Here is a 72,089-nt window from a genome sequence, read left to right on the forward strand (position 1 = left end):
AATAATTGAAATAGAGATTTGGGACCAAACCCTCAGAAATTAAAACCTTTCACGTCTAGGGCGAAGGCAACTTCGAATATGGATAGGTGTTTCTAGATCTTGCGAATGCGGAATTTTGTATTAAAAAGCAAAGTTTAGAAAAGAATACTAGAGAATAATCAAGAAAATCTTGATGAGAGTTGGTGAATGATAGATGTAGATGATGAATGAAGAGAATTAATGAATGGTAATTGATTATGAAAACGAAGTTTTTGATACGATATTTATAGAGAAAATCATCCAAAAAAGATAATTTAACAAAACAGAGTCTGAAGATCGCAGAAACACATTGGCGCCAACCCTGGCTAACTGGCGCCAGGCACCAGTGGCTAGCGCCAGGCGCCAATGGCTAGCGTCTGGCGCCAAGCCTGGTTCCAGGCGCCAAGGCCTGGGGATGGACGCCAAAGTGGTTTTCCACGCGTTTTCGAAAATCTGATAAATTTCCAGTACTGGAAGATAAAATAATATAATTCCATCGAAAATGCTATTTGATCTTAATTAAAACTCTAAAGAGTCCTAATTGAATTAGGAATGAAAAAGAACCTTCTAGAATGTTCTAGAAGACTAAAACCATTCCTAATTGCATTAGGAATGTTAAATTATATTAGGCCCTCCCCTAGATCATTAGGCCGTACTTACAGCTCAAACCGGGCCCAGTTTAGTAAATTGGCCATAACTTCCTCAATATTCATCGGAATTGGGCTTATAATATATCGTTGGAAAGGTCTTTGCAAGCCCCATCCAACTACACCACTATTGGACCCATATCATGGACCAACCAAACTGGATTGGCTGTTTTCTTAAAATAAACTTTTCAAAAACAGAGAAAAGAGAAAAGAATTAAAACTTTCCGCAACACTAGACCTTTCCACACTTTCGTTTCATTCGATTATGATTCGACGTGAAAGGAACTCATTACTGGTTTTGGGTTTGGGGAGACACAAATGGGTGTCTACAGGGTCGGGTCAGGTTTTGCCAGCCCTAGTGGTGAGGGGGAAGAGGCAAAGTATAGGGGGTCGGCGCCCGGAGGCGGGATTAGGCGCGGCCGGCGCTGGAGGGCGAGATAGAGGTGGCAGCGGTGGCTGGTGCGTGGGGATTGGTTTATTTAAAAATAAATAAATATAATAATAATCTTTTAAAATTAAAAACATAAAAAAATTAAATTAAATTGTTAAACCATTAATATAATGACATGTGTCCCATATAACCTATTAATCAGGTTCATAACCGATCATGACTTATTTTAAGCGGATACCCTACATAGTTTGTATTATTTAGAAATAATCAAAAGTTTGACTTGTTTTTGGCGAACCGCTTAAAATTTGTATTATTTTTGATAAATTTTCCTTTTTTTCGGTATTGGTGCAAAATTGAGCCTTAGGGTTCTTATAGTCATTGTGGAAGTCATGAAAGCTTATTGGTATGTCAATTTATTTTTGAATAGCAGTTTTCAATCTTCAAATATTTTAATTTTTGGTGTATCTATTTTTGTAGCAATGTATTTGTTAAGTAATGGAGTACTAAGATAGAAGAATAGATTATAGGAAAATTTGTCAGAAAAAACCTTTTAAATGCCTCTTTTGCAAGAAAAACCTTTTTAAAGCATTCTTTATTAAAAAAAACAACCACGATCACTTTTTTTGTTGAATGAAACTTGGGCCCTCTTTTCAGGCATTGACTAACACTTTCAGGCGTTGACTCATTTCTTTTACTACTTGCTGCCACTTGTTTTGATAATTGCACTCCCCCTATTACTTATTCCCTTTATTTTCCCTCCAATGTATTTCCTCTCTATTCTCTCTCTCCTTTTCTCCATGAATGCTCTACAACACTATCACATCAAATTGGGTTTTTCTATCTCTCTCTCAACTTGCCATAAAAAACTTCAACAATAACTTGAGGTAAGTATTAAGTAATTAGTTTTATACTTGAAATTCGCCCAGAAAAACTGGGGTTGTTTGTAGACAAGTAAGCGAACTCATTTGACGAAGGAAGACGGCGCTTGGACGCAAAACAACGTTTCCCCAATTTCGTAGTGTTGTACAAACCCAGTTATGTTCTTCATTTGCTGAATTTGCGTATAAATTGTTAGGTTTTATCACCAAAAATCGACATAAAACAAACATAATTAACCTAATTGTTGTTGGTTGTTTGATGATTTTGAGTTGTGATGGGTTAAATAATACATGAAAATTGGTTTGTATTGCTGAAAATTTTGTTTGGAATTGTGAAATTGTTGCCCTATTGTTGAATTTCTGAAAATTTGTTTTTGTTGGTGAAAGAATGAGGGAAAAAACGTAAATGTGGGCTGCAAGTAGGAAAAGAAGTGAGTCAACGCCTGAAAGTGTTAGTCAATGCCGAAAAAGAGGGCTCAGGTTTCATTCAACAAAAAAAGTGATCGTGGTGGTTTTTTTTAACAAAGAATGCTTTAAAAGGTTTTTTCTTGCAAAATGAGGCATTTAAAAGGTTTTTTCTGACAAATTTTCCATTATATTACTTCATAGATGAATAATTTATTTTATCTTCTATTCCAAAGCTGAACTTCTTCCTGTGGTGTGAATAGGTCTCCTATGATTAACCTTTGATGCATGTATTACAATGTTGATCGAGTATTGATCTATGTGTCTTGAGGTTTTTATTCTTTCTTAAAATTGTGATTTTGATGTGAGATTTATTTTCCCTACTGTGGTGGTTAATGTATAGTCGTATTGACTATTCTGGATTAATGTAAAGTATGGCAATAGTGCCATGATTGTCTTGATGAATTGCAAGTTCTACTTTGATTTACTTCTGAATTGGGCAAACCATTTGCTCACTAAAAAAACAAAATCGAAGCAGTTACCCGGGGCATCGCCCAGGTGACACACTAGTTTAGTATGAAAAATATGTATATAAAATCCTTTTGCTTTTAATTATTCTCATTTAACTCTACTAGGGTATTCTACGCGCGCGAAAGAGTTAGTTGTTGCATAGAAGTTGTATTAGCGCGTAGTTACACCTTTGGTTTGGGTGGTAGATCTGGTAGTTTTAATACGTACTATTTGGTTTATGTGCCTATATAGTGGTTTTGTAGAAATATAATAAAAGCCACCAAAATCTGTAATGATAATTATTTTTTAAAACCCTCAAAAGTTTGATAGTGTTATTTCGAAATTATTATTAAATAACAATTAATTGATTTGCATCCCTTCATATCTTAAGCTAGTTTAGAACTCTTAATTGATTTGCATGATTCAATAATACTTAACGTTTCTTTCTTCAAATAATTTTTTTGTCATACGGAGTAATAATATGTGAAATGTTCATTGTAGCTACAAACTTAATAATGTAAGTTCAATGTTCTACGACCATCTAATATCTATATCTGTACGTATCTAATACTAAAACAATAACTACTTAGTTATATTTTTCTTCTTAAATTCTCTCCATATTTAAATACATTTTTTTCTATCATCGATTTTAGGATTTTAAAGTTATTTTTACCTCTTGATAACATCTGCTCAAATATCATTATTTAATATGAATGTCATTTAAATTCCACGTTGTTTATGTGTGTGCCATCAAATATTGTACAATTAAAAAGCTAATAAAACTTAACAATATTTGTAATAATTAAAGGACAACAAAATTGTAAATAAGAAAAGCAACCACGAAGGAGTAAAAATAAATCATCTCGTGGTAATTAACAAAGTCTTCGAACATACAATTTTTTTTCCTTTTTAAATAACAATAATACATATGAAGTACAAAACATTATAATTTTTTTATTTAAAAAAAAGGCATTACAAGTTTTTGTTAAAAAAAATTGTATTAATTGATGGTATGTTTAATGAAAAAAACCCAATTAAATATATTAATGAAAGTAAACATATTAATGAGGGTAAAAAAAAGTAAATATACATTTTTGTACATATTTTTTAGGGTATAGTTGGTAGCACACTATTCCTAAGAGTTATTTTCTACTTTTTATAAGATAGGGATATAGAAGATTAAAACTATAAAACAAATAACCTAGAGGGTAATTTGTCAAATCGTCTTCATAAAAAGGATATATAAAGGGTGTTGTTATTCGTCGCTCCCATTTTACCGGGTAACACTCCCTTTTTGTTTTGAAATTCCAATTTTACCCCTAATATATAAATACGGTTTTTTCCTTCCCGACCAACATTTCTCACTTTCTTACTTCTCTCTCTAACTCTCTTACTCTCTAAAACACTCTAAAAATTTTTTAAAAAAAAATTCAAAAATTTTTCTTCATTTTTTAAAAAAACAACAATCATCAAAAACACAAAAAAAATGGGTGATTCGAGGCGGGTTAGGCTGAATTTCGGAGGGAGGAGCTTCGGCGGCGCTGGTGGCAGCGACGGAGGCGGCGGCGACGGTGGCGACGAGGTAATTTTTTTTTTTTTAATTACAGATCTAGGAACTTCCGCCCAAAAAATTCCGGAAGTTCCATGGAGGATCCGCCTGGAATTTCCGGATCCTCCATGGAACATCCGGAATTTTTAGGCGGAAGTGACATCCGCCCAGAAATTCCGGATGTTCCATGGAGGATCCGGAAATTCCAGGCGGATCCTCCATGGAACTTCCGGAATTTTTGGGCGGAAGTTCCAATTTTTTTTTTTTTTGTTTTTTTTTTGCCCGTTAATAATATGGTTTTGTTGATTTTAATTATTAATAATATGGTTTTGTGTTATTATTATTGTGATTATGGTTATTGTTGTTGTTGTTAATTTGTATTTGTTGTTGTTGTTGTTGTTGTTGTTGTTGTTGTTATTATTATTATGATTATTGTTGTTGTTAATTTGTATTTGTTGTTGTTGTTGTTGTTATTTTTATTATGGTTATTGTTGTTGTTGTTAAGTTTATTTGTTGTTGTTATTATTATTATTATTATTATTATTATTATTATTATTATTATTATTATTATTATTATTATTATTATTATTATTATTATTAATCGGATTATTTTCTTATTTTATGTAGATCAAGGGTTCTGGTGCTCGACATGCAATATCACGACGTCTGAATGCGTTTGTTAGGAGACAGACATCTCGATATGCACCGCTTCAGCCCGAGCATAAGCAATACGGGTCTACTAGTGGTTGGTCGGGAGACCAACAGTCTGGTAGTAGTCGACCCTTGTACTCTGCAATTGGAGCACCCATATCTGACGAGGAAGACGAATGTTCGGCTAGTCATGCTGATGACCGAGATGAAGAACAGGACCCTCAGGATTTCCATATGGTATATAGGGGTCAGTTTGGGAGATTTGTTAGTAGTGGATCGAGTCAGCCTACTTCCAGCTCTGCAGAGGCATGGTTAGTGCAGGAACCGGTGCCGGGTGGGCCTGAGGATGGGTCAGTTATCCCTAGTTTTGGCGGTCACGTGGCACGGTATATCTAGATGGAGCAGGAGCGTAGTGTTTTGCGCTGTTTGAGTAGGACAAAGTTATGTTCTGACTTGTTCACTTGGCGAGGTCGTCAATCTGTGGAGGACCTCGTGGCGATTGATGCTAGTTGGTTGTCTCACTTGTCCGGCCTGATGTTTAAGAGACTTGATTGGCCGTTGATTTCTGCTTTTTTTGAGAGGTGGCAGCCAGATACGAACACCTTTCACATGCCATTTGGGGAGATTACGATCTTGATGCACGACGTGTACAACATACTTGGGTTACGGGTCGCAGGCAATATGGTGACCACTACTCCTAGCACGGACGTGTTACGGGACGCGTGCTCGATCACCATGGATATGACTCCAGATGATCTGTCTGATATTTGCGGCAGAAAGACCATTTGGCAGGGTAGTGGGGTGTTGACTGATAAGATTTTTGAGTCGACATTGGCGGTTGACCAGGAGTTTAGTGATCAGCTTGATGGATACTTGTGGTTAGTGCTTGGAGGTACACTGTTTGTAGACAAGAGTGGTAACCGTACGCATCCTTCCTTCCTCCACGAGCTATGTTACGTGGATGTCCCTATTAACGAGTATGCTTGGGGAACAGCTGCACTGGCCTACTTGTATCGACAACTGGGCACGGCATCACGGAAAGGTGCTGATTCGATTGCTGGTTGTCTCACGCTTCTCCAAGCATGGATTTACAAGTACTTTCCGTGCTTTCGGCCACAGCAGGGTACCTTGACCCGGGACCTTCAAATGCCTCGTGCGTCTGCTTGGGATGTTGGAGCTGGATGTCCTAGCAAGAACCTGGAGCGCCTGTTAGCTTTTCGTACTAGAATTGATGCGCTTACTGACCGTGAGGTGAACTGGCTAACGTACGGAGCTGATCCTGCATTACGAGTGCCCCCCACTTTATTCATTGGCTGCATCCAGTACCGTAACATCATTGAGTCGTACATGCCTGATAGAGTGGTGCGCCAGCTTGGTTTCGTGCAAGGCATTCCCCGCGAGATCATCAGGCCAAAGAAGGCCAAGAGGCCGACTAACTTGAAGATGTATCGGGTAGACTTCCTGACTGAGATGACAGATGTGATGTGGAAGCGGTTTATCCCTGGGGTATCTCAGAGTGTAGTTTTAGGTGCCTTCACCAGGCTTAGTGCTGCAGCTCCTTCGGTTGCGCCTGGTTACATGCAGTGGCTGTACAGGTTTTCTCACCCGCAAGTATCTCCAGGTGCAGGAGTTACAAGCAACCTGCCTGAGCGGACTAACACTGATTACGTAAGTATTTATGCTTATTATTATATTAACAATGACTTATATGAATTTTTGTGTTTATAATATGTTACTGTTTGATTTGCAGTGGATGGGTCGGTCCATGGAGATTCACCAAAGAGCACTTGCTGAGTATCCTGAAATGTCGAGTGAGACTCGAACAATGACTGAGCAGCTTGTATTTGATTGGAAGTCAAAAATGGGACTTTAGATTATTTTGATTAGATGTTCTGTTAGTGGTTTTAATTATGTTATGAACTTATTTTTATTTTTTGTTTTTAAATGTAATGTATAAACTGGACACTTATTTTTTTTTTATATCTGATGTTTTGTTGCATATCATGTTAGATTAATAGCAAATACATTTAAAATTAATTTCATAATTCTAATTTTCTTACAAATGTTCAAAGTTAGTGAATGTACATTACAAACTACCTAACTAATGCATCCCACATGTCCCTTCTCAATTGATATGCTTGATCCCATCCATTGACACTATCCTCGAGGTGTTCCGTCCACCAACCGGCGATCGGCGGGAGTGGTGAATCAGGTACAAGGTCAAGACGGATGAAATGTGATCCACCAACTGTAGCAATCACAAACTCTCGAGTCGGTGACCGAACCCCGTTGCGTGCCCTCAGCGGTAACACTGTGATGCATGGGTAGTAGCAAGTTGGTAACTCAAATCCCGCATCCTTTTCGTCTCCTTATCCAGAACTTTCAAGCAATGTTGAGACACTTTGCCATTTATACGTGAGAGTGGCAACTGTCTGTACATCTGACCAATTTTAGACCTTGATGCCTCCAAGTCATTACGAATTTGTATGATGCGATTACCGATATGACTATGGACTCGGGCCCATACGGTATCCAAAGCACCTGCCAATGATTCTAATTAGTAAATTCTAATACAATTACAATTAATACAATTACAATTACGTAACAACGAGAACAACTAATAAAATAATACAACTAACCTGTGGATGATTCAAACCAAGTTTTCACTGCTGAATGTTTGCTCTCAACTCTGCAGTTGGTGGTGTTACCAAAGTGAAGAACTTGGTTCGTCCAAAATTTCACAAATTTCTCCTTATGACAAAGCCATGTTCTCTGAACATACTGAATCACTTCCGGATATTTTCCCCACCTCAATTGCATGGCAGCTAGAGCACGATCATACTCCCCCCTGTGTTGTTGCATTCACGATTTTGAACCATCTCCCAGCTCTAAAACTGACACCAACCGTCTTGTTTCCAAACATCTTCGTCACCTTAGCCTCCACATCTCTGTTGATGTGCCATAGACAGAGTAAATGTGACGTCCCTGGAAAGACTTCTCTCAAAGCCGCACATAGCCCAAGATCACGGTTTGAAATAAATACAGATGGCTCTTTATCAAACCCAATCAACTCCCTTAATCTCTGCAACACCCACCGATAGCTAGCTGTGCACTCGTCGCGCATGAAAACATATCCAACTAGAAAATTCTGGTTTGTCGGTGTCACGCCTACTATCTCAAAGAAAGGCATGTTATATCGATTGGTCTTGTAAGTAGAATCCATACCTATGACATGTGGGTATGTGCGGAGTATGTTGACCATGATCGGGTGCACCATAAATGCATGTTGAAAAACGTTGTGATCATCGTTCGTGACCCAGTAAATGTATTTACTCTCTCTCGCCAGATGAAGAAATTGCTGAACAACTCCTCTTCCTTCGGACATCTCCATCCCGAAGTCATTTCGGCAATTGTAAATGTGTCGGATGTTTGGATGATCATCAGGAAATTGCTCGGCAATAGTGGACATGATGTTACGGGGAGCAACCTTGGACTTTGTCATGTCCCGCACAACCTGTTTTGCACCCGGACTCAATCCGCTCACTTTACGGTGACCCTCTGGGTACACAATCATTAGGTGGTTATGTGTCCCGGTGTGATCATTTTTCGCAATGATCTTCCAACTTTCGGTGCTGACATCATAATATATCTTGATGTAGAATGGACAACCATTAGCTTTGGTTTTGGCGTCCTTCCGTATCGCGTTCTCCAAATCTCTCGGGTTGCTCCTTCGTGACCGATCACATTGCAAATACCGATACGACCGACCATCTCTGGTTTTGTTATAAGACGATTTCACCAATATAAATCTCAATTTTATGGAAACACCATCAGCCCATGTAACTACATCGTCAAATGTAGGAAAAAACGTATCGGTGACAAAATTCCCACTATAATTCACACAGTCATCGTCTTCCTCAGATTCCATATCCTATACAAATTAAACAAAACACGGTTTATGTCAAAATAATAATAATAAAAACAATAATAATAATAATAAAAACAATACTAATAATAATAATAACAATACTAATAATAATAACAACAAATACAAAACAATAACAATATTAATGATAATAAAAAATTAAACCAACAACTACAAAACAATTTATAAGACCACAACATTAATCAATAAATAATAATAATAATAATAATAATAATAATAATAATAATAATAATAATAACAACAAAAAAATTACATTGATTATCAAATACTAAATCACAACAATAATCACAAGACCACGAAAAAAAAACATAAAAAAAAAAACTTAATTAACATAAAAAAAAAAATTAAATAAACGTAATTAACATTTAAAAAAAAATTAAATATGAACAGGAACATCCGCCTAAAATTTCCGGATGTCCCTTGGTACATCCGCCTAAAATTTCCGGATGTACCATAGAACATCCGGAATTTTCAGGTGGATCCCAACTTCCGCTTGAAATTTTCGGATGTTCCATGGTACATCCGGAAATTTTAGGCGGATGTACCAAGGACATCCGGAAATTTTAGGCCGATATCCTAATTGCCGAAAAAAAAAAACTTACAGAATGATCCGACGCATTTTCCGGCGTACGTATGTTCCACTCGCCGTCCATGACCCAAGACCCGTCGGAAAATTTCACGATTTTTTAAAATATAAAATTTAGGTGGTCGAGGGGACCGATTTGGTTGCAAGGTCGTGGGGACCGATTTTGGGAGGCTCGGGACAGCAATGTAGTGAAGTGAGGGGACCGTTTCATGTATTATGTCCAAATGGGGAACAAGGTCCTTTTTATAACACAAATTGCATAAAGGGCATAGTGGTCCATTCAAGTCAAAAAGGGAGCGTTACCTGGTAAAATGGGAGCGACAAATAGCAGTTGAGTATATAAAACATATAGGCCATGTTTGGTAATTGGCTTTTTAATGGCTTTTTGGTTAGCTTTTGGCTTTTTTAGGTGGTCAAACAGCCAAAAAATGTGTTTGGTAATTGGCTTTTTAGTCAGCGAAAAAGATGGCTTTTTTGTCAGTGAAAAAGTTGGCTTTTAAGCCAAAATAAAAAAGCTGCTTTGAGTAGCTTTTTTGTTGGCTTGTTGGCTTGTTGGCCCACAAATTATCTAATAAACAGCCAACAACCAACAATTAATTTACCAAACACTTTTATAAACATCCAGTTTAAACAACCAATTTCAAAAGCCATTATAAACAGCCAAACATTTCAGCTGGTTAAACAAGCCAAGTGAACCAGCCAACAGCCAACCGTCAACAGCCATTTGCCAAACAAGGCCATAATGTACTTCTTTTAAAATATATGAATAAATGCCTGTCAAAAAAAAAAAAAAAAAAAAAAAAAGTAAAAAGTATATGAATAAATGACTTGAAATATCTAGGAAAAGTGAATATATAAGAAATAAACTGAATTTAGTACTATCTTTTTTTGTGATAAAAAACTGAATTTAGTACCTTGTATTTTGTATAGCATAAGCTGCCAATCAAATAACATATATAATGCCATTATTGATGAACTTACAAGTTATAACAAAAGCAAAGGTACATTGACTAAATAAAAGAATTCAAACATAGTCTGAACAATCAGAACTACTGAAGCTGATATAAAAAATTAAATGTTTATATTACATATCATATGCCTAAATAAAAGAATTCAAACATATCACTGTACCAGAAAAATAATAAGCCATCATACTGCACTACTGCAGGTGTCAATTAGCAATGATATGATATAACCCAAGAGAAGAGTTGATTCTCAGAGGCACATGCTATATGTATCCCGGGTTGAGTGCTAAAGCTTCTTGATGGATCATGTCCTTCATCTGTTCTTCGGTTAAGGCTTGGTTCTCAAAATCAAATGAGAATGGCTCTTGGCATACAGGTTCATCCGCGATATCATGTAATCTAGCAAGGTAAGGATGTGCTAATGCTTCTTCAACTGCATGAGTAAAAAGTAAAAAAATTAGTCATACTGAAAACCATAATAGGTAATGAAGAGCATCAGAGAAGTCTCCTAATAAATGTGATTGTCTGAGATCTCAGTTTCTTTGTTTCATTACCCTATACACGTGCCTGTAAGTCAATAAACGAAGATTTTGGTGTTGCTACAGAGTTGAATACCAAATGACTAACAATCATCAAGCTATGTCGAGTATATAATAAAGCAAGGTTTCAACATATGGTGGAAAAGACCATTTCTTTCAAGAATGCAATTTCCCAAGTGACAAGAACTTACCAGTAATTCTCCTTGTGGGATCAAATGTCAGCATCCTCTCGATAAGATCAATTGCTAAAGGATTAACATGGGGGAAAAGTTGTCTTAACTGCTGACGAGGTTGTGGTGGCAATTGTCGTATGTATCTTCTTGCATCTTCATTATGAAGAAAACCTAGATCAGCTTCAGTAGGTGTCCCAAGAAGCTGAAAAGAAGAGGAAACTTGGATCAGTACTCAAGTTAACATTGGCAATATTACACCGATTAAAGTCAACTAGTGTGTGAGCAAGTCGTAAAGTCTAATGATCACTGCAAAGTGAAAACAATCAATGCATCTTTAATCCATATGGAAGGAAACAGCGGATCACATCATGTATACAACCTATTTCATATTGCATTCATATACTCTGTCCTTCCAAAAATGACAGTGACATATATATAGTATATATTGGGATGTGTCTGAAATAATGTCACATATTCATACCTAGTTAACAATATGATTTAACTTTCCACGATACTTAAAAAAGAGAGTAGTAATGTGTTGTTATAGAAGATTTTCTACTAAAATTACATCACATTCTCAATTGTGAAAGGTTAAAACAATGTGAATCAATTTGTTTAGTTGAGGAAAAATGACATAATATTGACAGCAAGGAATCAATCTTTTCGAGTAAAATGGACTGATTCTAGTTTGTCTCAGAAAATCTCACCTCTGTCAACAGTCGCATTTGGTGGACATGGTCCCTGCCAGGAAACAAAGGCTTTCTGTTCATGAGCTCCATGAATATGCAGCCCACAGACCACAAATCAATTGAAGCAGTGTAATCAGAAGAATTGAGCAAAAGCTCAGGTGCTCTGTACCATCTAGTGACAACATATTCAGTCATGTGTTCATTTTCTGAGGTTGGCCGTGCAAGACCAAAATCACATATCTTAAGATCACAATTTGCATTTATCAATAGATTGCTTGGCTTCAGATCTCTATGAATGACATTAGCAGAATGGATGTACTTAAGCCCTCGAAGAATCTGGTACAAGAAGTACTGCAAGCATATATGGTACATTGTGATGAGTGAAGTTCCAAAACAAAACATATGACTACTAAATGAATCAATTCTGAAACAAGTTCGCATTACTGTTAGATAATGTGATTGTCTGTTTTATCACAAAGCCTAAGGATAAAGCTTCAAAACACACATTCACATAATGTCCTAACTCCTAAAGTACTTCTAAGGTACTCAACCAGTCATAAGTGTCAATATTCAACAACTATCATCCTTGGTTTATACTTTTTGGTATGAAATTTTATACATCGTACAACATATAATGATCATAACGAGCAACCCCTATCACGTCTATGTGATTCACATTGCCTTATAGAAGTAGAGCATGATATGACCACTTTGTAACTTTGCTAGCAACCCATTAGCACTATAATGATAAAGATTTGTAAATACACATGAATTTTTGTTTTCGTGCAAAAGTAGAAGAGTATTATACCTGACAATGCTCCTCTGATAAACTTTGGTGTGATCTAATTATCTGATGAAGATCAGTATCCATAAGCTCAGTCGCGACATATACATCTGTGAATTCTCTTCGTACAGGAGGAGGTATAACATCTCTTAATACTATGATCTGATTCAAGCAAGCAGTAACAACTATTAGTTGCCTTTTAAAAAAAAAATAAAAAAATTTCTATAGAAAATAAAAAAATTTCTATAGAATTATCCAACTTTTCTTGCCAAGTTTGAACTTTAAACCTTTTTCTTATACTCCAAAGTCAACTTTAAATAAAAGTATGCTAATCAAGTAAAACTTTTACTCGTATTAAATTTATAATCCAGCAAATTTTACAAGTCATTCGACTGTCATGTAACCCAATTCCATAAATTAAAGTTATTAAAATTTTGTTAAAGAAAAAATCATACACAAATTCTTAGCTATACCCGGGTTTGTACAGAATGAACTATACAAAATAAGTGATTTTAATAACTTTTCCGCATACAAAGTACATATAATTAGCGATTTTAATACTAAAACCAACTAATAATAATAAATGGAGTAACATTTTTTTTTTTGACTTGTATGTTATTTGAGACAACTCATATATGGGTTATTTTCGCGAACATTAATTTTTTTGAAAAAGTCGCATCCATGATCAAATAAAAATGAATAAATAAATGAAAAAAGACAAAGAACAGACATTTTCGTGATCAAAATGGCGGAGGATTTTGATCTCACGAAGAGTACGCTTAGCATCCATGTAATTATCAAAAGCATTTGCAATCTTCTTCAATGCAACCATCTCTTTTGTCTCTGTATTCAAAACCGAACTGCCCAACACAAACCACAAAAAAAAAAACATAAGAAAAAAATATCGATCACCAAACAACCGACACTATTATATCAACGTGACAACTAATTCCGAACAAGATAACAAAAAGGAAAATGAATATTACCAGACAATACCGTAAGCCCCTCGGCCAATAGGCATGATCGGAGGGCGATACTTAGCAGTAACTTCAAACAAGTTACCAAAAATATTGTACTGTATAAACTGTCCTCCATGAGTATAAACTGCCGGAAATTCAGGAAATTGACCGCCACCTCCAGCTGCCGCCGCCATCGGAAATTCCGACATCGCTTATGATATGATGATCAAATTCAAATGTTCTAAAAAAAATTTGAAAAAAATAGTTAAAATGATGATGATGATGAGATTGAAGAATAGTCTAAGTTTTGGTGGGGTGGAAGTAAGTGATATATATATAACGTTGAAGTTGAAGAAAGACCAAGTCTGATGATGCTACTAATTAAATACTTCCTCCCTCACGTTTTTGTTTTTACCCAACTTTTTGCCAATAATGGCACTCGTCGTTTTTACATTATTGTACTACTTTTATACAACCTCCGTTAAATGTTATGTGTAACTTTTGAACATTTTATACCTCACAAATAATACCCTAAAGTTGCACATAACAAATAACAGAGGTAGTAGTTTATATTTAACTGTTACAAAATAAATTAATATGTGGATATTTCTTACACATAAATGTGTGCTATAAAGGTGATTTGGTTAGTGTTATAGAAATTACTCTTTATTTTTTACCACGGACATATGGTGTAGACAGGTGCACGCAATTACGCAAAATACATTATTGTAATTAATGTGATGATATGATAATTAATACGGATATTTTAATTAATATCAATTATATTTATGTATTGGTAATAATATATTGGTAATGAAATATGTAGTCATTACTAACCTATATATATAAGCATAAAATACACGGAGTAGTTGATACAATGGAATTAAGTTGGAAGTCATCACAAAATCACGCGCAAATCAGTGTAATTAATATTAATTTTTTCTTAATTTTTTCCTTTTTAGTTTCTTATATATAGCCCTTAACACCTATGTATATCATTTTCCGTAATATATAAACTTGTAACAATACTGTTGGATTAATCTCAATGTATTTTTATAGTTTTATACAAATTTGTTAATTATAATTAATAAACCATACAGTAAAATTATTAATAATCAAAATTGTATATTGACAAATGTATATGTATAATATCCTGACGAAACGGGCAAGTATTGTAAGAAAGGGGGAGCAGTCAAGTTGTTAGCGCTAAGCAGGTGCGAGGAAAGGAGATAGGAAACGCGCGGTAGAAGGGGAAAAGTGACGCGGTATTTGGTGGAATAAAAATAATACTAACGGCTGAGATTGAGCGCCCGCCATAGATCAACGGTTGTAATTTTGTTGGGTCCATGAAAGTTGCCGTTTCTGATAAGGGTGGTTGGACTTTTATTAATTTAATGGATTGGAATAAAAATGTGAGGAAAGATTATTATTAAGGTATGATTAGTGTGACCTCTTGGATAAGTCAAGTGTTAATCGTGAATTATCGATTCACTTAGGAAGTCCATGGTTATACTCGTGACTTTTTTAAATCTTGGGTTTAATTTTGTAGGAATTTTTAAAATTATAGATGATTCTAAATTCTAATAGGTTTTATTTTACTCAAAAATTGTATGCGGAATATTTAACAACCTACAAGAATAATTTTAGGATAACGTATAAGATTTGTATATTTATTTAGTGATAACACAAGGGTAAATGTTGTATGTAGCTAGCCACATGGTGTGGTCACATTAATTTATAAGAGTAATATTCATTTATATGTATGAATAACTTCAATTATTTATAAGAGTAATATTCATTTATTTGTATGAGTGAATTCAAGTAATTTAAAAATAAGGACATGTTCACATTTACTGAACTAAGCTAATTTGAACTGAACTGAACTGAACTGATTGGAGCTAAACTGAATTGAATTGAGCTGAAATTAATATTTTATGAGAGAGGGAAATTAGGAACTGAACTGAACTGATTGAAACTGAACTAAACTGAAGTGACTGGAGCTGAACTGAACTGAACTGAACTGAAATTAAGTAAATGTGAACAAGCCCTAAGTAATTAACTCCATTTGTTCATTCGAGTAACCCCTATTCTTTTGTTTTAAAAAAATGAAAGAATAATTTCACTTGTTTAAGAGAGTAAGCCCTATTTCTCATTTAAGTAACCTATATATATATATATATATATATATATATATATATATATATATATACGCGTTAAGGTAACCTCATTTGCTCATCACCTTAACCCCTTATTATATGAAGTGATCACACCATGTGGCTAGCCACATATAAGACTTTGTGCAAATGAAGAGCGTCATATGTCACACTCACTAATTTTTTTTTTAATGTATGCAACATATTTGCCTATATTAAAGTTAATTCACGGGATACTTATTAAGGAAGCACAGTGATATATGCTTAAATTAATCATTACCTTATATTGATGCACCCCCAAAGTTGGGATTATTACAAAATAATCCAAAGTTGGAATTATTAAAAGAAAATCAGATAAAATTGAGATTATTATTTACAATTTTTCCTTAAAAAAATGGTCCAATTTGATGTGGATTTTATTCCGAGTTTGAATCGGACTAGACAAAAAAACCCATTATAAAAAAAAAAGAAAAAAAAGTAAAGGAATAAAAAAAAAAAAAATTGAGGACTGGGCCGATTACAATTTTTCCTTTACTTTTTTTTTTTCTTTTTTTTCTAAAAATAAAAACTTTGGGAATGATTATAAAGGGTCAGGGGTCAGCTAATAGTCTTTGTAGGATGGGACAAAGGTGAAAACTTCTTCGGAGTGTGTTTTTGGGAATTTAGGATAGTCCAAAGCTATAGTCACAGATGGAGTGTGTTTAATTACTTTTGATTTATCAAGTTCTTTTATGCAATCATCATTCTTTACACAATCTAGTATGAAATTAATTTAAAATATAATTAGGATCTAGTATGAAATTAATTTAAAATATAATTAGGAGTATTTAGTACTACTTTATCTCTCAATAGCTAACACGTTTAACTTTTGTGTACAGTGGTGCACGTGCATCACCAGCCCAAAAAAATCAAATAGACCGGTCCCTTTGATACTGCTACTGAGCGTGAAACTAGCTTTAAAAATGCAATGACCGGCCTCTTTGATAGTTTTTAATTAAAGTCTTAAAGAGATCGGTTAATTTAATAACCGCTCTCTTAAGTTATATCCTATTTTATTTTCTTTAGCTCTTCCCGTTATACTAAAGATAATTTTCAGCATCTTATTGCAAAAGCTGATCAGAAATTGAATTCTTGGGTCTCAAATTTGGTTTCCAAAGCTGGAAAGGTGGTTTTAATTCAAAGTCATCTTGAGGCTATCCCCTCCTATGCCATGACTACAGCTCGTTTACCTTCTTCTGTTACCTCTTCACTAGACAAAATTAATCGTGATTTCTTTTGGAAGCAATCTCCGTCTAAGACTGGTATACCTATGGTTGCTTGGGACGCTATTTGTCAACCTAAAAGTCAAGGGGGTTTAGGCTTGCGTAAATCTGCTGCTGTTAATTATGCTTTCTTGGCTAAGTTAGGATGGAAAATACTTATTGATCCTACTAACTTGTGGGTTCAATCAGTTACAGCTAAATATCTCAGACAATCTCATTTTTTAACTTACCGTTCTCCGTCTAGAGACTCTTGGATTTGGAAGAAAATACTACAAACACGACCACTCTTGATTAGAGGACTCCGTTGGAAGATTGACAATGGTTCTTCTATCCTCTTCTAGGTAGACATTTTGGTGTGCTGACACTAACATTATAGCTTTATTGGATTTGGACCCGGATACTATTTCCAACATTGATATTACCGTTGATATGTTTATCAATGATGACAATTCATGGAATGTTTCCCTCTTACAATCTTGTCTCCCTCATGATCTTGTTCACCTCATTTGAGGTATTCCGCTTCCTTCCTCCTCTATTCCACATGAACCTTGTTGGGGACTTTCAAAGGATGGTCAATTCTTGATTAAATCGGCAGCTTGGTTAGCTCATTCTCCTTCTATCTTACCCCTTAAATGGGAATTTCGTTGGATTTGGAATTTAGATATCCCTCCCAAAATTATGATATTTTTGTGGCAAATTCTCCTAAACAATCTTCCTACTAGACAAATTTTGGTTTCTCGGAATATTGACATCTCTCCTATTTGTGCCCTATGTAATTCTTTTCCCGAATCTCAAGACCATTTATTTCTTTTGTGCTCTTATGTTAGGGATGTTTGGTCTTCTATGGTCGTACGTAACTGGGTTGACTCCCTTGTCACTTCTTCGTCAGTCCATGCCCTTTTTCGCTCTCTTAAAACTCCTTCTCCCAGGGCTCACTACAAAAAAAAAAATGAGAATAGGCAACACTGAAGATTGCAACACTTACAGAAATGTTACTCTTAATAATCTAACGCAACAATATTTATTTGTTACCTTGAACTAAAGTAGCTGAAAAAAAAGTGTTGCTCTAAAATATATAAGGCAACAATCGCTTAAAGTGTTACCTTTTTCTTATCTTCTAAGACAACAAACATAATAATTGTTGCATGAAAAGATAACAATAACAAAACTATTATTTGAAAATGTAACATTAATATCTATGTTGTCATCTATCGCAACATTTATATAAAAAAGACAACATAATTTAAGATGTATAAGCAAGTTTGGTGGAGTTGGTGGGAAACTCACCTTGTGACTTTGAGGTCACAAGTTCAAGCCATACCAACTACTAAATGCATGGGAGTGACAACATTTTTGAATTATCTCCTTAAATGGCAACATTTTTCATTTTTTTCCTTTGTAAAAGTGTTGCCTTATGTATCATTTTACCTTGGCTTTCAAAATTGTTGCCTTTGAATAAAAATGTGTTACCTTATGAAAAGACAACGGGGGCATATATTACGCCTCATATGTGTTGCCTTAGCTACAAGGCAACACTTTTTTTATATTAGGCAATGGTTTTGCACTGTTACCTTTGCTTTATTTTGTTGTAGTGGTGTAGACACCCATTTGTGTCTCCCCAAAACCAAACCCAGTGATGAGTACCTTTCACGTCGAATCATAATCGAATGAAGTGAAAATGTGGAAAGTTTAGTGTTGCGGATAGTTTTAATTCTTTTCTCTTCTCTCTGTTTTTGAAAACTTATTTTAAGAAAATAGTCAATCCAGTTTGGTTGGTTCATGATAAGGATCCAATAATGGTGTAGTTGGATGGGTTTGAAAAGACCTTTCCAACTATATATTATAAGCCCAATTCCGATGAATATCGAGGAAGTTATGGCCGACCAAAATACTAAACTGGGCCCGATTTGGTTTTTATATGCGACCCAATGATCTAGAGGAGGGCCTATTATTAATTATCATTCCTAAAGCTATTAGGATTAATTATAGTCTTTTAGAATACTCTAGAAGGTTCTTTTAAATCCTAATGGAGTTAGGATTGATAATTATGTTTTAAAGAGTTTGAAATTGAATAAAACTACTCCTTTTAAGAATCCTTGTTTTGTACGAAGTGGAATATATTCAGATTTTATTTTCGTGCCTCATAATATTTATCCAAATTTTATATGGTTGGATAGATCTTGAAATTATCTTTCCAATGATATATTATAATATTAAATCCGATTTATAACAAAAAAGATATGAATGAGACATGAAACTCTATACAAAACTGTCATCCTTCCACTATTTTGGCCATATCTTTTTATCTACAAAATATTTTAATCTGATTTTAATTGGGTTGGAAAGTAGACTTTAAGAGCTTTCCAACTACATATTATTTGCCTTATTTGGACTTTCGGATCAAAAGATATGATAAAAATAAAAACGCGTGAATTTCTGGAATCAGGCCTGGCGCCTGGCGCCAGCCATTGGCGCCTGATGCTAGCCATTGGCGCCTGGCGCCAATTAGCTGGTTCTGGCGCCAGCTCTATTTTGCGTGCGCCAACCTCGTTTTTCGTGCGCCAGGTGCTCTGTTTTGATATTTTATCTTTTTTGCTGATTTCTCTATAAATAACGTATTAAAAACTCCGTTTTCATTCACCAATTCTCACGAATATTCACCTACAATCAGTTTTCATCATCAATTCTTTCACTCTTCTCAAACCTTGTTTTCATTACAAAATTCCGCATTCGCAAGATCTAGAAACACCTAGCCATATTCGAAGTTGCCTTCGCCCTAGACGTGAAAGGTTTAATTTCTGAGGGTTTGGTCCCAAATCTCTATTTCAATTATTTAATTTAATTGTTTGTTTATTATTTTCCTTGAAGTTACTAACGTGTGTATTTTGTTATTAGAAAGAGGTACGAAGCATCAAAGTAAGTACTTTAATGGTTTTATTGATATTATGATGTAGAAATCATGTTTAAATTGTTATTATGATATTCCTAGTATCATGTCTAGGGTAATTTTAATATTAAATATGATTGTTACGATGCTTCCTATGTTTTTCCTAATATTTATGATTGTTAGTATTATGTTAGGGTTAAAGATTTGATTTTTATTGCTTAGTGACATGCTAGGGTTTTTTATTAACCTTGTTAGTATCATGCCTAGGATCTTGCTATTTTTATTATGCTTTAATATTAACATGAACATGATTATGATTATAATTGTTATAATTTATGATGATTATGAATATTATTATTATTATTATTATTATTTTGATGATGATTATTTTATTTTTGATTATTATTATTATTATTATTATTATTATTATTATTATTATTATGTTGCTTGATATTTATTGTTATTGCTTGATCACGCCTTTATGCATGTTTAAAGGGAATTAATACTTGTAATCACGCTTAATAAGATATTAATAATCTTGTTTAGGGTTAATGTGATTTTAATTCAAGTGATCGCCAATAATAGATTTATTTGTGCATTAATATTCAACCAACATGGATTCAACAGGTTTAGGGTTAATCTATTGATTGTATGTTAATTGGAAAGCGCACATGAATACAAGCAGAATAAAGTAGAGGCCTATTATTAGGGCAGGTTCAATCTCTTTTAGGTTGGATTTGTACCTTCATCCCCGAACCCTTATTTGGTTCTAGACCTTATGGAGTTGACGATCTCTTGGATCGTTAAAGGGTGTAACCTTCACCTCGTGAACGGTTTACAAGTTCCTAAAATCCTTGTTGGCGACTCTTTTGCTCTATCTTCTTCCCTTTTGGACGCCACTATACTTTAGTGTATGATCACAGTGGGGTTCAAGCATGGGATTAAAGCTTGAAATATTCCCTACAAGTGCCTATTCCTAAGATAGCCATTATGTTCTGGAGTATTTGGAAATTTCGAAATGTCTTTATCTTTAAGAGCTCTACCCCTATCGTTGATACCATTTTTTGTCGTGCTTTTACCCTTTTTCAGAAATGACAATCCCGCTCTCTCTTGGATAATCTACATCTTACTAGTCCTCCCGTTCACTCCTCTACGTCTCCTCCTACCCCTTCTTTTATATCCTGGTCCCCTCCCCCTATGGGATTCTGTAAACTAAAATTTGATGGCTCTGCTTTAACTAACTCCGCTACGGCTGGTGTGGTCCTTCGTGACAACCTAGGCAACCACATAGCTAGCCGCACTTATAATTTGGGCTCTTCCCGGATTTTTTGGCTGAAGCTAATGCTCTTCGTAATGGTCTACCTTTAGCAAGAAACCATAACATCTCCCATATTTTCATTGAAGGAGATAATCTAACTGTTATTTATATTTTACAGGGAAAATTCAGTTGTCCCTGGAAACTGCATCTGCTTATGGACGACATTAAAAAGATCCTGGAGTCTTTCTCAGCTTTGGATTCTCAGCATATATATCGTGAAGGAAATCGAGCAACAGATTATGTTACCTCTCTAAGCTATTCTACCCCGACACATCAAGATATTCACCTTCATGGATAGCAAGTTTTCTTATTTTTTACTTTTCGATAAATTAGGTTACAATCTTGCGAGAAGACGTTCCTAATTTTCCTGTATCTTACCTTTAAAATAGTAATAAATAAAAAATAAAAATAAATAAAAAAAAAGGTCTTTATACATGTGCAACAAATTTTTAAATTTCCCCTAAAACTTCTTAATAAAGTTGTATACATATACATTTCATCAAAAAAAAAAAAGTAAAAAAAGTTAATATATATATATATATATATATATATATATATATGTTATTTGTAATATGTTATGTTATTTTGTACTTTTGGCTTATAAGATGAAATTTTTACTTACTATTTGGTTGTAGTATGGATTTTGTCCCCTATTTTTGGATTGAAATCAATTAAATTGTAATATTATTTTTGGATTGAATTTAATTAAGAACTAGATTCAAAAAAAAAAAAAAAAAAAAAAAAACCTTTCACAGGTGATCAATAACTAGTGGTTCACCATCTCGGAAATCCTAGATTTGCTACTGAACTATTATCAATACTTTTTGTCTCTATCTCTATTCATCTTCATATTGTCATCGAACTCATTTGAATCAATTATTGAACTTCGTTTGGGTTAGGAAGGTTTACGTAAGAGATGAAAATTTTGTTCGATTAGAATATGATTATGATTTTTTAAAGAAAGAACCCAAAACTCCATATCTTTTTTAGGGCCGACCCGGGCTAGACCCTTTTGTTTCCTTGTCAAAAAAAAATAAAAAATAAATAAATAACCTTGCTTTTCAAAGAAAGAACCCAAATCAATTTCAAGAAGACAACAAAGAAGACGATCATGGCTGGATTTTTTCAGCAAGAGGATGACAACACCTAGATCTAGTCTCTTTCAATTGTGGGGTTGTGAGGGTTTGTTTTTAAAAAGGGTGGTTCTGGTTGATTGTTTCTGGTGTGTGTATAGGATGGTTCGACTAGTGTTTGATGGCTAGGTGGTGGTACGAGTCACGACAGGTTGGGTAATTTTCGTAATTATCACTAGACATCTTTTGCCTTGGAGCCGTACCTGACCCTGAAGCTGCAAATAATACAGAGTAATACTCATATAAGAAGTGAATTAAATAAGTTGGGTCATATTTTACCCAAAGTGGAAATTACTAAAATTGTCATTTAGATTGAAAAAATTTCGTTGCTGATCCAGTTACGATTAAGACAGTTATAGCCAAATTTTGTTATAGTACAACTGCCTTTAAAGTTTAAAGGCAGCTTGATTTACCTGTCCCCGGCTTGCATCAAAAGGAAAAAAAAAAAAAAAAAAAAAAAAGGCAGCTTGATTTTGGATGTCCAGAAAGATGAAACAGGAATCTCGTTGCCAACTTGCCATCGGAAAGAGAATGTGCATTCCTTCCGAAAATAACCATCTTAAGCACCAAAGACACTTTCTATACTTCACCAAAAGATACTTGTAAAGGTATCATAGTAATATAGTATCATGGTGCAATAAAAGATCTATCATCAAAAGCAAGGATTACCGAACACTACCAAGCACATTCAGGCAACCACGATTGTTAAAATATCTTTTATTACATAAGCAACATGACCAATCCACAAACTGGAAGTCCTACTACACAAACCAATCCATCAAACTCAGCAAAAAGTTATGAAGGGTCACCCAAGCATTTCCCTATTGCAAGCCATGCGCACTGTGCTAAAAGTTTCTCAATATCATTCTAAATGCAATGAAATACAAAAGATGCACTGGTGCTAGTCTCTTGACCCCTTCAATCAATCTCTTTCCAGCTGCTTAAGCATCGGCAAATCTACAAAAGAAAACAAGGACTGTTTAGCAACAGAACACAGGCGTCTACCGAGGTATGAGAAGTTTAGCAACAATAAGTGTTCACAAGGAGTAAGAGCATTTACCCAAGTTCAGAAAGTTTCAGGTGCGCCTCAGCATAGTCGGCAAAGAATGCATCCTCATCCTGATATGAAAGTAAGTAACCACCATGAGAAAATATATAATATGATCTATATGAAACGATTAGTGTCTAATAGATGATAAAGTCAGAAAATAATTAGGCATAGGGCACACAAGAGAACAAAACTCTTTGTGAAATCTTCTCAAATGAAAAGGTTCTGCCCCCTTCTTTCCCTCTTAGTCTTTAATATGGTTAAACAGATTATATAAGAGCATATTGATCATTTTATAAGAGTCAGTTTGGAAAGCTTTATTAACATAACAAGATTTCATCAGGAAGAACATACAGCTGCATATTTCTCAACCAGTGGGCGGAAGACAGGGTCAGAGAGAAGAGCCTTGTCAGATGGAAGCTGCAAGAGACCTTCCTTCTCACCACTCAAGAGCTCCCTGTCAACAGGTAGAGGAAAAGATGAATTAGCATATATAACAACATTTAATTGCCTAAAGAAATTTTGTCGCAGATAACATAGAATAATTACTTGAAGTAAGAATTGTCGAAGACCAGAGGGTTGGCAGTCCAAGCTCCCTCAAAACCAGAGCGTTCCTTGTGGCACCTCCCCTACCAAATTATATAAGTAGGAATGCGTTAGAATCTAACAAACACATGGAAAATCTATAAACAACTACAACAACAAATATGTCAAACATACCAAAGTGTGGCCTCCAGAGAGAGCAACAATGTCCTGGTCAGTAAGACCCATTTGCTTAATGAAGACATCTCTTAAATGGTCACAACCTGCAACAGTACCACAACTGATTTAGGAATCAATGGAACCTTGACAAGGGGGCAAGCTAGCCGCAACATTGCAAAAGGATTGGGTGGAATGTGTTGGGGGAGATAAGGAAGAAACACCACACATTACAAAGTAAAAAACAGATGCATACCCTTGGTGGCATCAGGGAGACGGCCTTCCTGGGGCGGCTCTGGCTTGTCCTGTAATCACAGAAAAATTCATCATTTTCAAAAAAATGAGGATTATAGTATCTTCTGATAAAATCAAAAAAATTGCTAAGCTTAACAGCAAATTCAATGACAGCATAACAGCAGCCATACATGCATAATACAAGTAGGCAGTAAAAACAATCACAAACCTCTCTGCCTGGGTGGAAGGGAATTTCAGGTCCTCCAGTGACTTCAACAGCCACAACACCAGCCAACTACACAAAATCAAGCAAGAGAAAATCAGCATTAAATACTAGCCAAGAAGAATGAAGAGTAGCACATAAGATACAAGACAGTGGAATTATACCTGGTAAAAGTCAGCGTAAGAAATTTCGGGGAACTGTTCCTTGAGGGGTTCCAACAACCTAACGGCAATGTCAAGCCCATTGTTAGCCCCATGAGCCAGCTCTGCTTGGTGCCTAATTGTACCGAAAGGTCCTCCAGTCTTTGAGTTCACATCGAAAGTACCAGCTGAGTGCCATCTGTACAACAAGTCAACAAACAAACATTCATCAAAAACTTGTTGATGCAAAATTAATACACCAAATTACAGCTTCAAAACAATATAAGCCCAACTTACGCGAGACGGAGCATAAGAGGAGCACATTGCTTCTCAGCAATCAACGCCCTGAGCTTCCTCTTGGCCTTTTCAATAGATTTCTGGTAATCCTCGCTGACGGTTGGGTAGCTCTTTCCCATGGCTTATGAATTCTGATAAGACCAAATTAACAGTTAGTTCACAATCAATCAATCAAAGCCTTAGTTCACATGTAACAATCATTCAGAATTAGTGGATTCAAGTAACCATTAAACAGACCTTAAAATAAGTAATTATGAATTGATGATCCATCAGTAACTACAAGTGAGGGTTATTAATCAAAACTTGGCACAAATGTTCAGAAGCAAGATCAGACATTGAATTAGCACCAAAACATTTGAAATCTGAACCAAAAATTAAAATCAAATAACATAATTCAATAATAAACTATAGGCTTTAAAATGTCTTGTAAATTATTTTTATATCTTATTAACCCTCCAAAAGATTTAGTTCATAGATAATTCATATCCCCAACATGACATCCAAAAGTCCACCAAAATTATAAGTAGTTTTTAAGTTTATCCCATAATACAGAGCATCAAATACAGAGTCTGTATTTTGCCAAAATTTATAATTGTTCAATAGATGATCATAAAATTAAGGTAATTAATTAATTAATCAAAAAATAAAAAATACAAACCATAAATTTAAATTCCCCTCACAAACTGACTAGTGGGCTTTCATTATTATTACACCATCATTTGCATTTCTCTAGTTATCTAAAAAAGAACTACCAGGACAAGGCTCTTTTTTAGGACAAAAAAATTAAATAAAAAAGTTAAATAAAATAAAATAAATTCCAAAATATTCTCAGTATAAATTAATTTTTTTAAAAAAATCGTAAAATATTGCTGGCACAACCTCTTCACTGACCACACGTCCATACTCCACAGTAATAGTTGTAAAACGAGAAGTTTCATCAAAATTAACACTAATTAATTCCGACAAATTTAAAGCGTCATAAAATGAGTCAAATTTCTCCCAAAATTACAACACAAACTACACTGATCAAATTATGGACTCGATTTCACTTATATAAAAACCTCTAACCAAAAATCGATCGAAAAAGAAACGCTGACAAATCGACTTTAGATCCACATTTTCACAACAATTGTAAAAATTGAGATCAAGACACTGATAAAAACTGCTTAAAATAACGAATCAAAAAGCTACTGATAAACAAACGAAATCGAACGACGATAAATCACATAAATAAATCAAAATCGTAAAGTATGATCAAGAAATTAAGCGAACATGAGATGAAATCAAACAATCTAAGGCACATTTTTCATAATAAATCAATCAAAGCGACGAAAAATCACAGTAAAATAAAATTCAATATCAAACGAAATCAAAGAATAAAATGTTCGATTTCATTCAAAACTCAATGAAAGCGCCGATAAACCACACTAAAAATGAGATTAACATGCACGATCAACCATAATCAAATGATCAAACAAACAAACAAAATCCACATTTTCCAGAAATTCAAAAATCAAACAACAAAGTCACATAGATCTAAATCAAAACCAAGAACAAAAAGAAGAGAGAGAAAATGGCGAACCTGATGAAAAAATCGAAGAAGGAAAATTGAAGAACCCTAGAATGCGGAAGGTGAGCACGAGGAGAGCACAAGTTCAGTCAATAAAATTATGGATGAAAATGGAGAAGATTATAAAGGGAAAATGATCGTGGTTTACGAAGGTTCTAGTAAATTACTCTGGACCGTTGGATTAGACCTTAATCTGCGGCTGAAATTGGTGGTGGGAAATCAAGGGATTTTGATTGGTTGGGGAATATTTATGGAGTTGTCTTGACTTTTTATTTATAGAGAAAAATAAAATTAAGGTACGGAGAGTAGGTGGGGTTTTTTAAACTTTTTTGAATTGATTGATTGCCGTTTTTTTAAAAAATTTATTTTGTTTATTGATTAAAAAATTATGTGAAAAGAATATTAGTGAAAGTTGTCTGTCCATACTTATTTTTCATGACCAAATGGCAGTGGAAATCAATTTATCACTGCCATTATTGTCATAAATAATAGCGAGCTTCGTCTGTTTAACAGAAGGAAGCCTCGTCGGTGGTTGTCGCACTTCCCCCATCTCTCTAAAACCTTCATCACCGCCCCTGTTTCGATTGAGCGATGAAGTTCAATTTCGATCTAGGGTTTTTTCGGGGCTGAGGAAGGTTTTGCGAGGGGCGGGGAGAGCAGTGCGAGGGGCGGGGATGGCCGGAGAATGGAGCCGAAGGGTGAGGGAGGTGCAGTGAGTGGTTTAGCGGTGGTTTGGTGGTGGGAACGTTGGAGAGTGAATGTTTGAGGTGGCTGTGTGGTGGTGGGACTGGTGGGTCTCTTTCCCTTTGTTTTTAAAACAAACAACTAACACCCCAAATTTTAGGAATTTTCATTCCATTCCTTGTTTTTCCCTTTGTTCATTCCATTCCGATTACCCCGTGCGAATCAAACGACCCCTAAGGTAATTAATTAGTTAGCAATAAGTAAAAATGAAATGGATTTTAGACCTAGCCCAAATTAGAATAATTTAAACCTGTTTACTAAGATGTGGATATTCAAAATTTAGAGTCAAGTCCAAATTAAATTTAGAAATAATACGAAGTACATAAAAATATTAAATATTATAGATGAACACCAAATCGCTCATGAACATACATACAAAAGAATGTCAACAACCTTATTTATACTATGTAGATTTATTTATACATACATTTGATGCTTGACAATAGACCACCCATGTTCTACCTATGGGTGCAAATGTGGCAAATTAATAGCCTCTTTGGTTGAATTATTTTTTAAAAAACAATGAAATTTCTCTATAATACCGTATCTTACCTCACAATAAGCATCAACTTTATCTATTTAGCATAATTCATGCATCTCATGATCTTAGGCAATACAAATACTCACTTACATTTGACTAATATTAATAGTAATTCATGTTTCTTAATCTATGTAGCTAGAGTTAATGGAACTATTCATCATAAATCAAATGAATCAACATCATTTTCATGGTATTAATTACTGATCCTTATCATTTACACAAAAAATCTAGACAAAATTCTATAAGGTGTTACTAAAGAAATTTAGGTGCCACGTGGTATTCTCCTCATGTATCCGATTTTCACTCTATGTCTACAAATATATTTCTTAGAAGATTTTAACCTATGATTTCAAGTTTATACTCCAACGTAATAGCCACTAAACTACTACTACCATATTACATGTCATTCAATAAAAATTAAATATTAATAAAGATTTTTATCATGGAAGTAGTGTAGTAATTCGGGGCATCATCGGGCCTAACACTAGTTAATAGTAATTCATGTTTCTTAATCTATATAGCTAGAGTTAATGGGACTATTTATCATAAATCAAATTAATCAACGTCATTTCATGGTAATTAATTACTCCTTATCATTAACCCAAAAAAAAACAAAAAATAAAATAAATCTAGACTATTATATAATGTGTTGTCAAAAAAGAAATTTGCCAAGTTCCATTTTTTAAAAATCAATTTCCATGATTCTGATGCTTATTAGAGCACAAATATGTAACTGTCATTATTGACTTGCACAGTAAACTCTAATCAAAACATGAATGAGATTGGTATTGAAGGTGAGGACGTCATATTCAAATTGAAAGGAACAAAAAAGTAAAGGTATGATTTTGGCATGAAAAAGATTGCAATCAGCAAGTGTGAACGCATCATATATACCAAGATTCCGTTTTCTTGTTGGAAAAGGTAATGCTGCCAATCCGTGGCTACATGCTCGTGTGTTGGGGTCACAAAGGAAACTTTTCTTCTAGTGGATTGGTTTATCATTTTCATTTTGTTTTACAAGACATTAAGGAGTAAAAACAAATGTACTCCTCCGCAGGTTCTCAACCTCTAGCAACTAGAGACAAGAATGTCTCTACAAAGGGACTAAACTATAAATATAAAAAAAAAAGAAAAAAAAAATGTGAAAAAAAGAGGAAAATGAAATTGTTAAAATAAAAGAGTCACGTGACTCCAAAAGAAAGAAATAAGAAATAAGAAAGTTTTGCTTTTTGCCATCCACTTTTGCAGTACAATGTCACATTGTCACCCACTTTTGTAGTACAAATGTACAATGCCTCGCAAATTGTAAAGTCTAGTATAATTTCGTCAGTCTTTTATGAAATACCAGCAACATAACAAAGTAAACCAACAATAACGGAAAATTCAATGATAGTCTCCATAACAACTTTTTTGGTATGAAATGAATCTAGATAAAATTTATCGTTTGTTGGTATAAAATGTAATGAATTTGGTTTATATATGGTTGGATGTGGTAGTGATGTGTATTGAACGACAAAAATCATACTTGAAGGTACGATTGAGTTGACCCGTGACAGTGATGGGTATTTGGGCGGGATTTTTCCCTTCTAAATCAAAGCAACATTCAGATTTAAGTTTCATGAATTGAGTAATGAAATCATATTACTAAATGAATAATTAAGAAAAGTAAGCAAAGAAAATTGGTTATAGTCTTAAAGCCAAAACAACACTCAAATTTAAATTTTGAAACGTAATTTTCATATTCAAACTTTTCATTATCATAAAAGGAACAAACATCAGTTTTTGCATTAATTTTGATAAGGAAATTAAACTTTGTAATTTGGTAATTTGCAAAACTACCTATGTCACATTTACACAAAGATTTAATAAACATATAACAATAATAAAATGAATTATATAATTTAGATTAGTTGGATTATATAAACCATATTATGTAGGACCAGTTTCGCAATGTTGTTGAACCAAATGGAAGTTAAACTCATTCAAACAAAACTAAGTAACTAAATCGAATGAAAGTTGAGTGCATTGAGCATGAAACAATGTTAATTGAATCAAATAAAAGTCAAATCCATTGAATAACACTAATTGAGTAGCACTAAGTGATGAGTAAGATGAAAATCAAATGCATTCATCAAAGCTAACTAAATCATAGAAGAGTGAAATGGTTTTAACAAAGCTTATTAGATCGTATGATAGTCCAATGTTTGAATTATTAGATCAAATCATATCAACAATAAGTGTAATTAAATCACATGAAAGTCAAATGCATTCAACAAAGCCAATTGGATCATATGAAAGTCAAATGCATTTTTATTAAAACATGTGAAAGTCAAATGCATTTTTATTAAAACATGTGAACGTCAATGCATTCAACAAAGCCAATTGGATCATATGAAAGTCAAATGCATTTTTATTAAATCATGTGAAAGTCAAATGAATTCAACAAATCCAATTAGTTTATATATATGATAGTCAAATGCATTTTTATTAAATCATGTGAAAGTCAAATGCGTTCAACAAATCCAATTAGTTCATATATATGATAGTCAAATGCATTCAACAAAGCCAATTGAATCATTTTAATAAGACGAAAGTGAAATACGCTAAAACATAGGTAATTGAATCAATTGAAATAAGTGAAAGTCAAATTCATTCACACATAGGTAATTGAATCAATTGAAATAGATGAAAGTCAAATTCATTCACACATAGGTAATTGAATTAATTGAAATAGATGAAAGTTTAATTCATTCACACATAGCTAATTGAATCGATAGATTGAGTAAGATGAAAGTCAAATTCATTCACACATTGCTAATTGAATCAATTGAAATAGATAAAAGTCAAATTCATTCACAAAGAGCTAATTGAATAAATTGAATGGGATGAAAGTCGAATTCATTCACACATAGCTAATTGAATCGATTGATTAAGATGAAAGTCAAATTCATTCACACATAAGTAATTTAATCAATTGGAATAGGCGAAAGTCAAATGCATTCAACAAAGTCAATTAGCTAGATCATATGAAAGTCAAATGCATTTTTATTAAATCATGTGAAAGTCAAATGCATTCAACAAATCCAATTGGTTCATATGAAAGTCAAATGCACTCAAAAAAGCCAATCGAATCATTTTAATAAGATGAGAGTGAAATACACTAAAACATAGGTAATTGAATCAATTGAAATAAATAAAAGTCAAATTCATTCACACATAAGTAATTGAATAAATTGAAATAGATTAAAGTCATATTCAGTCACAAAGAGCTAATAGAATCAATTGAAATGAATGAAAGTCAAATTCATCCACACGTTGGTAATTGAATTAATTGAAACAGATGAAAGTCAAATTCATTCACACATAGGTAATTGAATTAATTGAAATAGATAAAAGTCAAATTCAATCACAAAGAGCTAATTGAATCAATTGAAATAGATGAAAGTCAAATTCATTCACACATAGGTAATTGAATCAAATGAAATAGATGAAAGTCAAATTCATTCACAAAGAGCTAGCTGAATTGATTGAATGAGATGAAAGTGGAATTCACACATAGCTAATTGAATCAATTAAAAAAGACGAAAGTCAAATTCATTCACACAGAGGTAATTGAATCAATTGAAATAGATGAAAGTCAAATTCATTCACACATAGCTAATTGAATCGATTGAGTAAGATGAAGGTCAAATTCATTCACACATAGGTAATTTAAATCAATTGAATGATATGAAAGTCGAATTCATAAACACATAGCTAATTGAATCGATTGAGTAAGATGAAAGTCAAATTCATTCACACATAGCTAATTAAATCAATTAAATAATGAAAGTCGAATTCACTCACGCCTAACTACTAATTGAATCAATTGAATGAGATGAAAGTTAAACTCATTCACACATAGCTAATTAAATCGATTGAGTAAGATGAAAGTCAAATTCATTCATACATAGGTAACTGAATCAATTGATATAGATGAAAGTCAAATTCATTCACACATAGCTAATTGAATCAATTGAGTAAGAGCAAGTCAAATACATTCACACATAGCTTATTGAATCAGTTGATATAGGTAGGGGTGTAAATGAGGAACCGAGCCGATCAATAAACTACTCGGGTTTGAGCTCAGTTGAACCTTGTTCATGTTCGTTTATTTAATACATGAGCTGAGGTTGAACAAAATTTGAAGCTCATCTAATAAATGAGCTTGAACACGAACATATATATATACTCATTCAGATAAGTTCATGAACAACAACGTAAAGTGCTTTTATGTGGAATATAGATTTGATATAAATTGATCATAAATTTAACTCTTTCACAATTGTTAATTTAACTCTTAAGTTTATAATTAAAATTTAATTATTATGTTGTTTTTGAGATCTTTAAATATCAAAAAATATAAAGCTCGTTAATTAGAGAAGCTCGTTTATTATTAAACACTCATTCACGAAATGCTCGTTTATCAACTCGTTTAATAAATGAGCCGTGTTCATGAATCGTTTATGAAACATGAATTTACTAAATGAACCTGTGTTCGATCCTTCGCAATAACAATTGGGAGGGGACTTGAACCTAATCACCTATAACTGATCCACGAATACGAATTAACCTAAATAAAAAACAGCACATTTCAGATTTGGCGATTTGGCGGAGCACATTTCAGATTTGGCGGTACAACAAAATTTCAAGGTTGGCGATTTGGCGGTACATTAAAATTTTAGAGAAGTTAAAAAAAATCTCAAACCCTAACTCCTCATTTTTCTCCATCCGTTTTACTCCTCTCACCTCTCACTTCCTCTTCTCTGACTTCATTCCTTTCTCTAACTTCAAATTCGGATCACCATCTTCATCATTAATCACCACCGTTATCGTCTCAGCTTGCCAACATCCGTGTTTGATTGTTCGTTTTTTTTAATTTCCTATATGTGATATAAAATTTCTTTGATTTCGACCGCCTTACCCTTCTCCCTTGCATCAACTTCCAGATCTACCTCAAATTGAAGAAATTGATGATTATTCAAATAGTATATCTTAATTTTTTTGACAATGAATGCATATATTTAGGTATATTCTTCTCCCACTACTACAAAAAAGGCCAAAGAGAACAGTTGAAAAAGGCCAAAGAGACTGCTTTAGAGGCGGTCTCTAGCTCAGTGGTCTCTTTGGCTAAGAGACCGCTTGTAAAGAGGCGGTCTTAAGTTGCTATACCAGAGACCTATTATCTAAGAAAAACGGTCTCTTTGGGTGGTTGATATTTTGAAATTGTAGAAGCATAAGAGACCGTTTTTGTCAGAAAAGCGGTCTCTTGTATACCAAACTAAGATCGCTTTTTTTACTTAGGCGGTCTCTCTTTTTGAAATAACTAAGACCACTTTCTTAGTTAGGCGGTCTCTCTTTTTTTAAAAAAGAATATACAGCGTTTGTGTACAGACCATGCATGTATGATAACCGGTCTCAAATGGGTAATTTTTTTAAATTTTTTTTTCTTTCGAATAATCAAATTTTTAAATCCGACCTGCTGCATTAAATTTTTGCGCCAAATGATTCCTTTTTTTTTTTTTTAATCCAACCTGTAATCACCAAAAATAATCCTGTATATATATCCTGCTCAATATTATTAAATTGCACCAAAAATAATCCTTGAACCTGCTAATATATTATATACAAATAGCATTCAAATATATATATATATATATATATATATATATATATATATATATATATATATATATATCCAACACAGTAATAATATATGTACACAGTAATAGCTAATTGCCAATGTATCAAAATACAAAATGTAGAAATTTTTCAAGTATCAAGACTAACAGTAATCATGTTGTAATCACCAATCACTAAGGTTCTTCCGGCTCCTCATGATCAAGAACATATTGAATCCATATGTCTCTAATCTCGTCAATTTCTTCTGAAGAATATGTGCAAGGATCTTTGGGAAAAATCTACAACATATGCCATTACTAAATGAGTAAATAAAGATATATAATTACATAAAAGTTATGAAATAACAACAAATTAGATTACATCCATTTACAATTGAGCTAAAGAGCTACTTTGCCTGCTTTCTTACTTAAATCCAGAATACAAAGCTATTAGCATATTATCAACAAACAAATTTCTCAGTCCAAAATTAAAACAGCCGAAAATATTTTTTAAGCTGCAGATGGATGCTAGAAAGGTCATTGATAACAAAGAGTTCTGAACTCTACTCAACTATGTTTCCTTTCATCTGATTTAACTAGTTCTACTGTTCTGCAAGCTAAAATTTTGAATGTATATACAGAGGATACCTAATTCAATGAGGAACTCGAGAGGGCTGCTGGACCGAGAAGGTTTTCATACGTTGAGCTTGAATCAGCCACACAAAATTTCTCTAATGAATGAAAGTTGGGTGAAGGAGGATTTGGAGGCGTTTACAAGGGCTATCTTATGGACTTGGATATGCTAATCGCGGTGAAAAAATCTCTAGGGGCGGTAGACAGGGGAAAAAAAAGTATAGTACCGAGGTTAAAATTATTAGCAGGCTAAGGTGTAGGAACCTGGTGCAGCTTATAGGTTGGTGCCATGATAAAGGTGAATTCCTACTTGTTTATGGCAGGAACACATCAAGGAAAGGGATTAGTTGTAACGAACCAATCAAGGCCGCCTATTGTATACACATATCACAGGAGAAGGCAACAAGTTCAGGAGGGTACAAGCAACACAAACAAACCGAGCATACCACAAGACAAGCAACAACAACAGCCAGCAGCAGAGGGCATGTAATCAGAACAGATTCACTTTTCAGAGCTTTATTTTGGCACCAAGGGAAGAAGACAAATTTAGTTGTTATTAGTAATTAAGGCTAGTCACATGTATTATGTTAGAAGAGACTTAAATAGCTAGAGTGAAGGAAAGAGGGATTCATTCAGAAAAGTTGTAACATCTTAGTAGTAGCCTTAGTTGTAGTAGAAAACTCTTCAAGCCTTTCAGCCAAATCAATTCAATCAACTGTCTTCTACCTTGCTTATCTCCTTGTTGTCTAGAATTTATCTGTGTAGAGCGCGCTTCGTTGCATTAGTACAGTGGGTGTGGGATCTTTATGACAATGGTGAGCTTCATTTAGCCACTGATCAAAAGCTTAATCACATGGAATTTAGCCACTGATCAAAAGATTAAGCCACTGATCTTTATGGCAGTGGTATGCCTATCCTGACTACAATCACAGGCCATCAATAAAGCAAGCAATTCAAGTTCTCAACTTTGAGACTATCATGCCTAGTGAAATTTTAATTGATGAACACAGTCCAATTATCAAGATGGGAGTAATCTTCAATACCAAAGGAAATGCAAGAGGGGGGGGGGGGAGACAGAGGGGTTAACATATATGCATAAATAAAATACCAACTTAAATGACATGTATGTTGAATATACCTGCTCAGAAATCCATAATACTCTGTTTTGTATAATGTCCAGCATATAGCGACATACAAAGTAACCACAGTGCTTTGTGTATGCAGATTGTAGAGGACACTGATACAAAAAAATAACCATCACTAGTACATAACTAACTTTAAGTAACACCCAAATAGTGTTACATAAAGTGATAAAAGTGTTATTATAGACAATATGTATCACTTTAGTGGGTGATACATCCGCCCATGTTACCTATGGTCTTATGTAACACTTTGGGCAACGTGTGGTATCACTTTTAAAAGTGTTACTATAAGCCCTCTTATGTAACACTTTTTTATATTATTAGTATCATTTTTAGAGTGTTACTTTTTATTTCTTATGTAACACTAGCTTATCTTTAGTAACATTTTTCAATCATATAGTAACACTTTATTTGACATTGTGTAACACTTTTGCAAACTAATGTAACACTTGGTTGATTGTTAAGTATCATTTTTTAATCATCTTTTGACATATAGTATCACTATATTTGTCTTTATGTATCACTTTATTCAAAGTAATGTACAATAGACACCGGTTCAAAACCGGCTTAGGGCACTGATTTAATCGCCTTTTTGGGGGTCGCCCATGATAGAGGTTATAGACACTGGTTCATGGGCCGTTAAGGGCATCGGTTTACCCTCTATGCCTAAAAAAATAGTAACTATGATAAACAAACCATTATATATATAAAATTAGATATTTTTATTAATAAATGCTTGTAATATTACAATTTCACGAAAAAAAAAAAAAATATATATATATACAATGCTTAAGGCTAAGTATCAGTAAGGCACAACCTTCTCCTTCCTCTGTTTGTTCCTCCCTTTCTGCAAGTACTGGCTGTTTGAGATGGGAGTCACATCCTCTGGAATGCATACACAAGTGCATCAGTACAAGGTTCGTCAGATAAAATGGAGATGCTAAGCACACTTAAACAGAAAGTTAATTAATTATTCACTACAATCTCAGATCTAAAAACCTACAATTATCCACAGTATAAGACTTTATAAGATCACTATAATCTTAGTTAAAGATCAGAATGACAGCCCGCAAATAAGAATGAAAAACATTACCTTTATAGCTTCAAAAGTTTTGTTAGTAGATTGGATAAAGAGTACTGTATATAGGGTTGTTATGTCCTGCCAACAAAAAAGGAAATTAAGTTATACCTTAGCATGATTATAATTTCTGAATAGATCAATGGATAGCTCAGAAACTGGTCTAAAAGGAGGAGACTCAGGTTCAAGAACCACGTGACCAGCATAATTAATCAAGATAATACTTTATGCCAGTCTTTTACGAGCCCTGCTGCCTATGTTCTTGATCACCATTATTATTAGAGAGCTCAGCTCAAATAATCATTTAAGAGAGAAATTGATAGAGATAGAGGTGAGTGGAGCAGAATAATCAAGGGAATATACTGGAGTATATTCTTGGAAGAATATCTCGATAATGGGAGGCTTCTCTAAGCATTGCCACCAGTTCAAAAACAATTGAAACCAAGCCAGACTAGGAAAGCCCATAAAACTTTTGACTTCAGGAACCCATACGCTAATGTGAAAAAATAGATTCTTGTAGCCCCTAATAGCTAATCGATTGCTAATCATGAACAACCTGGTTTATCCCGCTACGGGGTAATGAATGTCTACATACAATGTGATAGCCATTAGAGCTTATCTGCACATGATCAAGGTCGAGAAACATATACAAAAATTTATGAGCTATGTAATTGAGACCTTAACTAACATATTAATCCTGAATACAAAATTTTGAATAGTTATATGCTAGAAAAATATTTGAACAGAAAATCTGGTGTACTGTCAAACAAATTTAGAATAGAAGTTTTCCATAATCGTTCCTTTTCCATTCACGCCCATCTAAAAATAACTATATAATTACAGAATTATTCATGATAGCATATACTTTTCACTCATTAACAAACCCATGTATATTTTTCTATTATACATTTCAAAATCCTATTATATCCTAAGCTAAATAATCAGATCGATCAAAATTCCCAAATTAAATCAATAATCACTAATAAATATCTTAAATTTAAACTCAAAATTCAAAAGAGAGAATATGAAAATTGAAAGAAAGCGTACCAGAAACACTCAGAATGGTTACTTCATTAGCAACAACTCAGCTAGTATCATTATCAAACAACACCACATTATTCATTTCCTCCTCCCACTTTTCCTTACTCCACTTATGAAAATTCATGTGCTTAAGCAAACTCATGTGCTTATGCAAACTACTCTAAATTCTACTAAATAACATAAGAAATTAAATTAAGGTGAGATTTTTTTTAAAAAAAATAGTAGATATTAGTATGATCTTAATTAGATATACTATTTTACTCATAAGTCTATCTTGAATTACTGCAGTAGTTAAAATAAGTAGGACTTTCGTAAGCTTTTTAGACAATATCAAGGGGTTAATGAGAATCTGATCCACACCATCATGCAATTTAATCAACTAAAGGAATAGGTACTATGTACCTTTCAACCAGAATTCAATGGTTTATATACTTGTCGTAATTAGAGTTTAGACTTATACTATACAACCAATGTTTCAAGTAGTCTTGATATGCTAAGTTGCTAACAAGCAGCAACATACAAGCAATGAGTAAAAATAAAATTTCAGAAATAATTGTCACTGATATAGTAGCAACTACCAGCACCCAAACCGCCAAGCGTAGATATAAAACTCCCATTCCAATTATATACCTCTTTAAATGGCCAATTTACACACATTACACAATCAAGGTTCAAATCAGTAGTAATTTTCACAACTACTTATTTGCCTTATAAAGCATATAAGAGTAAAGAGTATAGTGGATTGACAATTATATAAACCTTTAAATTTGGTATTGGTTGATACCTCCTTTGAGCTCTTTGTCATTGCCTATGCAAAAACTTGCCTGAAATTCTAAAAATACTCTGTCAGAATCATAGAATTTAACTCAAATGTCAATTTACTACTCTCATCAAACTTTATGACTAATTTCATGCAAAATTTAAATGCAGTCAAATTGCATGATGGAAGAATTTAATATAATTAACATGAACAATAAATTAAGAAGCTATGATGTTGACATCCAACAGCTTGATAGAAAAACTCATAGTCTAATGTTGCTGATAATTGCGATTAAAACATAAATGAAGTCCAACAATGTAAAAATTCCAGATATTATAGATATAGTTCAAAAATCAACTATTGAAGAAGAAAAACAAACCAAACCTAGAAATCGGCTCCTCTTTCTTTGTTTGACCGTCTTTTAAAGCTTTTTCTCTGATTTGTTGAAGTGCTAAGAAAATTTCCTTTAATTTCACTGAGAAACAAGCCTTAATTTCACAAATTAGGAAGAATACCTGATTGGAAGTGCGAATTAGATGAAATCAGAGATGACTAGTTCAACTGGGCTACTGGTTTTGTGATTTTGTGACGATTGAAACCCCAGATGGCGAATTTGTGACAATTGAAACACTAGATGACAAATTGAAAGAAAAATACTGATTTTGTGATGAATTTCGCGAGGCAATAATGAATTGATGAACTGTATAACTAAAGATATAATGAAGTAATGAACACCGTTGTAGTATCGTATGCTGTGAATCCTTCGCTCTCGATTCATTTGATGATGTTGCTTGTTATTCAAATGATGGCATTGATCGATGATGATGATTCAGAGGATGACGCTACTAGTGATGAAGGCGACTCCATTAATTGTATAATCTAAACTCATTCAGAGAGAGCGGGTATTTGAGCAAGAATGAGAGGAGGAGATGGAATAGAATGAGAAGTTTAAAAAAATAAAGGGTACCACTCATTTTTTTCTACAATGAGATTAGAAGAAAAAAATATTTAATAAAGAAAAAAATAAAAAGGATTGAGCATAAATTAAATGTTACAACTAAGTGATACCTAATATTAAAATGCTACCGTAAAATCTTACATAATATTAATGTGTTCCAAAAAATGTTACTTAATACGACAATGTTACAAAAGTGTTACGTAAAAATCAAATAATCCAAATTTTTTTTTTGTGTTACCAATGAGTGTTACTTAAGCCCAATTTTGTACTAGTGCATTAACACAGTTTTGAATCTGATTTTACACTACTAGGTATGAAATATGCTAAAAATAATAATGACTTACACGTGGTTGCTTCCACCCTATTTTTGGATTCTTTTTTTATTTTCTTGATATCTTTTCGATGCTTCATGCTGAATTTAACTATTCCCCTACAAAATCATTTCAAGATGGCACAGTTGCATTAATTTTGATTAGACAATAAAAACACAAGAAGTTAACCAAGTGAATATTTTAGTAGTACATACTCATTGATGATTTTTTGTGCCAATGAGTTGATTTCGTTTTCTGCTCCAAGTGGATCTAACCAATACATCAACCCATTCCATGGACTAATCACCGCTAACGTCCAATGCAGACTAGACATATTGTAAAATAAATACATAGTAATGGAATTAATTAAAATTTGAGGATTTAACATAACTCAAATCTATAAAAAAAATAAAAAGAAACTACACTTACTTGTCATTATAAGGAGAAAAGAATAATTGATTAACATTTTTCCCCTCATTGGTTCCAAAATCATGGGCTAAGTAGTCAGATGGAACTTGTTCACCCGTTGTCGGTTTCAATGGTGAAAGAACATTACAGTCACAGAACCCATACATTCCTGAGACACCTTCTTTTTGACAACGTTCTTTTAGGTGCCTTGTCCCATGAAAATTCATATGAATATTAGTTAATGGGCAAAAAAAAAAACAATATTAAAATTAGAACCTATATTATATGGAAACTTACTTCATGAAGACCTTCATTTGCGATTCTCCGACCTCCCTTTGGAAACACCAATCAAGCACGTCTTCAAAGTCAAGTGAAACATCCAACCCATTTTCGTTAAGAAACACGCTTTCCGGGATAGTTATGGAGATGGTATCACCCGTCTTTTGCATTCCTACAACTTTTTTTCTCATAACACGCATCCAAGTAGATGTTACCTTCTCACGATCCTTGTCGGTAACAACATAGGTACGAGTGGTTGATGCTTGGGAGGATGTTGATCGTGGGGATGGTGTGGTCATATTCAACTCCTTATCTAGTTTCTTGTCCGCCTTAATAATATGGTTTCACACAAAACAACACACATGTAAGCTTTAGAAGAAGAAAGCTTGCACATGAATCTAAAAACCACTTAATCAAGCAAAGTAAGCTACTGCGATTTAAGCTAAGTTTCGACTAATTTTGCAAATCTGTTTATGCATGCAAATTTCAGTAAAACAAATTTTGAGTTTCTATATTGCTTCTTCCAAGTGATGTGTATACCCCCTGTATCGTAGAGTAAAACGCTCCTGCTCAAAGAATTTCAAGCTAGATTTATTTTGCAAATTAAAGAGTAGAGACTAGAGAATTGAACGAGGTTTAGCACGGTTTTTCATCCAGAAATAGGGACTGTTAGTTGAAAATTATGCCAGAATTACCATAAGTAGTGGCAATTGAAGTTGGAACATGCCTTAAGAAAGCTTAATTAGGTGGTTAACTTTACACAATAAGCTTCCTAGTTCCTGCAAAGCATAAGAGCTAATTATTTTTATTACATATTACAGGGGACTTTGAGACAACAGAGCAGTAGAGCACCAGTTTTTCACAAAGGATTTAAAACAAAATGCTCTCATAAATAAAAAGGGAAAGCTACAAATCATATACCTAGCAGTCACTAGAACGACTATGCAGAATAATAGAGGAAAAGGCCACCTAAGAGTTAGTACTTTTTTTTAAACCACCTAAGAGTTACTTTACTTAACAATAAGAGGTTACAATTTGGAATTTAAAATTGTTGTAGAAGGTGTGACATCATAATGGTATGAATTGTAAAGAATAGAGATAGTAAATCTCTAAAGTGTCCTATTGAAGCTGAAAGAAATCAAACAGAATGGTCAATATACATGTTCATATAATGATTGAGCTGATGGAATTGAAAATTGGCATGTTCCAGAAGAATTGGGTTAGTTCTTAATCTCCCTTGATTTTAAACTAATTATGGTTTTAATCAACTTTTTCTTTATTGTATCTGAAATTCTTAATCTCCCTTGATTGAATCTTGGCACATCCTCTCCTTAACGCTAATCAACAATCCAACATAATCTACAAATTAGTAGCACATATCTGCAACTTTATTAAATTATCAGAATGCAGATTACCAGAATACAGAATGCAGTAGCAACAACATAGTAGAAAAAGAATGCAGATTTTCTCCTTTACCTGTGGGGGCAGTATCAAATGATTTGGCTAAGCTGTGAAAGCCTTCTTAGCTTGACAAACAAAGATCAATTCATCGTTGGGACATGGCAAGGGAGCAGAAGGCATTAAATCTTCTGTAATGGTTACTCGACGATGACCATGGGGCAACGATATGTTATGATTACCAAGAACTTCTGTGTTGTTTTCTATGTAAACTTTTCCGTTAGCTACAATTTGTAGCTCTTTGTCGCTTCCCTCAATTGCCAAGCGGCAATCACTCCATCCCTGAAAACAAAAGACTTAACCAGATATCAAACATGAAATCTCGCTTAAATGACCTTAGCATTATATGAGACTTGAAAACAAAGCCCATAATTCAAGCAGGTATTACCTTGGGAAAAGTATAGTTGCTGTTGGTATTCACAACTTGACTTTGATGTGGGGGGATTGGAGTATGCTCAACTGGAATCATATGGTTCTCCTCAGGCCAAGGAACATGGTATGCCTCTGCCTCTGCCGCTGTCTCGAGGTTCTGAAGTTGAGGATGGACCACGATTGGGCTTTTTGTGTACTGAGGTTCTGAGTTTGTCGCAATTCTTTGCTCAATATAGGCTTGTTCGTGAGATTTATCCACAGGTGAATCATGTCCAAAGTGATGCCTTTCAACGTGATGCCTTTCCATACCTCCCATCAAGAGTTGTGTAAGAGGAACACCATTACCAAATGAGTTGTCTAAATGAGCAGCATCCAACACATTTCCAGCTGCCCCTTGGCTACTAGAACCACTCATGTCACCAGAACAAAAATGGTTCCCAAAAGCACCAAGGAAACCACCCAAACCTGATGCCTCCCCACCAAGCAGCCCACCTGAATTTGCAAGATCGCCACCAAAAACACCTTGCTGAGCACCACCAGCCATGAATGCTCCTAATTGCTCTTGGGTTAAGCATGACATCATGAAGGAAAGTATAAAGTTTTGCTGCTTGCTCATTGTTGCCATCCTTGAGTTCATCGCATTCATTCTAGCATGTAATTCGCTAGGTGCGTTTGGTTTGTTGTATCCAAAGTACTCCTTGTTAGTTATGCATGATCCAACAGCCCTAACAGAACCTCCATGCTCTGGTTTGTTTAAAGCTCTTGACAAGATATCATCTCGACCTGTAGCAACTATTTCACCTTTTTGTACTTGGGCCTCCAATCTAATCTGTAAAACGAGGCCAAGATCATAAACGGTTAGTATTTATTTTTAGCCGTAAAGGAACTTATATTACATGCAGGTGGTTACCAAAACACCAAGAAATTGCATCAGTTTGTTGCTAACTTACTATTGCATCATGGATTTCTTTATCAGCAGGATTGTCAACGGTCAGAACTCCATTCTTGACGTGAGAATGAGCTTTAATCCAAGTCAAATGTCGAGGCACGTTTGAGACATGTATTCCTTGCTTTTCAAGATCTTTCTCCTACATTGTGAAAATAAAAAATCATAAATTAAACTACTTTGAAAAAGGTATATACCTAACATAAACATGCAATAATCACTAAAGCAGAAAAAGGTCAGCAATACAAAATTAAAGTTCTAAACAGATATTTCTGAACTTCTTATTGCAGCAGAAAATATCAAAGTAACCCCCTTCTCATGCAATTTCAGTTTTTTTGACAAGGTAAAGTCGTATCCCCTAATCAAAAGTAATACCTAAATCCTCTAACTAATGTAGATAGGGAAGTAGGGTCGAACTCCACAGGGAAACAAGTCTTTTTACTCCTAATTATTTATTATAATCTAAATTATCTAAGTAACCAATATTTTTGGGAATAAATTCTATACTACGAAGAATAAGTTTAGGGAGAAAAGAAACAATAATAAGGAAGCCTAGGGTCACAGGTTCACCAATAATTAATATTCCGGGATAAAACGAAGTAATTAATAATTAACAATGCACAAATAACATTATTAACAGGCTCTCGCAATTTATTAATCAACATAGATCTAACAAGCTCTCACAATTTACTAGATCTAAGTTCCTATTGAAAATAGCCTTTAATATTAAATTAACATCTGCTCGATTCATCAATTCAATATTGCCAAACATTTACAATTAAATTACATCTGCTCGATTCATAATCTACTTGCAAAGAATTAAAATAATTCAATAAGAAATTATCATGCAATATCAATAATCAATAATAACAAATTATCCCTTCATATTAATTATGGATCCCCATAAACCCTAGAATGAAATTACTCACGCATCATCATAACTAAACTAATCAAATAATTAAATAAAAGCATAATCATAGAAGCAAGTAAAATAGCTGAAATTAAAAGGGAAGAAATTGTTACCAAAAGAAAACTGGATTAATGGAAGTAATTAAGAACAAAAGTTGAGAGAGAATTTAAGAGAGAGAAAATATTCTAAGTAGAGAGAGAAAGTCTAAGAAAGAAGGTAATCTAAAATCCGTACAAAAAACATACTTAAACGTTTTTCTAAAACAAAAATTAAGGCTAACTAATCAGGTCCTATAAAAAACGCGCGCCCGATCGGGCGAAGGGCCGCCCGATCGGGCCCGCCTTTTTCTTTGCGTTCCTTCCCATCAGCGTCGCCCGATTGTGCTAGAGGCTCGTACGATCGGGTGCGCTATAAGCCACGCATAACACTAGAGCGCCACACCCGATCGTGCTAGAGGTTGCCCGATCGGGCCCTTGCTTCACTTTGAGGCTCGGACTTCGATTGGGCTTGATTTCTCGGTCCAATCCGGATTTCCTCTTCGGGTCTTGAATACTCGGTCCAAAGCCTCGGGATTCCAATTACCGAGCCCTTAATCATCGGCTCTCACCGATCCTGGGCTCCAAAAGTGGTCGTGTCCTTCTAGCTTCCGTAGTTGATCCATAAAGCCCGGGAAAATGCTCCAAGAGTGCAATTTCCTGTAAAATACAACTAAAACTACGAAAACACTAGAAAACACAAATTAGTAATAAAAGTGGCCCGAAAGAGCCAAAAACACTACTAATAACGACAAAGGGACGGGGGTAAAACACTATATAAAATGGACATATCAAACTCCCCCAAGCCAAACCTTTGCTTGTCCCTAAGCAAAGAGCTCATCAATGAACATATAAAACATACTTCACCCCAATAATCAATCAAGCACCAACGATTCAAGGCAAATCTAATGAACATTCTTCAACATCAATCAATCTTATTCATCTAATCACCCTTCCTCCCCAACAATTGTCAAGTAGAGAAAACCACAAGAGCATATAGAATTCAAGACTAGTGCTCACACACTCAACTCTCATTTATGTGGCGAGTAAAAGATGTACTCGATCGCTCTCCAACCAAACCTTTTAATGTGAACAATGCCCTCCCAACTCACACTCTCGTGTGTATAAAAACAATGAACGCTCATCCTACTAGTCGACTCGAAATATGCCAAGTCATAACTTGCATTGATAAACAACACTTTCACATTTACATAACTTCTATGCACAAGGTCGGAAGGTCTTTAAAGCTTGTAATGTAAGGCTAGGGTAAAGGTAGGATAAATTTGGGATTATGTGAGAGAAAAACTATGCATTAAGGGAGCCAAATCCTAATAAACCCATGATCAAAATAAATGATGATCATACATCTCCATCAACATAACTAACTCCAACTAAAACCACCAAATACAACTTTAATCATCATAAACAATCCCAACGCTTACAATAATCACTCATAAAAATATGATAATGTAGAACTTTGAGTGAAAAACAAACTTAGAACTCATTCTTTTTTTTCTCTACTTGAAATTTTTTTCTTCTTTTTTTTTTTCTTTTTCTTTGAACAACCTTCAATTAGAACATTTGAGCATTAATAAAAAAATTTCTTTTGCTTTTTTTTTTCTTTTTAACTCATATTGGAAAATTCAACTTTGGAACTGTAGGGAATAGTTTCAAGCCTTTAAAAATCCCACTAGCTTGAACCCCACTGTGATCATACACTAAAGTACGTTGGCGTCCAAAAGGGAAGAAGATAGAGCAAAAGAGTCGCCAACAAGTTTTTAAGGAACTTGTAAACCGTTCACGAGGTGAAGGTTACACCCCTTAACAATCCAAGAGATCGTCAACTCCATAAGGTCATGAACCAAATAAGGGTTCGGGGATGAAGGTACAAATCCAACCTAAAAGAGATTGAACCCGCCCTAATAATAGGCCTCTACTTTATTCTGCTCGTATTTATGTGCGCTTTCTGATTAACATACAATCAATAGGTTTAACCCTAAACCTATTTAATCTATGTTGGTTGAATTTTAATGCACAAATAAACTATTATTGGCGATCACTTGAATTATAATCACAATTAACCTAACAAGATTATTAATTATCTTATTAAGCATGATTGCAAGTACCAATTCCCTTTAACATGCAAGAAAAGGTGATCAAGCAATAGATATAAGCAAGCAACATAATAAACAATATCATGAATAATAAAATTCTAATCATAACAATAATAATCATAATAAAATAATCATCATCAAAATAATAATAATAATATTCATAATCATCATAATCATAATCATAAATTATAATAATTATAATCATAATCATGTTCACGTCAATATTAAAGCATAATAATAGCAAGATCCTAGGCATGATACTAACAAGATTAATAACAAATCCTAGCATGTCACTAAGCAATAAAAATCAAACCTTTAGCCCTAACATGATACTAACATGAATTAATATTAGAAAGAGAATAAAAGGCATCATAGCAATCATATTTAATATTAAAAATACCCTAGACATGATACTAGGAATCAAAATAACAATTTAAGCATAATTTCTACATCATAATATCAATTAAACCATTAAAGTACTTACTTGGCTTGGATGCCTCGTACCTCTTTCTAATAACAAAATACACACGTTAGTAACTTCAAGGAAAGTAATAAACAAACAATTAAATTAAATAATTGAAAGAGAGATTTGGGACCAAACCCTCAGAAATTAAAACCTTTCACGTCTAGGGCGAAGGCAACTTCGAATTTGGCTAGGTGTTTCAAGATCTTGTGAATGCGGAATTTTGTATTTAAAGCAAAGTTTAGAAAAGAAAGAATGAAAGAGATGAATGAAAGAAATTGAATGAAAAGAATTGATGGACAATTTGATTGTAGATGAATATTTGTGAATGATTTGTGAATGAATGAAGAAGAGAATTGATGATTCTTGGTGAATAAAAACGGAGTTCTTGATACGATATTTATAGAGAAAATCATCCAAAAAAGATAATTTAACAAAATAGAGTCTGAAGATCGCAAAAACACATTGGCGCCAGCCCTGGCTAATTGGCGCCAGGACCAGTGGCTAGCGCCAGGCGCCAAGCCTGGTTCCAGGCGCCAAGGCCTGGGGTTGGACGCCAAAGTGGTTTTCAACACGTTTTCGAAAATCTGATAAATTTCCTGTACTGGAAGATAAAATAATATAATTCCATCGAAAATGCTATTTGATCTTGATTAAAACTCTGAAGAGTCCTAATTGAATTAGGAATAAAAAGAACCTTCTAGAATGTTCTAGAAGACTAAAACCATTCCTAATTACATTAGGAATGATAAACTATATTAGGCCCTCCCCTAGATCATTATCCGTACTTAAAGCTCAAACCGGGCCCAGTTTAGTAAATTGGCCATAACTTCCTCAATATTCATCGGAATTGGGTTTATAATATATCGTTGGAAAGGTCTTTGCAAACCCCATCCAACTACACCACTATTGGACCCATATCATGGACCAACCAAACTGTATTGGCTGTTTTCTTTAAAATAAAGTTTTCAAAATCAGGGAGAAGAGAAAAGAAATAAAACTTTCCGCAACACTAAACCTTTCCACACTTCATTTCATTCGATTATGATTTGACGTGAAAGGCACTCATCACTGGGTTTGGTTTTGGGGAGACACAAATGGGTATCTACAGAAGCCCCCACTTTGACTGAGTTTGGAGAAACACAAGTTTCGAAAACAAAAGTCAAAGTATCGATAGGGACGAAGAATGATTCAGAACGTTCTGCAATCCTAAATCACTCTTGTAACACCGATACCTGCAAAACTAGCATTAGTTAAACAGATAAAAGAGTTAAGCAACGCGTATCTTGCACCGTCGAGCACACGTCTCTAAAAGTAACCGATTTGTTTTGATGACCTTCTGCAAGCTAGAGAATTCCATCCCGCTTGAAAACCGCTACGCCCGTAACTGCTTCCAATATAGAAGATTGCTTCGCTTGAAACGATCCACCTCCGCATTGATAATATTCCACGTCCAAGGGAATACTATCGAAGATTGCTTCTGTTGAAACAATCCTCACTTGTTTGTGACAACTCTCCACAATCTAGGGAACGCCACCTTGCTGTTTCGATGTTCACTCGTCTCTGAACAAAGAGCTTCTTTTTGATATGTTCACGCGCCTCTGAACAAAGAGTTTAATAATAGGATGCCCACGCGTCTCTGAACGAAGAGTTTGATTGATATGCCCACGCGTCTCTGAGGAAAGGAGCTTGAAAAGGATTGTCCACACGTCTCTGAACAAAAGAGCTTGATTGATATGCCCACGCGTCTCTGGAGCAAAAGAGCTTGAAAAGGATTGTCCACGCGTCTCTGAACAAAAGAGCTTGAATGAAATGTCCACGCGTCTCTGGAGCAAAAGAGCTTGAATGAAATGTCCACGCGTCTCTGAACAAAAGAGCTTTGATGATATGCCCACGCGTCTCTGGACAAAAGAGCTTTTGATGGGAATGTTCACGCGTCTCTGAACAATAGAGCTTCGGTGCTTGAATTTTTGTTGCGATAATGTTCTGAAGAAAAATTTCCGAAGACCAACGTTTGTCGATCTCTAAAGCTCGCCTGAACTTTATTTTCGCTAAAACCAATATGTCGGTGTCTCCGTGATTAGGCGCTTTAAGCTAAGTGAGACGATCTTTCATCAGGTCGATCATTTATTGTAATTATAATCAAACTGACTACTTAATCATGTCAAATTGCTTATAGGGGCTAACTGGCGCACCAAGGAACCCAAAATTGCTGTATGAAGTTGAAATCACCTTTCTGAGAGGCTTTGAGCTATGTCGTTGCTGAAATATCTCTGGCGCAAAGAATTGATTCTGTCACCGAACGCTGTGATAGGGTCTTCCCTGTTCTGATGCACCTGTATTTATTTTTTACTATAGAATTTTGCCAATTTCTTTAATTATCTTAGGGTTAACCTAAGGCTTTGCATTATCTTAGGGTTGACCTAAGGTTTAATGTTGCTTGACTCATCGACTTGACACGACTCAAGGTATAAACTTGACTTGATGTGATTGACTCGAGGTTGACTCGACTCGAAGTGTAATGACACATGTGTTAGACTCAAATCAAAGTGATATGGCACGACATGACTCAATGTGTACATGACTTGTGTGTGCATTGTAATGTGATCGTGCGACTCGAAAAAATGCAAAAAAAGGAAAAATTTTCCGTCATTTTTGTGGAGGGTACCGATTTTCTCCCGAAAAAGAAAGACGCGAAGAAAGAATCGAAGTTTTCGAATGCATGTTGAATGAGCTTAGTCAAATGTTGTTTGATACTATCTCTCAAGGTGCAAGGATTAATCCATCCTAGGCTATCTCAATGGTTGACTCCATGATGAAAGTATTTGGGTAACTTAGGCACGGAGGCTAAGCACTTCATACTTCGGGATGCAATGACAATTATGAGTGATTTTGACGAAGCATGCTTCAGCGTTAAGATTTCATGACAAAGGGTTCCTAAAGGAAATATATTTGGTCATGTATGCGTGATGTGTGTGAAAGTGACACTAAAGTTAGGCCGCAAGAGCTAAGTGTGTGAAAAGATATTATTTAAAAGAGTCAAATGGCGGTGACTCTTAAGCTAGATAAGCTAATGATGTAGGGATCAAGCCCCCAAATCTAGCTCTAAATAAATAGGGATGAGCATTGAAGATCCCTTGATATGATCATGGTGTAAGTGTGTGAATGTGAATATGAATGCATGTTTATTACGGCCGCACCTCGATGTGAGGTTGCCTACGTATCCGTTAGGAATCAGGCCAAACGTAGCTCTAGCCGAACCTCGCACAAGTGTGTATACCTCAAAAAAGGTCTTTTTAAGGGTTGTAACGTGGTTAGGCTAAAGGTTTGAAGAAGAAGGGGATAAAGGCTCAAGACCCTAGATAAGCCCCTAAGGTGTGCAACCTTGCTTTTGTATAGTTGTATTTTCATGCTTGAGGTTTTCTACTCTTTTTTTAGCTCTTTCTTTCATCTTTTGCTTTAGCATCTATTTTATCTTTATAAGTGTGGGCAATCCCGATCTTGCGGTCTATCACTCACTTGGCATTCATGTTTCTCAGGCACGGTACCGAGCACTCGATAAGAGACGCAATCTGAGACGTGTTCTTATCGAAGATATTTTCATATCAAAGACATTGGAACACTTGCCCTTTTATACACTTTTATTTATTATTTTTTTGCTTATTTTTGCTATAGATTTTCTGAAATCACTCAAGCTTTGTTCTTTGAAAATTGCATAAGTTGCACACCATCCCATCCCAAGATTAGATAGATGTAGGTTGAAAAAAGAAAGGTTTATCGTTAGACGAGGCTCAAAGTGTTTTATGAAGAAAGGATTTGTAAATTAGAAAGGCGAAAGGAGATATGATGTGGCTACAAGGGATGCCTCAAATCATTGGTATACCTTGTGCTTAATTCGACATGTTTTTTTTTTTTTTTTTTTTTTTTTTTTTTTTTTTTTTTTTTAATGCAATGTAATAAAATGATCATATGCAAGGAAATAAATGCTCATTTTATTAGAAGAAAATAAAGAATCTACAAAGTTAATCTAAGGAAAGGAAAAGGTGCCTATGCTAGACTTATTGGGGAAAGAAAAAATGAAAAAGAAATAGAAAAAAAGGTCATGAAATCTTGTCGTTGGAGCTCGCCTCTTGTCTTGTAATGTTTCCTTTATCATCACTCGTTCTTCTTGTTAACCGGAGGTATGGGAAGCTTGTTATTATCAATCAAACGCTGGATAGTCTCCTTTAGCTTCCAACAGCTCTCAGTAGTATGACCCCTACCTTGGTGGTACTTGCAGTGTTCGTCTGGATTCCAACTAGGCGATCTTTTCTTAAGTGGGGGATCTTTAGTAGGTCCAATGAGAGCAGTGATTCCCTTGGCATGGAGTCAATTGAAAGCATCATCGTAGCTAGTTCCAATAGGGGTAAATTCCCTTTTCGGTTGCTTTCGATTACCCATGGCTAGGATCTCACTAAGGTCGAAAGTACCAACACTATTACTAGAGTAGGTGTTTTCGGAAGAATAAGGATAGTCGTTCTTCTTCCCTTTACAGCCACTGTTACCATTGTTACTGATCTTGGCCTTCTTATCGCGCGGAGGAACATGAAGGAGATTTGAATAAATGAAGTCTTGAACACGATCCTTGAGGGCGAGACACTTTTCAGTAGTGTGACCGCGACCTTTATGATATCGACAATAGGAATTTGGATCCCAATTAGGAGAACGTTTTTCAGATGAAGGATCTTGATTGGGACCAATGGAGTGAATGGGACCTTGATCGTGAAGACAGTCAAAAGCTTCATTTTAAGTCATTCCTATTGGTGTGTATTCTTCAATGGTCCGTTTTGCTTGTGGCTTAGGAGCATTGAGTTCTTCATTGAACTCTTGGTGAGAATTTTGTTCGATGGCCATCACCCGATTTGCTAATCCTTCTACCACATTCAACAGCATGGCAATGACATCTTGCAGTTTTCAAATTTCCTCTTTTAGGCTTGAAGAGTCTTCCTTGGTATTATCTAAGAAAAGACTTTCATCCTCCTCAATTATGGCCACTTCATCGAGAGAGGTCATATGAGCTGTCTCGATCACGGGCTCTCCTACAGGTGTGATAAGAAGTGATGGATCAAAGGATGCTTGGTCATCTTCGATGGCTAGAATCTCGGAAGTTTCATTGTTATCGATCAGATCTTGAATGACTTCTTTGAGTTTCCAACACTCCTCGGTGTCATGACCCTTTCCTTGATGGTATTTGCAGTGCTTATTAGGGTCCCACTTAGGTGGCCTAGCTTCTGGAACCAGATCTTTGATGGGCCTTATGGGCATGACTAGTCCTTTGTGATGTAGCTTCTCGAAACCCGTTTCATAACTTATACCAAGTGGAGTGAACACCCTTTTTGATCTTTGGATTCGTGGTTTAGAGGTGTTTGTAGCATGTACCTCATTAGAGGAAGAAGAAGGATGGTCGCTCTTCTTTCCTCTTGCACTATTATCTTTCAGAAGGTCATCTTCAATGTCAATGCCTATATTATAAACAGCTTTGAAAGTATTCAAGTTGTGTTGGTACTTTAAGTGCTTTGAATACTTCCCTTGGAGATTCTTGATGAACATCCTTACATATTCTTTTTCGGTGGGAGCCTTGACCATATTAGCAGAAGTTTCCCTCCATTTAGTGAAAAAAAGAAGTGAACCCTTCGTTTTCCTTTTGTTTTAACATCTCAAGTTGTCTGTGGTCTGTCTCGTCTTGGATGTTGCACTTATATCTATCTATGAAAGCGTTTGTTATCGACTCCCAAGAAGAGGTTTTTTCTTTCTCGAGAGAAAAGAACCATTGTTGACAAACGGTTTCGAGAGATAGTGGGAACAGAGAGGGGAAAACCTTTTTATCGATACCCTTAATACTCATTATAGTTTCGAAAGCTCTTAGATGGAAGTAAGGGTTATCTTTTGCCTTGAATTTAGGGATGTCGGTGGCATTGAACTTATGCGGAAGAAGTTCCTTGTCCAGCGAGACCCCTTGTGAACTCATGCCCTGAAATTTATAGTCACTAGATAGCTTGATTAGACTCTCTTGCATGAGGTCCATCTGTTGTTGCTTCACGGGATTATCGACCTTAAGTGCGAGGAGCTTCAGCGTCTCAGTCACGGTAGGCAATTGGTTCTTAAAATCATTGACTTCTTCTTGAGTTGCCATTATCTTCTTAGCCTTCCTCTTTTGACGAATCGGTTTATCAAAAAGCGAGACTTGAATAAAGAGGTTGTCCTTGATTAATCGCCCTTCTCTCCTCGACCAAGTACTGTGGAAAAGGAATTTGGGGATACTTATTGTTAATTATTTGACTTAAACTTTATTCAACATGCAATGGATGGAGGAAGTGAAGAAATGTGGTATAGGATGTGAAAGAAGAATGATGGAGGTGGAGGGATATAAAGAATTAGGAATAGAATGTACCCCCAACTTAAATGACGGAAAAGACCGACTCATGCATGAACCTAAGACATGGCCATGGTGATGTGTACTCAAAGTGTGTGCTAAGACTAGTGAGTGTAGGTGACATGTTAAGACTCATGTCATGACCATGTGGCTAGACTATGTGATCAAGACTCGATTAATGACTTGACAAGGTGTTATTAACTGCTAAAATTAACCGAATTAATTAGCAAACTGGTTAATTAGACTTTAGGTGACGACATGACCGATAATCCGAACTGTCGGCCAAGCGACAGGACTGGCGTCACATTATAGTGATTGGCGCCAGACTTTTTAGTAAATGTCTGGCGCTACACACCATACAATGGCGCTACAGCTCAGACTTTGGCACCAACATTGGAGCTTTGGCCTGGGACTGTTTTCGGTATTATTAGTCAACTAGGGTATGCCTAAAGTCGTACTAGGTCCATTCCGATTAAAAAGAAACTTTATTGACTCAAATTAATTAATTAATTAATTAATTAGGCAAAGTTTTTTAAGTCATTAATTTTTATCTCAACACAAATCAATAAACGGTTAAGAGGAGCATAGAATATATATGCACAACAAATAATGCACAATTAGTCAAGTAGGCACAAATATGATGCAATGAGTTCGCAACCTAACCATGGCTCTAGTTCTCTAAAGTTCAGGATATGGTTTAGTCAAATAGGGTCCATGGTTAATTTTCCAGATGCACCGCGTAGAAGCCTAACCATGAAGGGTTAACGCGTGTGGATAGGACACCGCGAGTTTTTAGGAAAAACTCACTTCCATGGTTTGGTGAATTCAACATCTCAGATGTACCCTTTGTTGCCAGGAGAGTTCAATCGGGTAGATAAAGCATGAATTCCCAGAAGGTTATGTCCATATGTAGAACACATATGGGTTTCAGAAAAGTGGTAAAAAATTCAATCAGGAAGCAGGATCGAGCAAACAATACGAAAAACCGGTCGAAATTAGAACGCATATTTCTGGCTCGGTATTGGGGGAAATTGGCGCCAGCAAACAGAGACTGGCGCCAACTTTTAACTGTAGCGCCTGGCGCCAATACTGGCGTCTGGCGCTACGGCTAAAAGTTTGGCGCCAAGCTCTGGCCCCTGACGCTACTTCCCACATGCCTCAGCAGCTTTCTGTGCTCAATAAAATCATCCAGTTTCGCGCGGTGTTATTTCAGTCCTAGTTGTGAAAGACATTTCTCAAATTTCCTACGTGTAAAATCCTATGTTTTTGACTCATTACGGATGGTCTTTCCAATGCGAACCTTTTTATGCATATGAAAATAATGTTAATCAAAATTACGCACATGAAATACTTAGAACTTTTCGAGTCTCATCCACTCATTCTAAATCATTGCCGAAACAAATTCAGGAATTAAAATAGAAATCCTCCCCAGTGGAGTCGCCAAAAACTGTAGGGAATAGTTTCAAGACTTTAAAAATCCCACTAGCTTGAACCCCACTGTGATCATACACTAAAGTACGTTGGCGTCCAAAAGGGAAGAAGATAGAGCAAAAGAGTCGCCAACAAGTTTTTAAGGAACTTGTAAACCGTTCACGAGGTGAAGGTTACACCCCTTAACGATCCAAGAGATCGTCAACTCCATAAGGTCATGAACCAAATAAGGGTTCGGGGATGAAGGTACAAATCCAACCTAAAAGAGATTGAACCCGCCCTAATAATAGGCCTCTACTTTATTCTGCTCGTATTCATGTGCGCTTTCTGATTAACATATAATCAATAGGTTTAACCCTAAACCTGTTTAATCTATGTTGGTTGAATTTTAATGCACAAATAAACTATTATTGGCGATCACTTGAATTATAATAACAATTAAACTAACAAGATTATTAATTATCTTATTAAGCATGATTGCAAGTACCAATTCCCTTTAACATGCAATAAAAGGTGATCAAGCAATAGATATAAGCAAGCAACATAATAAACAATATCATGAATAATAAAATTATAATCATAACAATAATAATCGTAATAAAATAATCATCATCAAAATAATAATAATAATATTCATAATCATCATAATCATAATCATAAATTATAATAATTATAATCATAATCATGTTCACGTCAATATTAAAGCATAATAATAGCAAGATCCTAGGCATGATACTAACAAGATTAATAACAAACCCTAGCATGTCACTAAGCAATAAAAATCAAACCTTTAGCCCTAACATGATACTAACATGAATTAATATTAGGAAGAGAATAAAAGGCATCATAGAAATCATATTTAATATTAAAAATACCCTAGACATGATACTAGGAATCAAAATAACAATTTAAGCATGATTTCTACATCATAATATCAATTAAACCATTAAAGTACTTACTTGGCTTGGATGCCTCGTACCTCTTTCTAATAACAAAATACACACGTTAGTAACTTCAAGGAAAGTAATAAACAAACAATTAAATTAAATAATTGAAAGAGAGATTTGGGACCAAACCCTCAGAAATTAAAACCTTTCACGTCTAGGGCGAAGGCAACTTCGAATATGGCTAGGTGTTTCAAGATCTTGTGAATGCGGAATTTTGTATTTAAAGCAAAGTTTAGAAAAGAAAGAATAAAAGAGATGAATGAAAGAAATTGAATGAAAAGAATTGATGGACAATTTGATTGTAGATGAATATTTGTGAATGATTTGTGAATGAATGAAGAAGAGAATTGATGATTCTTGGTGAATAAAAACGGAATTTTTGATACGATATTTATAGAGAAAATCATCCAAAAAAGATAATTTAACAAAATAGAGTCTGAAGATCGCAAAAACACATTGGCGCCAGCCCTGGCTAATTGGCGCCAGGACCAGTGGCTAGCGCCAGGCGCCAAGCCTGGTTCCAGGCGCCAAGGCCTGGGGTTGGACGCCAAAGTGGTTTTCAATACGTTTTCGAAAATCTGATAAATTTCCTGTACTGGAAGATAAAATAATATAATTCCATCGAAAATGCTATTTGATCTTGATTAAAACTCTGAAGAGTCCTAATTGAATTAGGAATAAAAAGAACCTTCTAGAATGTTCTAGAAGACTAAAACCATTCCTAATTACATTAGGAATGATAAACTATATTAGGCCCTCCCCTAGATCATTAGGCTGTACTTAAAGCTCAAACCGGGCCCAGTTTAGTAAATTGGCCATAACTTCCTCAATATTCATCGGAATTGGGTTTATAATATATAGTTGGAAAGGTCTTTGCAAACCCCATCCAACTACACCACTATTGGACCCATATAATGGACCAACCAAACTGGATTGGCTGTTTTCTTTAAAATAAAGTTTTCAAAATCAGGGAGAAGAGAAAAGAAATAAAACTTTCCGCAACACTAAACCTTTCCACACTTCGTTTCATTCGATTATGATCCGACGTGAAAGGCACTCATCACTGGGTTTGGTTTTGGGGAGACACAAATGGGTGTCTACAGAAACTCAATATCAACATTTTCCAATCAAAAATCAAAGAACAATAACTCTTCTTTTATTCCCACATTGTGCAAATAATATGCACACCACAACTCTCTCACCTCACCAACTAATATCTCCCTCAAGCCAAGCTTGGGACTAGTAACCAATGGGGCTCATATAGGCTTGTAATGTGGCTAAATAATCAATAAAAGGGCACAAGCAACAACATGGGTAACAAGAATGGAACAAATGTACGTATCTAATATTCTGAAGGCTACCTAAAAGAATGAACGCCTTCGTCCTCCTCATGTGCATAGTAATAAGTCACGAGACACTAATTATAGTTGCAAATCAATACTCAAATTCATTGACATACCAGGAATTATGGAACTATCACACATTTCCTAACCAAATCAACTAGTCAAGCACTATATTCACAAATAGTTGGCAAAATCGACTCATGTTTAGGAATCCAATTAATAAAACTTCAAATCATGACCAACAAATCCACAATGCTCATTATCAATAACCAAGAATCAAAACAAATTTTCTCAAGTATGGGGCACAGGGAAGTATGATTCATAATTCATTGGAACGTATTTTTGAATTTTTTTTGTATTTTTCATATATAAGAAAGCAATAAAAACTACACTAGAAAGCAAATAAAAAGAGAAAAGGAAGAGAATTACCAAGTGAAAGAACACCCCCCCAAGCCAAATCAAGCAATGCCCTCATTGACTTGGGAGTGTAGCCTACTCCTCATCCTCATCCATCCTCGAATAGCCCCCTCCGTGGCTAGAACCGGCTCCTCCATTGCTAGAGCCACCACCTCCATAACCCGAACCACCTGCAAAGTAGTTAGGGTCCACATTCCCCCCAAGCCCACCAAAAGGTACATCGGTCCCATAACCAAGGGCCGATGAGTAGTCGACGTAGGTACCAAAGGCACTTGGGTTCGTATATCCACCTTGCGGATATTGGAACCAATAGAGGACAAGTGAATCGGGGGGAATAGCCCCCCGACGGGCGTAGTCATCATACATGGGGTATAAACCCCTCCCTAGGTTCCTCTCCACATACCCTACCCTTCTATCTAGAGATCCTACTCTAGCGTCCAAATCCCTAACCAAACCCTCAACTCTCCCTTGCCCCATCTCAATCCTATCTAATTGGCTCCTAAAAGCCGAGAAGTCATAAGGGGCGTTGGGGTCTATGTTGTAGTTGGTAGAGGAAGTGGGAAGATCGTATGTAAAGGGTGGAGGTGGTGAATGGTGATGAGGTGAATGGTATACGGGAGATTGGTGGGGTTGAGGTGAAGGGTGAGGTGGTTGAAACTCACCTTAACTGTTAAGCTCGAAAGTGTAAGAAGGCTTCCCCTTCTCAAATTTGGTCAAGGTGGGGTTTGGTAAAGTGAAAGCATTATCCCTCCTACCCGATTCCCGTTGAATCACCCACCAAGTCTCCCCTCCCATGACATTAATCCAATTAAGGCCACCTAAATAGGGTAGGTCCATAATAGTTGGGCCGGCTACCTTACCGTCTTCGTTAGGGACAAAGCTAAGGTGTTTGACCGCTATGTGTGTAACTTGGCCACCAAAGTAAATGGGTACCCTAGACCTACCCGCCTCGTCCGCATTGGCCATCCGTTGGAAGTGGTTGGCCATTTTGTGGACTATATTGAGCTTTTCACTCCTAGGGATCATATATGACCCTAGCAATTCAAGCTCATCCCGCCTAACATTGGCGGGTTCATGCCTTCCAAAAATGGTAAGGCCAACAAACCGTTGCCAAATATTTGGCACGGGATGTTGTATCCAAGTGCCCTTGCCATGTTGGAGGTTCAAATTAGGATCCCCCGTAAGGGATTGATAGACAACGAAAATGTTGTCTTGGGGCGGTTCAAGGGGCCTATCCGATTTCAACTAAAAAAGTTTACCAAATTCTTTCAATGTCAATCTAACATCATTATTAAATAATAGAAATTGAACATGAGAAATTAAAGCATTTGATTTTATGTAATTAAAACTAGAAACGAATTCTAAGGTTAAATAATCATAAGTATCGTAATGCATGTTAAAGAAACCACTCATGCCAACTCCCTTGAACAATTTTTCTACATGCTTATGAATTCCTAATCTAATAAGGGTGGGGTGATGAATGAAACGAGTGGGAATTACCTGCCTCGTAGTGAGGTTGAGCATCCTTTGTTTTTGCTCTTGGGTGGTGATGACCACCCTCTCCCGTCCCGAAACTTGAAAATCCGGGTCAATTCTGGCCTCTTGTTGCCTTGAGCTTTCCCCCATTACCGTTCTTGATCTCTTGAGAGCCATTGAGATTAGAAAATATAGGAATTGAATAGTTTCTCTCTCTATCGGTTTAGAGAAAGTTGAGAAAAAATGGTAGAAATTGGGTGTAGATTGTAGAGAAAGATGAAATGATTAAAAATATGCAAAAAATTTTGAGTTTTGATGGAAGGATTGGAGAAGATCTTTGAAAATAAGTGAGTTTGAAGGTGTAAAAATGGAGGTTTTAGAGAGAGAGTAATGGAGAAAAAGATGAAAGAAGAAGAAAGTGAGGAAAGAAAGAAGGGGAAAAGAGTTAAAAGGTCGGCCAAATAGGCGCGCCCGATCAGGCAAGCCTCACCCGATCGGGCAGATAATGATGAAGTCTAGAATCTCAGTTGCGCGCCCGATCGGGCGTGAACACGAACGAAAATTTTGCCCTTTCACTCGCCCGACATATCTTTTCCTTCACTCGATTTGCGCCCGATCGGGAAAAATTTGCTCGAGTTTCTGACTGCACTTGCGCCCCTAATTGGGTAACCTCGCCCGATCGGGCGAAATAAGCTTCGATTTCCAACTCTCCTTGCGCGCCCGATCGGGCAGCCACGCCCGATCGGGCGAAATTTAGGCTGGAATTTTGCCTTGCTTGCGCGCCCGATCGGGCGAGCTTCGCCCGATCGGGCCCGTGCCCAGTCAGATTTCCTTAGCTTTTTCTTCGTCTTCAAATTTTTCTAAGTCTTTTGACCTCTTAAACCTATACCTGTACAAATACACTTATAAACGGTAAAATTTCACTCTCCTCGCCTCTCTAAAAAAAAATAAAAAAAATAAAAAGGAAAACTAGTCTAGAAATCAAGAACTACGGGTTGCCTCCCGCAAAGCGCTGGTTTATCTAGGTCCCGCACAACCTTCTTACCACCTTGATGCTCAGGTTGGAAGTGGAGTTAGGAAGATTTTCTCCACATCTCTACTAGTAGCGCCCTCATGATACTCAGTCGTTGGCGATTTACCTTAAACTCTTCACCCTTGTCATTGACCAACTCTACCGAGCCAAATTTGTTCACCCTTGTGACAGTGAAGGGACCGGACCACCTAGACTTCACCTTTCCTGGGAAAATCTTTAATCTAGAATTGAAGAGAAGAACCTTATCCCCTGGTGCAAACTCTCTTGGTAAGATCCTCTTGTCATGCCACTTCTTGGTCTTCTTTTTGTAGATTCGCGCACTATCATATGCCGAAAATCTAAACTCATCTAACTCATTGAGTTGGAGGAGTCTTCACTTACCCCGCGACCTTAGAGTCCATGTTAAGCTCCTTGATAGCCCAAAAAGCTTTGTACTCCAATTCCACGGGAAGATGACATGCCTTACCATAGAATAATCTATAAGGCGAAGTACCAATTGGTGTCTTGAATGCTGTTCGGTATGCCCAGTGTGTCATCGAGCTTCATACTCCAATCTTTCCTTGACTTGGCTACTACCTTTTCTAGGATCGCCTTGATTTCCCTATTAGAGACCTCAACTTGACCACTAGTTTGGAGGGTTGTAACTAAGCCCAGTTCTATGATATACGCCATACTTCTTAAGGAGGTTATCCAGTTGTCTTTCATGGAAGTGGGTACCTCCATCACTAATGATAGCCCGTGGAACACCAAACCTCGGAAATATGGTCTTCTTGAAGATCTTGGTGACTACCTTGGCATTGTTTGTTGGTGAAGCTATGGCCTCAACCCACTTAGACACATAATCGACGGCTACAAGTATGTAGCAATTCCCATTGGAAGATGGGAACGACCCCATGTAATCAATACCCCAAACATCGAATATTTCTACTTCAAGAATCCCGGTTTGGGGCATCTCATGCCTCCGCGAAATGTTGCCAGTCCTCTGGAAAGAGTCACAAGCCTGCACAAAAGTGTTAGCATCCTTGAACATAGTAGGCCAATAGAAGCCTGACTCACTAATCTTAGCCACCGTTTTAGTGGGGCCGTGATGTCATCCATAAGGTGAGGTATGACAGGCAGTAAGAACGCCATGAGCATTCCATTCGGGAACACACCTGCGAAATAATCCATCTGCACACTCACGAAACAAAAAAGGATCATCCCAAAAATAATGTTTAACATCAGAAAGGAATTTCTTTTTCTGTTGGTAGGACAAGTCAGGAGGTAGAGTACCACCCACTAAATAATTATCAAAGTCTGCATACCAAGGGTGTTGCTCTACAACTGCATACAGGTTGTCATCAGGGAATGAATCATCTATAGGAAGAGAATCCTTACCCTCATCATACCTGATTTGTGACAAGTGATCTGCCACTAAATTCTCTGCTCCCTTTTTATATTTTATTTCAATGTTGAAGTCTTGGAGCAAAAGAACCCATCGGAGTAGCCTTGGCTTTGATTCCGCCTTAGCTATCAAATACTTCAATGCTGCATGATCAGTAAAAACAATAACTTTAGAACCAACAAGATATGATCTAAATTTTTCTAAAGCATAAATAACAGCAAGGAACTCCTTTTCCGTAGTGGAATAGTACTTGAGCTTCATCCAAGGTTTTTCTTGCATAATAAATAGCATGCAAAACCTTGTTCTTCATCTGTACGAGCACGACTCCTAGCGCAAAGTCACTTGCATCACACATGATCTCGAAAGGAAGGTTCCAATCGGGAGCACATATGATGGGTGCTGATATCAAAGCCTGCTTAATCCTGTTGAAAGCCTCAAGACACTCGTCAGAAAAAATAAAAGGGGCATCCTTGAGCAAAAGCTGCGTCAGTGGTTTAGCAATTTTAGAAAAATCTTTGATAAAACGGCGATAAAACCCGCATGACCCAAGAAACTTCTAACTTCCTTAACATTAACTGGGGGAGGTAATTGCTTAATCACTGATATCTTAGCTTTGTCTACTTGTATGCCCTTATCAGATACAATATGACCTAGGACTACTCCCTCTGTCACCATGAAGTGACATTTTTCCCAATTAAGAACTAAGTTGCACTCTTCACATCTTTTCAAAATTTTAGCGAGGCTAATTAAGCATGAATCAAATGAAGAACCATATACGCTAAAATCATCCATAAAGACCTCCATAATAGACTCTATGAAATCAGAAAAAATGCTCATCATACAACATTGAAAGGTAGCGGGTGCATTACATAAACCAAAGGGCATTCTACGATATGCAAAAGTGCCATAAGGGCATGTAAAAGTAGTCTTTTCCTGATCTTCAGGGTGAATCGGAATTTGGAAGAATCCCGTATACACATCCAAATAGCAAAAGAATTTATGATTGGCTAACCTCTCAAGCATTTGATCTATAAATGGAAGAGGGAAGTGGTCTTTTTTTGTGGCGATATTTAATCTACGATAATCGATGCACATACGCCACCCTGTTACAGTTCTAGTGGGAATTAATTCATTTTTTTCATTGGTTATCACCGTCATCCCACCTTTCTTTGGCACTACCTGCACATGACTTACCCATTTGGAGTCAGAAATTGGATAGATAATACCTGCATCGAGGAATTTCATAACCTCCTTCTTGACTATTTCCTGCATGTTGGGATTTAATCTTCGTTGGGGTTGAACGCAGGGCTTGTAATTTTCCTCTAGATGTATCCTGTGCATACAAAAGTCAGAGCTAATACCCTTGAGATCATCAATACTGTACCCAATAGCTTTCTTATGAGTTTTGAGAACCCCTAGAAGTTGGGAAGTTTGTAGGTCAGTAAGTGCAGTACTGATGATCACGGGGTGTAGTTCCTGTTCATCAAGAAAAATATATTTTAAATGAGAAGGGATAGGTTTTAGCTCAGGTTTCTTGACCTCTGTAGGTTTTGATTCCTGAACTAAATTTACTACCTTCAATGTTTCCTCGGGGCCTAACTCTTCTAAGGAAAGAGCCTTTTCAATATCTTGTACCTCATTACCCCAAACGCTTGCATTGTCGCTAGATAAATTCCCGCAGAGAACTTCCTCTAGGGGATCCTTCGCAAGAACCTGTGGCAAGCTATCATCACAAATATCATCCATTTTATCAATTAAATCAATATAGCAACAATTTTCCTCTAGCATAGGCCCTTTCAAAACCTTCCCTAAATTAAAAGTAACATTGTCGTCACCTACAGAACGGGTTAGTTTACCATTTTTAACATCAATAATCGCTCCTGCAGTATGGAGAAAAGGCCTACCTAATATAATGGGTATTTGTGTATCCTCTGCCATGTCTAGAACAATAAAATCAACAGGAATAAAAAATTTACCAACTCTGACAGGTACGTCCTCTAAAATACCTAAGGGGTATTTTACCGAACGATCTGCCATTTGCAAAGTTATATTAGTAACTTTTAATTATTCCATATTAAGTTTAGCGCAGACAGGCGATGGCATGACACTGACACTAGCACCTAAATCACACAAAGCTTTATCAATAAAAACATTCCCAATATGAAAAGGGATAGAAAAACTACCGGGGTCCTTTAATTTAGGAGGGGATTTGTGTTGCAATAAAGCGCTACACTCCTCTATGAAAGCCACAGTTTCTAATTCATTAAAGGCCCTTTTCCTAGTCAGAATGTCTTTCATAAATTTAGCATAAGCAGGAACTTGAGTGATTAAGTCAGTAAAAGGAACTGTTACCTGCAGATTTTTCACAACCTCTAAAAACTTACCGAATTGTTTATCAAGCTTACTCTTTAGATGTCTATTAGGGAATGGAAGCTTGATAACTGGGCTCTGCACATCTCCTCCTTTATCCTGCGATTTACCCTGCACAGAAACATTAGTAGGGTTAGTATCTATTTGTAGCCCTGCAGGGCTAGCAGGATTAGCGTTTGGTATAGAGGAATCTAGATCAGGAACTGGTCTATCTTCCTTTGGCATAGGAGGTCCATCATAATGTGAACCACTCCTTAGAGTGATTGCATTGGCATGATCTGTAGGATGGATAGGTTGTGATGGTAGAGCTCCCTGCTGACGGGATTGTAGGGTAGATGAAAGTTGTGCAATTTGATTGTCCATGATTTTATTATGGGCTAGGATAGAATCAATTTGCGCATCCTACTCTCCATATGCTTTTGCATATTGGCAAGTATTGCTCTAATTTCTGTCATGGCAGGGTCGGAAGATGATGAGGGTGATGCTTGGCTTTTCTGGCCAGAATTAGGATGATAATATTTTTGCTGTGGTGGGGTTTGCTGTTGTGCTTGTTGTGGAGGTGGAGGATTTTGTACATTGGTGCTCCGGTATGAAAGATAAGGATAATTTTTATAACCGGCATTGTAGGAATTGGAATAGGGGTTATTCTGCCTATAAGTTTGAAAGGCATTAACTTGTTCCATAGAGCTCCTACAATCTTGCTCCTAATGACCTACAATTCCAAAATTTTCACAAAAAGCTTCATTGTTAGAAACAGCAAAAGCATTAGCTACAGAGTTAGGAGCATCAATAAGATTATCTAATTTTTGACAAATAGACGTTAATTGAGCTTGCAAAAAGGATACAGAATCGACATTATGTTTTCCTTTATTTGCAAACCCTCTCGAATTCCCATATTGGGAATTGTGTATTGCCATGTCTTCGATAATCTGTCCTGCATCGTCCACATTTAAATTTATAAACCTCCCACTAGATGCAGAATCTAGCACTGATCTAGAAGAATTTCCAAGTCCATTATAAATTGCCATTGTGCTAGATTGTGGTGGGGGCACTCTCTCTATAGATCCTTGAACCTCTCCCAAGCCTCATATAACGTTTCGTCGGCCTCTTGAGCGAAGTTCTGAATAGCACTCCTTAGCACCGCTGTTCTCTCTGCAGGATAGTATTTATTATAGAAATTCAAAGCAAGAGTTTCCCAGTCAGTAATACCAAGTGCAGTTCTATTCAAACCATTAAACCATAATTTAGCTTTGCCACATAATGCAAAAGGAAAGAGAATCTCCCTGATTTGGTCTTGCGTGACCCCGACTTGTCTAATGGTGTTACAATATTGGCAGAAATCTGCGATGTGAAGATTAGGGTCTTCACCCTTAGCTCCACTGAATTGCTTCCTCTCTATCATAGTGATAAATTGGGGCTTGATCTCAAATTGAACTCCATCTAGAGCCGGAGTGGGAGTAAGGTGCGGGAAATCTGTGAGCTTCGGTTGCGAGTAATCATTGAGTTTCTTCTGGGCCGTCATCTCTGATTCTGATTCTAAAGGAATATATGTGTCACTAGAATCAGAGGGAGGATTTCTTCAACCGTTTTCCTCCTCAGAACCCGCCAGAATTTGTCTATAGAGTTTCCTTTGCCTATGAAAAGAACGCTCGATCTCAGGGTCGAAAGGGATGTAACCTGATCTGGAACACCTGGGAATAAACAAAGAACTAAAGATAAATATGAGAATTGCCTCAAAGAACTAACGTTCTCTGAGGCAAAAAGGGGATAATCTAGACTACAAAAATATAATCAGAAAACAAAAATAAAATCGTTTCCCCGGCAACGGTGCCAAATTTTTGACAGGGTAAAGTCGTATCCCCTAATCAAAAGTAATACCTAAATCCTCTAACTAATGTAGATAGGGAAGTAGGGTCGAACTCCACAGGGAAACAAGTCTTTTTACTCCTAATTATTTATTATAATCTAAATTATCTAAGTAACCAATATTTTTGGGAATAAATTCTATACTACGAAGAATAAGTTTAGGGAGAAAAGAAACAATAATAAGGAAGCCTAGGGTCACAGGTTCACCAATAATTAATATTCCGGGATAAAACGAAGTAATTAATAATTAACAATGCACAAATAACATTATTAACAGGCTCTCGCAATTTATTAATCAACATAGATCTAACAAGCTCTCACAATTTACTAGATCTAAGTTCCTATTGAAAATAGCCTTTAATATTAAATTAACATATGCTCGATTCATCAATTCAATATTGCCAAACATCTACAATTAAATTACATCTGCTCGATTCATAATCTAATTGCAAAGAATTAAAACAATTCAATAAGAAATTATCATGCAATATCAATAATCAATAATAACATATTATCCCTTCTTATTAATTATAGATCCCCATAAACCCTAGAATGAAATTACTCACGCATCATCATAACTAAACTAATCAAATAATTAAATAAAAGCATAATCAAAGAAGCAAGTAAAATTGCTGAAATTAAAAGGGAAGAAATTGTTACCAAAAGAAAACTGGATTAATGGAAGTAATTAAGAACAAATGTTGAGAGAGAATTTAAGAGAGAGAAAATATTCTAAGTAGAGAGAGAAAGTCTAAGAAATAAGGTAATCTAAAATCCGTACAAAAAACATAAACGTTTTTCTAAAACAAAAATTAAGGCTAACTAATCAGGTCCTATAAAAAACGCGCGCCCGATCGGGCGAAGGGCCGCCCGATCGGGCCCGCCTTTTTCTTCGCGTTCCTTCCCATCAACGTCGCCCGATCGTGCTAGAGGCTTGCATGATCGGGCGCGCTATAAGCCACGCACAACACTAGAGCGCCGCGCCCGATAGTGCTAGAGGTTGCCCGATCGGGCCCTTGCTTCACTTTGAGGCTCGGACTTCGATTGGGCTTGATTTCTCGGCCCAATCCGGATTTCCTCTTCGGGTCTTGAATACTCGGTCCAAAGTCTCGGGATTCCAATTACCGAGCCCTTAATCATCAGCTCTCACCGATCCTGGGCTCCAAAAGTGGTCGTGTCCTTCTAGCTTCCGTAGTTGATCCATAAAGCCCGGAAAAATGCTCCAAGAGTGTAATTTCCTGTAAAATACAACTAAAACTACGAAAACACTAGAAAACACAAATTAGTAATAAAAGTGGCCCGAAAGAGCCAAAAACACTGCTAATAACGACTAAGGGACGGGGGTAAAACACTATACAAAATGGACATATCATTATTTTCTTGTTCTGTAGGAGATCATCTTATCAACTTTGTGTTTTAAAACTTTTGCAGCCTTCTATAGCTACGAAAATTAGAAGTTGTTACATGGATTTTAATTTCTTTAAATTATAGCAGTGAATATTGCTTATTAATTACTTCCCTCAGTTTGGAAATTTAATCCAATTGAGGTATTTGCCTTCTTTTTCTTCTGCTAATTTTTCATTTTATCTTGGTTAAATGTTCGAGTTTCTTATGTGCCTTGATGAAACATGAACAGAACATAGATATTGTGTTCTGCTATCATGTGTAGCTAAAGCCACTGGGAATCTGGGATGTCATTTAAAAAAATGGGGATGTATTCAATATTTCAAGCTGCTTCTGTCCAAGTGGACAATCTTTACCAGCAATTTGTTCTCTATTGTGCACTGAGTTTTAATCTTCTACCACATAGTTCCAACCTTCTAGCACAAAGGACAACAACTCCAATCTTCTTGTTCTAAATTGCTTGGACAACAGCAAGACCATCACATTCTAAGTGCACTTTCATAAACCCCAATCTTCTCGCACCAAACCTAGTTAGCAGCACAAGCTTCTGCAAGGTCAACCCCCCAACACACACATCTACACGCCTCACAGAAGTAGCAAGCAACCAACTTCCCTCGAGCATCCCAGCATACAACTCCCCCCCACCCTCGCACTATATCCAGTAATCAGTTATGCTAATTCATACAACACTACCCCTTTTAAGAATTTTATAACTTGTCAAGGAAGAGACAACTTCATAATTTAATAAGAAAGCAACAAACATAAAATCACTTATGGCATTACAGTGAAATGAAGAGCAATGAGTAATGATAGTGCAATGCACCCACCACCAATCACTTTCGTGTACAACAGGAGGTAAAAACAAAACACAACAGCAGCAGGACAACCCCTCAACACCAACACAAGCAACGGCTAATTGTGGCAGAAAAACAGGGCAGTAGCATATGAACTCAGTTTATTAGGACAGTAGCATAATAATAAAAAAAAGAACAGGACAGTAGCAGAAGAACAGGACAGTGGAATATGAACTCAGTTTGTTAGGACAATAGCATCATACATCTTTTACTTATTATATAGATTCTGTTCTTTGTGTTTGTGAATGTATAAGAAAACTAAGTTTTAACGAAAAAAAAAAAACTCCCTTGATCATGAAGATTTCCAACTTTTGATGTTGTAAATTTGGGGTTAGATTCTGCCAGTTTATGATAGATTTATTTCCATTGATCATATTTTGGTAAAAGACATTCTGGTTGTTTTCAATGCTAAAAGCAAAAACTCGAATTCAGTGGCATATGTTGAGCCTAACTTTACTATATTGTATGCCAAGATTTAATCAGCTTACAGTTGAAGTTTGATCAACATCTCGATCACACTATATATCATCAATTTGTACCGTTTGTCTTTACTCTGTAGATTCAAGTGATTAATTGATTTCTTCTAACTGTTATGAATGTTTCCTGTACTATTTTCAGGTATCGCTTTCAAAATCACTAACAATGTTACAAAGTTGCTTTGGACATAACATCGAAAACTCCTTCAACAAAAGAGTGGTAATAAGCTTAATATTTAACCTTTCTTAACGAACGAACCATCTCATTGACTCCTCATTTAATCACCGACTCAATAACAATTAAGAAGTATAATTAAAGATTTATTCAAGGCACGTGATTTCTTTTAATAACCATTCATTCTTACATACTACTCGTATTATCATACTTTGATATTTTATCTTATGTAACCAGAGAGGTCTAACTACCATTGTCGCGACAATGGTATTTATTTGTTCTTTATTGAGAGTTGAGACAATAGAAGGGACATCAACACAAAAATTTGATAGCATAATGGAGAATGTGGACATAGGGACATAGGATAGATCATATCAAGGGCAGAATAAAAGCAACATATACTTACAATTTCTTCTTCAAAATATTGATAGCCTAGTCTCCCACCTCGATACTTTGAGGTCTTCTTTTTAGACCTTTCACGATTACTTTCACTCAATTTCTGCAATTAAGTACACATTCAAAGTTATTTTACACAAACATTAAATTTATAAAGGCATACAAAAAAAAAATAATAAGATAATTCCATAATGATGAACTAGCACCTTGAAGTCATTAGAACTACAAGCTGTGATGAATGCCCCCCAATCATTCGGAGTTATAAAAGGATATTTCAAAGGTGGTGTACTGTTAATTGATCCATCTTTGAGATACAACCACCTAAGTCTTAGTCTAGTCTTGAAAGCTCTCCACCGATCAGAAGCTCGATTTAGTATCCATCTTTTGCTACCTTCAAGGACATCAAACCCCCCTCTACATTCATATAATGTCATATGTTAGACATACATATATATAACCCTTAACTTTTTTTTTTTATTATGTAACATATGAACTCAGTTTACTTACCGAGATATTGTCATACAAATGATCTAGAACTGCTTGTGGAACATTTAACCACTTGTTGTAGGTGATACTTACTCTTTCACGCACAACTACACCAATATAGGTGGAAAAATGACCTCTATGACTCCCAATAGGGATTCTTTTGGTTGGATGCCATTGTAAAGGGATTTTTGAGACAGCCTGGATAGCTTTCCCAACCATTCTAAGCACCGTGCGACCTCTTTCTTCCTCGCATTCGTTGTTGTCAGAATTTTCGGTTTCACGCACTCGCTTTCTTTTCCGAGCCATCAACCTATTGAAAAGATAAAAAGAAAAAATCAATTTGGTTAGTTAAACTAAATAAAATGCTATAAAAACCATAACGTGAATTAAACATTAATATATAGATGGCAATGAGAAATGATTTTGACAAGCAAACATTTATAAATCAAGTTGCACAAACAAAGTAAGACTTGAAAATTAATGTTACCACCTAGTAAGTGAAACACACCTCAAATACATAAGGACTTATTATGTCCACGCTTTCGCTTTTTCCCCTTTTTTTCTTTGTCTACCTACATGCCTTCATTGTGGTCATCTCTAACATATATTGAAATATCATCTGTAACATCAAACTCAATGTGTACTTGCTCCTTTCTTCTAACATAACCATCATCCAACACACTATCGTCACCATAATCATCAAAAATATGTCGGGGCTTTGGTGCTATAACTGTTGACATTCTCTTGTTCGATGGGTCGGTCATATAAAAGAATTGTCTTGCCTGACTTGCTAGTATGAAAGGATCTTCTTTGTGACCAACTTTATTCAAATTCACCAATGTAAGCCCGAACCTATCATGTTCAACCCCATTTTTATTGTCGACCCATTGGCATTTAAAAACAGGTATCGAAAAACTAGAGTAATGAAGCTCACAAATCTCTTCGATGACCCCATAATAGTTCATCATACCACACACAGGATTCTTGTCTTTAGCACTAGCGAAATGCATAGCTTCAGCCTCTAAAGTAACCCCACTATTCAGCATAGTACTAAGTTCATCTTGAAACCTTACGTAAAATGTGCAACCGTTAATAACATATGCAGAATAATAAGTGGCACTAAAATCGGGTCCAAATGCCAAAGTCTTTAGTCGATCAGAAAATGGAGTCGAAGAATCTATGAGCTCCTTCATTACATAATCCTTCAGCCAACTAATAAATGACCTACTATGTTCAGCAGCTAATGACTTCTCATTTGCTCTCCTGTTGCTTTTCCTCAAGAAGCTCATGTGTTTCTCAACATACGACATAACTTCATCCTCATTATGAAGAATGTATAAATGAGTCTTATGCCAATCAACATAGGATAGGTCACGTACTTTTCGACCTATGGTCCCTTCACCATCCATTCTTCCACTATGACGAAATACAGGAAGCCCTATCCGTATTGCATTTAGCACATAGTCATTGGAATAAGCAAGAACTTCTTCGTAAAATAGTCGTTCGGCAATACAACCTTCAGGATGAAAAGCGTTCTTCACATATCCTTTATAGGTTCTCATTTGCCTTTCAAAACACCATTGATTTCTCATGTGAACTGGACCACAATATCTTATCTCTCTAACCAAGTGAATCGGTAAATGGATCATGATATCAAAAAAGGATGGAGGAAAAAACATCTCTAATTGACACAAAATTTCAACAATTTCATCCTCTAATGCAGTCAACTCTCTTGGATCAATCACTTTGCTATAAATCACATGAAAAAATCCTCAAAGTCTAATTATAGCATAACGAACATTTTTAGGTAGAATAGAACGAATTGCTACAGGTAACAAGTGCTGCATTAAAACATGACAATCATGAGACTTAAGGCCTACAAGTTTCAAATTTTCCATGTTCACAAGGCTACGAATATTCGAAGAATAACCTTCGGGCACTTTTACTCCAGCCAAGCTTTCACAAAACTCGATTTTTTCTTTTCTGGACTATGTGTAAGCAGCCAGAGGCAAGTATACTCGACCTTTCTCATTCGTAACAGCATGCAATTCATCTCTAATCCCCATATGCTTCAAATCATCTCTAGATTTTTTACCATCCTTGGTTTTACCGGGGATATTGAGTAATGTACCAATCAAGCTATCACACACATTCTTCTCAATATGCATAACATCAAGTGAATGTCTCACAAAGAGAAATTTCCAATAGGACAGTTGCCAAAAACATGAACACTTTTTGAAACCCTTCTTAGAAAGAGTGGATCTGTGTTTCTTTCCAAAAGTAATTTCAATGTCCTTCACCTTTTCGAAGACCTCTTCACCTCACATGACTTTTGGTCGCCCTTTGAATTCTTGTGTCCCATCAAACGCATTTTTTCTCCTTCGATATGGATGATCAGACGGCAAAAATAGACGATGAACCGGATAAATATGCTTTCCAGATTCCTTTAACCACTGTCCTTTGCAATCCTCCATACCAATAGGACAAGGTGTTTCCCCTTTCACAATATACTCCGAAAGATTTTCATAAGCCGGAAAATCTTGAATGGTGCAAAATAGCATTGCTTTCAGATTAAACTTCTCATTGCGATGTGCATCAAACACTTCCACACCTTCTTCCCAAAGCATAATCAAATCGTCAATAAGAGGTGCCAAGTACACATCAATGTCATTTCCCGGCTGTTTTGGCCCTGAAATTAGCAACGAAAGGAACATATACCTTCTCTTCATAATGGGCCAAGTACTATACGTACTACTCATGGAACCAAATGGATTGAAACCATTTGTAGACAATGCAAGGCGTAAGTTACGCTTTTCATGCGCAAATTCGGGGTATTTTGCATCAATAAACCTCCACTGCGGAGAGTCAGCCGGGTGTCTAAGCATTCCATCGTCTACTCGACCATCAAAATGCTAGGTTAACTTCTTTGCATCTTCTGCTTTTGAAAATAACCTCTTAAACCTTGGTACTATTGGAAAATACCATAATGTTTTGCAGGTACTCCCCGATCCCCTTTCTTGTACCGTGAGGCTTTACAAATTGGACAACTCTCTAACGATTCATATTGATTACGATACAATACAAAATCATTAGGGCAATCATGAATTTTCTC

The 72,089-nt window shown here is 35.7% G+C and overlaps 7 protein-coding genes across 7 annotated transcripts; 1 reads left to right on the forward strand and 6 right to left on the reverse strand.

Annotated features, from left to right (window-relative positions):
• The first annotated feature begins 5,445 nt into the window (after positions 1-5,445).
• On the forward strand, positions 5,446-6,922 carry LOC110701545 (protein MAINTENANCE OF MERISTEMS-like). The gene is made up of 2 exons (XM_021879179.1): positions 5,446-6,717; positions 6,800-6,922. The coding sequence occupies exons 1-2, from the start codon at positions 5,446-5,448 to the stop codon at positions 6,920-6,922; spliced, it is 1,395 nt and encodes a 464-aa protein (XP_021734871.1).
• Positions 6,923-7,074: 152 nt separating this feature from the next.
• LOC110701604 lies at positions 7,075-9,026 on the reverse strand. The gene is made up of 2 exons (XM_021879236.1): positions 7,689-9,026; positions 7,075-7,590 (listed from the first exon to the last, which is right to left on the reverse strand). Exons 1-2 carry the CDS (start codon positions 7,909-7,911, stop codon positions 7,349-7,351), a joined length of 465 nt encoding a protein of 154 aa, XP_021734928.1. The 5' UTR covers positions 7,912-9,026; the 3' UTR covers positions 7,075-7,348.
• Positions 7,983-8,977, reverse strand: LOC110701546 (protein FAR1-RELATED SEQUENCE 5-like). Its single transcript, XM_021879180.1, has 2 exons — positions 8,093-8,977; positions 7,983-7,997 (listed from the first exon to the last, which is right to left on the reverse strand). Exons 1-2 carry the CDS (start codon positions 8,975-8,977, stop codon positions 7,983-7,985), a joined length of 900 nt encoding a protein of 299 aa, XP_021734872.1.
• Positions 9,027-10,524: 1,498 nt separating the features above from the next.
• Positions 10,525-14,044, reverse strand: LOC110701605 (mitogen-activated protein kinase 3-like). The gene is made up of 6 exons (XM_021879237.1): positions 13,718-14,044; positions 13,462-13,591; positions 12,756-12,893; positions 11,966-12,298; positions 11,277-11,460; positions 10,525-10,979 (listed from the first exon to the last, which is right to left on the reverse strand). Exons 1-6 carry the CDS (start codon positions 13,897-13,899, stop codon positions 10,810-10,812), a joined length of 1,137 nt encoding a protein of 378 aa, XP_021734929.1. The 5' UTR covers positions 13,900-14,044; the 3' UTR covers positions 10,525-10,809.
• Positions 14,045-23,025: 8,981 nt separating this feature from the next.
• On the reverse strand, positions 23,026-26,802 carry LOC110701606 (L-ascorbate peroxidase, cytosolic). Its single transcript, XM_021879238.1, has 10 exons — positions 26,667-26,802; positions 25,085-25,215; positions 24,812-24,986; positions 24,654-24,719; positions 24,447-24,495; positions 24,212-24,297; positions 24,041-24,120; positions 23,846-23,948; positions 23,504-23,562; positions 23,026-23,400 (listed from the first exon to the last, which is right to left on the reverse strand). Exons 2-10 carry the CDS (start codon positions 25,201-25,203, stop codon positions 23,385-23,387), a joined length of 753 nt encoding a protein of 250 aa, XP_021734930.1. The 5' UTR covers positions 25,204-25,215; positions 26,667-26,802; the 3' UTR covers positions 23,026-23,384.
• An 8,572-nt stretch (positions 26,803-35,374) lies between these two features.
• On the reverse strand, positions 35,375-40,912 carry LOC110701547. The gene is made up of 5 exons (XM_021879181.1): positions 40,228-40,912; positions 39,952-40,137; positions 39,738-39,848; positions 39,556-39,641; positions 35,375-35,469 (listed from the first exon to the last, which is right to left on the reverse strand). The coding sequence occupies exons 1-5, from the start codon at positions 40,506-40,508 to the stop codon at positions 35,375-35,377; spliced, it is 759 nt and encodes a 252-aa protein (XP_021734873.1). The 5' UTR covers positions 40,509-40,912.
• Positions 40,913-66,511: 25,599 nt separating this feature from the next.
• Positions 66,512-69,558, reverse strand: LOC110701498. Its single transcript, XM_021879141.1, has 3 exons — positions 68,999-69,558; positions 68,698-68,905; positions 66,512-68,594 (listed from the first exon to the last, which is right to left on the reverse strand). The coding sequence occupies exons 1-3, from the start codon at positions 69,010-69,012 to the stop codon at positions 68,367-68,369; spliced, it is 450 nt and encodes a 149-aa protein (XP_021734833.1). The 5' UTR covers positions 69,013-69,558; the 3' UTR covers positions 66,512-68,366.
• Between the last annotated feature and the right edge of the window lie 2,531 nt (positions 69,559-72,089).

Source organism: Chenopodium quinoa, unplaced genomic scaffold, assembly GCF_001683475.1.
Source record: "Chenopodium quinoa cultivar QQ74 unplaced genomic scaffold, ASM168347v1, whole genome shotgun sequence".
Taxonomy (NCBI): Eukaryota; Viridiplantae; Streptophyta; class Magnoliopsida; order Caryophyllales; family Amaranthaceae; genus Chenopodium; species Chenopodium quinoa.

Excerpts from the sequence above, each read along its gene's own strand:
- LOC110701545 (XM_021879179.1), top strand. The coding sequence starts at position 5,446 with ATGGAGCAGGAGCGTAGTGTTTTGCGCTGTTTGAGTAGGACAAAGTTA. Across the intron at positions 6,718-6,799 it reads AGCGGACTAACACTGATTAC|TGGATGGGTCGGTCCATGGA; the intron begins GTAAGTATTTAT and ends TTTGATTTGCAG.
- LOC110701604 (XM_021879236.1), bottom strand. The coding sequence starts at position 7,911 with ATGCAACAACACAGGGGGGAGTATGATCGTGCTCTAGCTGCCATGCAA. Across the intron at positions 7,591-7,688 it reads TTGGTTTGAATCATCCACAG|GTGCTTTGGATACCGTATGG; the intron begins GTTAGTTGTATT and ends AATCATTGGCAG.
- LOC110701546 (XM_021879180.1), bottom strand. The coding sequence starts at position 8,977 with ATGGAATCTGAGGAAGACGATGACTGTGTGAATTATAGTGGGAATTTT.
- LOC110701605 (XM_021879237.1), bottom strand. The coding sequence starts at position 13,899 with ATGTCGGAATTTCCGATGGCGGCGGCAGCTGGAGGTGGCGGTCAATTT. Across the intron at positions 12,894-13,461 it reads GCCATTTTGATCACGAAAAT|ATCATAGTATTAAGAGATGT; the intron begins GTCTGTTCTTTG and ends TGCTTGAATCAG. Across the intron at positions 10,980-11,276 it reads TCCCACAAGGAGAATTACTG|TTGAAGAAGCATTAGCACAT; the intron begins GTAAGTTCTTGT and ends TTACTCATGCAG.
- LOC110701606 (XM_021879238.1), bottom strand. The coding sequence starts at position 25,203 with ATGGGAAAGAGCTACCCAACCGTCAGCGAGGATTACCAGAAATCTATT. Across the intron at positions 24,298-24,446 it reads TCTCCCTGATGCCACCAAGG|GTTGTGACCATTTAAGAGAT; the intron begins GTATGCATCTGT and ends GTACTGTTGCAG. Across the intron at positions 23,563-23,845 it reads TGGTTGAGAAATATGCAGCT|GATGAGGATGCATTCTTTGC; the intron begins GTATGTTCTTCC and ends CTTTCATATCAG.
- LOC110701547 (XM_021879181.1), bottom strand. The coding sequence starts at position 40,508 with ATGACCACACCATCCCCACGATCAACATCCTCCCAAGCATCAACCACT. Across the intron at positions 39,849-39,951 it reads TTTTCTCCTTATAATGACAA|TCTGCATTGGACGTTAGCGG; the intron begins GTAAGTGTAGTT and ends CAATATGTCTAG. Across the intron at positions 39,642-39,737 it reads GCACAAAAAATCATCAATGA|GGGAATAGTTAAATTCAGCA; the intron begins GTATGTACTACT and ends ATGATTTTGTAG.
- LOC110701498 (XM_021879141.1), bottom strand. Across the intron at positions 68,595-68,697 it reads GTAGTTCTAATGACTTCAAG|AAATTGAGTGAAAGTAATCG; the intron begins GTGCTAGTTCAT and ends ACTTAATTGCAG.